The following is a 72089-nucleotide window of genomic DNA, read 5'->3' on the forward strand; positions in this document are numbered from 1 at the left end:
TCATTCTCTCATAGGTGGAATTTGTCCTCTGTATCTTTAGTACCTGGTGATATGTTGAAGTCATCAGTGACATTTTGGAATGGAGATAAGAAATTTCCAACCTCCCTCATTGAGGGCATTTTTTTATTTTACTCCCTCTGATCTCAGCCAGCTTTGCAGGAACAAAGAGTTTACAATGGAAGGGCTGAGTCAAATGCTTTACCATTTGAATTGTCAGTAGGTTGACTTTTTCCTATGATTTACACTCAGCTATCATAGACACAATATCTGTACTCACTCCAGATCTCCCCTCTGGACTTATCCAGAAAAGTTCAATGGCCTTAGAAATAGAGTACTCAGGTTGTTCTTCTTGGAAGACCTCAGATTTTCTAAAAGAAGTGAGAAAGTCATTGAAGCAATTGCCCCGTGGACAATGAAGTTCCTTGTAGTCACACTAAATCCATGATTTAATAAGTCTTTGTTGAACCTAGGATAAATCCCTTGGAAGAAAACGTATTTAAAACTCCCCAAATTTTCAAAGCAGTGTTTCTGAAAGTAAAAAAAAAAAAAAACAAAAAACAAACAAACAAAAAAAACCCCAAAAACCTCTGTGTATATCAATTCCTTGGGATGCTCTGTAAACAAGCTGATTTCTGGAATGCACCCCAGACCTACAATCACTATCTCTAAAGCTGGTTTCCAGGAATTTACATTTTTCCCTAGTAACTTAAATGAGTTTCATACACTTTAAATCTGAACACTTCTGCTTCAGAGAAATACTGGATCCAGTGTTTCATGATGCCATGAAGATAATGCTGTTTAAAAATCCCACTTTCCTCTATAGGTTTTTTTTCTAATCATCTCAGTCATCCAATTTCTCTCCTCTGAGTGCCCTTAATCATTATCATTCAATTTGGTATGTTGTCCTTTATTATCTTTTATTATAATTTAACTTTCAAATTTTGTAACTAGGTTTTCTAACCAGATTATAAGCTTCCCCAGGGCAGGTACCCTCTTAAACTTGTTAATTTTCCACACTAGCTTGCCATACTAGGTGCTTAATAAATTGAATTCAATGAGTGAAAATATGAATAGACTTATATCTCAGTGTACAATAATTGATATGTGATAAGGCTGCTCTGTAGGAATTGCTATAGAGTAATATAATGCTAACAAGAACATGGTTCCTAGGAATGACCTAATCAAATTCCCAGTTTTACAGGTGGGGAAGCTGAGTCTCTAGAAAGATAATGACCTGCCTAAATGTGGTATTGGCAATTTTTTTTTTCTATATAGAAACAGATAGCAAATATTTTAGGTTCTGTGGGCCATAGGTTCCATCCCAAATATTCATCTCTGCATTGTAGTACAAAAGCATCCATAGACAATAAATAATTAAATAATTAAATAAATATATAATCAAATAAATAAATAAATAAATAAATAATTATGACTGTGTTCCAATAAAACTTTATTTACAACAACATATGGTAGGCCAGATTTTGAAGCAGGCTGTTTTATTGACAAACCCCAGCCTAAAATCATACCACTAGTTAACAGCATAGCTGGGATTATAAATCAAGTCACCTGACTCTCAGCAAGTGCTCTTTCCACAAAAGAGTAGAAGATTAGATGATGAAAAAGTACTTTTTCAATTAAAAGGGCTTAGAAGAGAAAGAGATTAAAATATGTTTGGGTTTATAATACTTTTAAGATGATTTCTGATGACACTTAATCATTTAAACAAACAACTAGTAGCTGAAACCTAAAACTGGCCAATTTTTAAACAGATTCATCAGTTGGGAAGGGAGTGGAATAGACTAAATATTTTCTATCATATCTGCATAGGAAAGCATTCTATTTCATTTCATTCCATTCTAACTGAGGAGAAATCCCATAGATAGATAATGGAAAATACTTTTACTATTCATTTCTTGAAATTATCATGGCCTATTAAATACAGTTCCAGAATGTTCAGTCCAATGATCAGAAGTTTCAAGTAACTATCACAGGAACAAGAAGACAGAGATAGGATAGGTTATTTAAGAAGCTAAAATCTCATTTCCTAGCCCAAAGTACTCTTTAATAATGTAAGTGACCCCAGTATTAAAGATTAAATTGCCCAGAGTCCTAAGGTTATTTTATATTCTAGACTTTCTGAGAACTCTGAGGTTAATTCAGAACTCTCAGTTCTATTTTTATTTCCACTACTAACATGTTCCTCATGTTATTACTTTGCCTTCACAAAGTGTATACTTAACAAATATCTGTTGACTGATGGATTAATAGATGGATGAGTGAATGAATGAATGAACTGAATGCTTTTAGAAAGTTCCCTGGTTTGTGGCTACAAGAGGACATCTAATACTTTTTAAGCTACTCTTCATTGAAGCCAACTGTGCCTTCACATAGCAAATATCAGTAAAAGTTTCATGAATGAATTAATGCATTTGATGTAAGCCATTTAAATTACACATTAAGTCCAAAGGATATTGCTTGTCACAAAAGATGGTATCTAAGGACGGAGTTTATTAACTGATATATTAATAAAAATTCTTTGTAATTAGGTTTAATTTCAGAATGTTGGGAGAGTTTGGCAAAATTTTTGAGAGATAAAACTTTCATGTAATAAATAAAAGAATGTAGTCTCAAGTTCCATCTGACCCCTATATGAGAAGCTACCATGGAGGCAGCAACTACAGAAGCAGCAGCCCCCAAAGGTCGGGGTATGACAAAAAAAAAAAGGTCAGCTAGGCCAAAAGCCTCTAAAAGTCAGCCTGGTTTCTCCACCACCTTGGCAATGGCCCTGAGTCAGCCTGTCATCATGCCTCAACTGTACTTTGACAAGGTTCGACCGAATCCTTCTTGTTCTTCCTCTACAAAGGATCTAGAATGACCTTATGATCTTTCTAAAACCAACCTGATCATGTCACTCTTCTATTAAAAGCTCTGCTCCCCATTCCCCCTGCAAAATACAGGCCCTTTATGACCTACCTCAAAATCATCTGTCCAATTTCAAGTCCATCACACCCTCAGATGTCTTATGCTGCTAAGAAAACATACCATTTGCCATTTCCTAAGAGCCCCATACTTCTTTAAACACTCTTCTTTTTGCCTGCAATGCTCTTTTCCTCTTCACTACCTGCCCTAACTCCAGTATCACTCTTCCAAAAAGATTTAGCTGACTTCCTCTTTAGCAGAAAAAATTGATTCAATTCAGGTAACATTCTGTACTACAAAAATCACCGTATTGAATTATAATGACCTGTTTATATGTCTTATCTCCTTCACTAGGCTCAGAATTCCCTGAGGGCAGGAACTCTTGCTCATCACTTGACCTCTACTGTCTCCAGGGCTGGCACCTGGATGATATTCATTGTTCCTGGATTTCAAAAGGCAAGTCTTTATGCATGTCCTCCCAGGACCTCAGGTTTAGGAGCCAATTCTCCCCTTTCTCTGAAAGAAGGAACACACTGAGGTTTGGAGGACAAAACTGAGAAGCTCTGGCCAGGACTCAGAGCTATAATTCCAGCTACCAAACCAGAGCCTGTGGTGTCAATAGCTGGCTTCACTCAGGAGAGAAAGGGCTGCTCAGCAGTAGTTAGCAACACTCAGCTGATTTTGTACTAGAAGCATCCTCCCACCCACTTCTTCACTAGAAACATAAAAATGCTACCAAGGAAGACCTACAACTATTTGGATTTCTGGCTCCCTCTGTGCCTGGTTTCCTGCACCCTTATCACACTTTTCTGTCTTCCTGGTAGATCCTCAGTACCCCTGACCATCCATGCCTCCTCACCCTCCTCCATGTGAAGCCTCCCAAAAATCTCAGTGATCCCTGAATTGCAAGTTTTTTTATCCAGAATCAGACATCTCATTCCCATAGGACACACACCCAACTCCAGGTCCTGACTTTCCCTTTTGGTGGCCCCACCTGAGGAACCTCTCCCTGAAAGTTAGATGTGTTCATATATAGAGATGCTATTCAACTCACAGAGGTCATTTGCCTGACAAGATGCAAAATAAATTTGTACCACAAGCATTTCACTGAATCTCAAGTCCATGATTTCCCTGGATTTCACACATCAGAAATTATTGGGTGAATAATACATATGAATTCACATGTCACAATCTGAGCCCATTTGTCTCCATAAAACTGTTTGCACTTCAACATTCTCTGTGATTGATTTTTCCCCCATTTTCACATATTACTTGGAGAAAAGCTGAGAGTATTAAAACCCTTGGATGAATTTGCTGCCTAAGCAGAATCAAAGACAACTTAGACGTCCTAAAACAACATTCTCCTCACCACTGAACTTCTGGTTAGTCCTGCAGAAGAAACTAAAAAAAAATTTTTTTTCACTAATCACTATTGACAATGAAGTGATTACCTCTCTTTAAAAATGGTAAAGAAATGTTTGGCATGAACTTGCTTCACAGTTACTCTTTAGAGAATTAGATAACTGAAGCATCAGACAACAATTTTCTTTGAAGATGACCTTTCATATTAAATAAGAAGCTGAAGAGCTAGTCTCAAAGGGAAAGAAAATGAATAATCTGTCAGGGCAACTGTTCATTCCTGAGTCTACAGTAACAAAGAGACTAAAATATGACAGCAAACATCGCAGTCACATAACAAATTAAGTATATTTGAATTTTCAGTTTAGCATTTATTAAAAACCTACTGTGAACCAGACATCGAGAAAGTTACACGAATTGCGGGCCCCCATCCTAGTGTTTCTGGTGCAGTTGGTCCAGGTGAGCAAATGACAATATACATTTCTAACAAGTTCCCAGGTGCTGCTGCTGGTCTGCAGACTGCAATTTGAGAACCACCGAATTAGATCATCTCATCTGCAAGACGAGACAGACACATAGACCCAGCAAAGGTTGAAAATGGGGAGGGGATATTCCTAACCATTTATCATGACCAAACGATGCTGTATAGACTCAGAACTGATTAAATGCTGGGTTGAATCCCCCAGCCATGCTGCCTTTCTAACAAAAAGGTGAGCTTTTAGGAGGATATGGCCAGCAGGCAACATAACTGAAATGTGAATAATATTGACACTGGTCTTTTCTTTATGAGCTCCTGTGCTCCCCACAATTCTCCTCTCAGTCTCCACCTTAAACTAGCTACAAGCTTCATAATGGGAATGTCAAAGAAGCTCTCTAACTATTAAAAAGCCAGAAGTGTGCATATAATATAGTCATAAAATAGTTGTGTTTTTCTAAAGAAAATATTTGAATATCATCCCTTTATTAAGTTCTTGCTCTTTTTGAAAATTTCATCATCTCCTTTTAAAACATTACCCCTCTAGGCTGAAACAAGTGCAGAAAAAAAAATGCTATAAACTTTGATTTGGCCTAACAAAGCAGTAACAAATAGCCCTCTCAGCAGGTGGTTAAAGCTGATATTTTGTGCTGAATTTTCTGTAGTAATTCAATTAAAAATCCTATGGCCAACCTCTAGAAAGTATACAGATCACCAAAGTTTTATTATATATTTGGTCTTAAAATATCCTATATCAACTTGATGTCTTTATTTATTAACCTAAACACTTCAAGTAGAGTTTCTCCTAAATATAATTCAGTATAATCATTTACATTTGTGCTGTTTAAAAACTTCAGCTGGCTCACATCATTATGGTACCTAAAATTCCAATTAAAGATGGAGAAACACTAATCAGAAAGAGAATACATTGCAAACCGTGTATAATGAATATGACCACCACAATATCACTGTTTCTTAAACAAGAAACAATTTACACTGGCTCCTCTATGTCCTCCTTTAGTCTGCAGGGCCTCTGGAAAAGGTACGATTGCCACTCAAAGCAAGATACCATTCAGATTCACTGAATCATTTGCTCACCTTTATTTCTGCCAGGGTTTCTGCCGAAGAGTCAATCAATGATCCTGAGATCTTTTCATGCCTTCTCTAATGACAGCCTTGGAGCATTCCAGAAAAGTTTAGCACTTCCTTTTCAACCATAAATTGCATATAACTCTTCCAATTCTCAGTCTATAACTTCTCATAAAACTCTTTGAGATCCTCTGATGAAGATAAATGGCAAGAATTACTGGACTTTAAATTGTTATCCTTCAATATTATATGCACTGGATCATAACTCTATGGTTTTGGTTCCCTCATAAAACTAAACCATGAAGCCATTCTTTTCGTTTCAAGCTTAGCAGCACACAGGCCCATGGATGAAACAACATAAACACTCTTGAGTAAAACCAAATCTGTGAAAACAAACTTGCAACTCAGTGGTGTATAATCTCTCCTCTGAACCTGTGAAGTCTGTAGTTCTCAGGCCACCCAAGTAGAATGGTGAGAATAATGTTCATGTGTTAAATTTCTATGGGCCTAAGAATTGTCTATGATTATAGAACTTAGGCTTAGTCCCAGCTGCACCACTCTGTGGCCCTAGACAAGTCACCAAGTTAGGTGACTGTATTTTGAGGAAAAGGTGAGACTCCAGGTTTGCAGACTTTTTTTTTACCACATTTTTACAGAATTAGTTTACTAAAAACTACTGGTTCATGACACATTCTTCTCATTCATTCATGGCTTTCTTTTTTAATAGTTGCCTTAAATGTTCACTTTTAATATATATACTCTTAGGTACATACCTGAGAAAAAGTAATGTAAAATGTGCATTGGAAATATGCATATAAATGTTCATAGAGATGCTGTTTACAATATCAAAAAAAACAGAAAAAATCCAAATGTCTGCAGTCAAATAAAGAAACTACATCTACCTACAGCAATATGGAGTCATTGTTTCTGAGCTTCTATGTTGTCCTCTGAAATGGAGACAATAATACACTTACTTTTTCTTTTTCTGATGATTAAGCAAACACTGTACATAAAAATCCTTTGAAAATTATAACTAATAAATATTAGTTAATTCCTTACCATATTCTCTATTACTCCTCCATTCATATTAGAATAATCTAGAAACAGTGAGGTACGGGAAAACAATGTAATCTGGAGGATACAAATTTTGACTTGTCCTACAGTGGCTCAAATGTCTAATCTAGCAATTACTTTTTGTGTGGATTTAGTAAATTAACTTCTTTAAGCTTCAGTTTTCTCTCATGTGAAGTGGAAAGAAAATTACTACCTTTTTAAGAGGGCTTCATGTAGTTAACTCAAGTGCTTAGCACACTGCCTGATACACCTTAAGTGTTTACATCATTGATAGCTATTATATTAACAGGAATCCCTTTTATGTTTTTCAAATGGACAGAGTTGCTTTCTGCTATCATTACTCACCCTTCACTTTCTCAACATGTGCACACACACACATGCACTCATATATTTTCTTGCTTTTGCCTATTCTTTAGCTCTTTGTATCTACATTAGGATTTAAAGCAGCAAGTACTTCAGAACAGAAAGAGGCATAATTTTGTTAGATTATAGCACCCTTAAATGAAGTTCTCAGATAAATTTTGTGCAGAATTTTTATTAAAAGCACTGTTAATTTTCATTTTATTATTTAAAAGACCTACAAATAAGGAAAGACAACCATTTTCAAACCATGTAGAGTAATAAAAAAGTATAGAAATAATTTTTTAAAATGTAACATAATCTAATCAGAGTAAAAATGATTAAACTACAGTATTTACAACATAAACATTTTGATGGATATAGTTTACATTTGTTGAATTTGTTAAACCAAGGCTGGGCAGGTCATAATGGAAGAACCTGGGACCTGAAACTAGACCTGCCACCAGGGAAGATGGCCTGCTGCAGGTGACAGGAGGATGTCCAGTCTGGCAGGCAGAACAAAGTAGCTGAAGACTATGGCAGTACATAAGAGTTTATAATGCAACTAGGAAATCGACATCATTAGGGAAACATCAAATAGCAGAAGTTCCCTCTATTTGAAAGCATAGCCTGGTGCCGAGGAATCCAAAGTAAAAAGTGCCTCAAAATTCAGGCAGGCAGCATCAGACAGCCTCAGCTGTTATAGTAGAGCCTTAGTTAGCACTGTGGTACAGAAGCTGGACCCTGGTGGCTGAAAGAGAGCAGGACTGGCAAGTGAGATGTTGGGTTTAATGTGTTCTTAGAAATGCTGGGCAAACCTGGCAAATTTCTAAAACAGGAACTCAATCCTGGGTAATAAGACAAAAATCCAGATACAATAACTGCAGTATGAGGTAGATACCAAATCCAGGGAATAAGAGACATATATGATTCTAGAAATTACAGCATAAACCAAAAGCTGACAAACAAACATGATGCTGAGGAACAAAAGTGTTGGATTAGAGCTCCTTAAATGCCTCCTCTCCCAGGTCAGATCTGACCACTGAGACCTAGGAAGCCTCAGTGAACAAGTTACAGATGTGAGAGGAAAGCAGCAAAAACTAGAATATAGGAAGGACTTGATAATAACAAGATCAGAAAAATCAAGCCTGTAGTTCTGAAATTGTAGTCAACAAGTAGCATCACTCTTATTTAAACCAAATCCCAGTACAACCACAGAGATAATTAGGAAAGTCCACATGAGTTTTGTTTTAATGAACATGTCCTATAGTGAAAAGACAGTCTTTTTTTCCTTCGTTATCCACATAAAATTTTAAAAGCATCTCTTTTTCTATTTTCCCTCCTTTTCATTACTATGTAAATTTAACCTATGAGAACCAACTGCCACTTGAACTTCTTTTCATCTCTGAGATACAAAGGCTTTTATTGTCTTTGTCCTACCTCTAAAGAACAATAAACATATTTTTTAGGATTTGCCATTCTGAGAACAACCGCTACTAACAGGGCCCTAAAGCATAGTACACTGATGATAAACTGCAGTATAAAAGTTGTTTATGTATTTTGCACACCACGATGATCTACTACCTGCCGCACACACAGAATGGCACACACACACACACACACACACACAAATGACTGTCACATCCATGGCCTGATTCATTTAGAAAAAAAATCACAGAGAGCCATCCTTGGAAGTCAAGGATCTCCTCCTCTTTTGCGTGTGAGCATTCATAAGATGGAAGAAGAGAAGCCAAATGTGCCCCATTTCTGATGTGGCAGCCTGTTCCTCACAAATGCAATGACCACTGGCAGCCTGGACCTGCAACCAATCAACAAGTGGCAAGTGTCTCCACAGTCTACATGAACATGTCCTAATGAGTAAGGGACCTTTAGCTAAATAGGTATTCATAAGCAACTGCTTCTGGAATACTCTAAAGCCTGATAATTAACAGCTGTGTGCTGCAATTAACTGTTATTTATGCCTTACATATTCAGGTAAGATATTATTTCTTACATATGACAGACTCATACTTCATGCTGAGTTTCAAAGCAATGGTGAGAAAACAACAGAAATTTTGTTTTTGTTTCTATTTTCTTCTTAATTCAGCTGTTCTGCAATTTGGATCTCAAAACACTGTGCTGCCTTGTGTTCAGCAAGCAAATTCCAGAGCTCATGCAAAGGACCATGGGAGAAAAGCAGGAAAAGGCATCCAAGGTTTTCCCAGGCAGTCGCAAACCCTTAGAGGGTGCCAGAAGAGATGATCTAAATTAAGTCAATGTCACTGAGGTCTCAGCAATCTTAATTCACCTCCATGGCCCCTGTGGACATGTTATTTCATTCAGCAATTATTAATTGAATGCCCACTATGCACATGGTAGTGTTCAAAGTTTTGTAAAATAAAGAGATTAGATAGTGTTTGCCAAGTTTAACTTTTTCAGCTTTATGATTTTACAAGTTAGTAAATCTAAAAAAAAACCATACAGACCAGGACCTCAAGAAGTTTACAGTTTTGAAGGTGAGATCAGATTATACATAGAAAAAAACTATAATAAAAGGTGAGATCAATAGTGCCGAATACAAGAGGCAGTGTTGTGTAAGACCAGAGGAGAGAGTGCTTTGAAAGCTAGGTTGAAGAGCTATGGCAAACTGCAGCATACGTTAGGGTTTATTAAAACACATTGGTAATTCCCACAATCAGAGTTTCTAATTCAGTAGATCTGGGGTAGAGCCTCCAAACTTACATTTCCCACAACTTTCCAGGTAGTACTGACACTGTTGATTCAAGAACTACATCTTGAGACCCATTGCTCCATGGGAAGCCATCAAAGTTTATTGCACAGGAGAAAAATGTGACAGAGTCAGTGTTTCTGGAAAAGGTAATCTAGGGATACCATATAGAATCAACTAGAAGAAGGTGGACAGATTTATAGCAAGCCCCAGGGAGGGAAGTGGTCCAGGCCAGAGGACTTAGATTTCAAGTCCTCTTGACTAACACAGAATTGACTTGACTAGCAAATTGGGTATTTAGTGACTTTAGCTCAGAAGGATGCCTGATGCACAAAACAGAACTTATATATGTGTAATTTAGCAATGCTGTTTTTTAATCTCTCCAAGGATTAAAAAAACACTTAGAAATCACATCTAGCCTTAATATGGAACTGTCCAGATTGTCCAGATCTGAGAGGAACAGAAATTCATATCTATCCCAAGTTTCTGACAGTACTTTCCTACCATTTGAGTCACCAATTTAGGGTAAGGCTCTGACTCCCTAAAGCCTGTTAAAGTTGGTGTGCGTGTGTATTATCCCACACCTCAATTAGAGACTCTTGCTCTTCTGTCACCACCAAGGGACAAAAGTGATTTTTCTTTTGAAACTCCAGCTTTAGGACCTCAGCTGTCCCTAATACACTCTTTCATAGTGAGTCATTTGGATCCTCACACATTCCAGTCAGTAATTTAAGACATAAGAATCTCTGCAGCTTTACTACATGGAGAGGAATTTTGGAACGCTAATTATATGCATGTCAGCAAATTGCAGGTATGTGGTGGTTATTGAGTTGTCTTTCTAGCTTGCCTTCAAAGGATCTGCCTTGCTTTACTGTTTCAGGTCAGCCAAGGCCTCTTAGCATCCACCCCACACCACCTACCTCTTTTCTCAGCTTCCTCAGGCCAAATGTCTCAACAGCTTCATTTACTTGACTCCATCTGCCTTTCCCTGCACCCGAAGCCCAAAGGTCATTCTTAACCTCTATCATAAGGTTACAGACTTTAAGCCCAATAATAGTAGAGTCTACCTGAAGTCACACTGAGCTATTCATTCCAAGATCTGGCCCCTCCTCACTTTGCTCTCTGTGCCAGTAATTCATAGTATAGGCCCAGGGGTGTCCAACCTTTCGGCATCTCCGGACCACACTGGAAGAAGACGACTTGTGCTGAGCCACACAATAAATACACAAACACTAACAAAAACTGGTGAGCAAAAAAAAAAAGGTTTTAAGTAAATTTATGATTTTGTTTTGGGGCGTGGGCTGGACAACCCCGGTGGGCCAAAGTTCCTGTCTCTATTTTATGTAGTTGTGGGGACTATTGACTCTGATTATTTGTCATTTTGTCAGCCCAGGCCCTATCCCAATCCTTTTTCAAATATTTCAGAGTGAATTTACAGCTATCTGTATTCCACCTGATCCCTTTCCAAGAAAGAAAAGCAACAAGCCAAAAAGCTTTAATAATGGTTTTTGCTATTCATTGTCCAAAGTACAAAGCTTCCACAGTTCCATAAAGATACAGAGGAGATTCCCACTGGATTCCCCAGACATCCTTTACCAGCAATTCCCCCATGTGCCCATACTATGGCAATCTACTCAGTCCTCTTTTTCCCAGGTCGCTTAGGGTTTCTCTGTCCTTTATTCAGTCAGCCTTCCTCTGGGAGAAAGGAAGAGAGCTCTATTCTGTATCCTACTCAGCTGGCTTAAGGGCTTCCTCCTACCATGTTTTGCTGGCACTTACCAAGGTGCCAGGGTTTAGGCCAGATACTGAGGTTGGAGAGATGAATTAGAAACAAACAGACAGACAAACACCATTCCCACTGTCCCAGGGCTTTCAGTCTAGTGGTGAGGTAACATTGCCCTGACTTCCTAAATTTAAGTAAAAGGCCAGAAAATTAATGTGGAAGTAAGACTCCTAGTATTATTTGTAATAGAGGGTTTTTTAGGGTTCTCTTTGTTTCTTATAGCCAATATGTATCTCAATGTGTAAGAATTCTCCTTGAAAATTACTTTTAAAAAGGAAAAAGGATTTACACCTGTTTCGGTCTGTTTGATGACCAGACAGGAAAGCATTTCTAAAGATTTTGTCACAGTGTAATGCAATCTCCCGTGATTGTTGCCCCAGGTGCCTTTCCTTCAATGAAATCCATCATTAAAAGAGGCTCCAGCATGCCGGATGAAATGAAATGGGGAGAAAAATAAAACAATGTCCTCTTCCCACCTTCCGGAATTGACACTACTAAAAAATGTATTCATGAAGTTTTGTTTCTAATACAAACATCAATTTTCACCTAACAGCAAAGTTCTATCTTTTACTTTCTTGTTAGTGTTTTGCTAATTATAAAACAATACATGCTAATTTCAGAAAATTTTAAAAATTTAGGAAAGTATAAAGAGAAAAACACCTGTAATTTCACTGACTAGCAATAAGCACTTTTAACATTTTGTTTTTTCTTCCAGTGTTCATTATTTTTCTATTTACTCATATCGACAGACAAAAAATATTATTTTAAAACATCAGCAAGGCTAATTCTACAGTTACAATGAGGTAACCTCTCTCATTAATCTAAGCTCCAATCTTCTGTAAGAGAAAGAGAACAAGAGAGAGACAGCCTTCTCATTTACTCTAAACTTCACCTTGAAATCACACCAAAGGAAAAAGAATAAGAAATTACTGACAATCAAATCTCTGAAATTAATTGAGGAATATGACATTCTTGAAAACCATACTTTTCTCCCCAAAGAGAATTCTAGTTAACTCAAAAAAGGTGAGGGTGGTGTCCTATTCTGTCTTCAGGCCGGTGAACAGGTTTTTAAGATTTTATTGTAGAGGTCAGTCTCCTGGCTCTACACCCTCATCCTGGAGGCATAAAAGGCATTTTTTAAGTAAGGTTCAGAATTTCAGCTTGCGAACTCAAGGCAACTTGGCTTGGCAACAATCTACATTTAAGAAAAAAAATCAGTAAGAGACTTTTACTAAATTTACATGAGCTTGATATGAGCCAATGTGTGATATGTTTCTATAAAAGCAAGGGGAAAAATTTTAAACCTAGTTATTTTATTTGGTGTTTGCAGGTGACACACCATTTCCTTTTTTGTTTATTTTAAATTCTAAAATATATCTTTCATTTTATTTTCCTTTTTTATTGCTGTGCAATTACAGTTGTCCCCATTTTCTCCCCATTACTGTCCCCTGCCCTACCCACCCCCACCTCCCACATTCAACCCTCAGCCCCTCCTTGTCTTTGTCCATGGGTCCTTCTGTTCTTTGCCCTGTTATCCCCCTCTGCCTCCCGTCTGGTAACTGTCAGTTTGTTCTTTATTTCCATGTCCCTGGTTATATTTTATATTTTAAATAACTATTATTTTGATCACAGCTTCATAGCTATGTTGATTTGGTCATAAAAGGTACACATAATTATTCAAACCATTTCTTTTGTATTTTATCTTCTGAACAGCCCTATGAGGTGAGTGAATAGGCAGAGGAATAGTGCTATGCCAGTTTCACAGATCAAAGTCATTCAAAGTCTAGAAGTGCTAAATGTCTTATCCAAGGACACATAGGAAATCAAAGAACTGGAGTTAGGAATTTTGTTTTTAATTTAAGTACACCATTCTTTTTATATAATTTTTAGCATATTTCTAGAACTACAGTTTGTCTGTTCTCTGTCCTGTTCAAAAATTTAGAGTGTTTTATCAAATTCTTTCATAAAAACATTTTAGAGAAAAACTGGTAGTTTCAAGCTGGCTCCAGAGGAGGATAACCAATATTGTGAGAACTGTAGAAATCATCTTCTATGACGAATAGTAGAGGAAGAAACTTGATATATTTATCTTGGAACAGTGACTTTCAACCTTGTTCATCTCATGGCACACATAAACTACTAAAATTCTGTGACACACACACACACACACAAACACATTTCTTGCTGATCTGACAAAAACAATAGGTATAATTTTGATTCATTCACACCAGGTGGCTATTGTTGCATTGGCTGTTATTGTTTTTTTATTTGACAATCTAATGAAAAAGAGGTCAGTGCCCCTAACTAGTCAAGTATTTTATGTTTTTAAAAATTCTTATGGAACACCTGTTAAAAATTGCTGGTTTGGAAAGAGAACAAGAGATAAGAGGGCTCCTTTAACATTTACAAAGGTTGTCAAATGGATGGGTGAGCAGACTTATCCTGTGTTGCTCCAAATTCAAGCAAGAACAGTGGACTGAACTTCAAAAGAAACAGATTCCTACACAGTAAAAGATTTGTATTTTGAACCGAAGGAAGGGTTGAACCAAGGAGAAAACTGCTTTCTCTATAAGGTGGCGAACTCCTCCGCACTGGAAGCATTGAAAGGAGAGCTGCCAGGGATGCCATAATGACTTTTTTGGTTCCCGTGTCTTCAGTCTATTTTTCTTTTGTTTTTCTTGGCTCACTAATGCAACATACGGCATAGCATGTGAGAAAAGAAAACTACTATATGTCAGGTGCTTTATGAACTGTATTTTGCAAATGATAAGAATCTCCTGGGTGGTTGGTACCTGCTTCCCCCTTCAAAGCTGCAGAAGCTTCAGAGAAGGAACCTGGGAAACTGCTGGTTTTGCAAGTGCCCCCACCCCCGGTCATTTTTGTCATCACAGAACCCTTCTCAAACATTATTTTATCCATTTAATTCTCACAACAATCCTGGAGGGCAAATGAGAAACTGAAGTTGTGTTATTTAGAAATGTGCCCAAAGATACACAGCTGTGAAGTGGCAGAGCCGGAATTCGCACTCTCGGAGTTTGATCTGGAGCCTGAGATCTTACTTTGCCACCTTGAGATTCTGAAAGACATGAAACAAGGAAATGAGTAACTTGATGATGGGTTTCAGTAGCTGTGCATTTAGGGCTTTTTAAAAACACATCATGAGTCCTTGGCCTGCATGGTAAAATGTGGAGGCATGTGTTTGGTAGTGTTTGGATTTAGACAGGCGCGGTGTTAAAAAGTTCACATTTTTTACTTCCATGAATTATTTAGAAAAGGCTGTTTCAACATGATTACAAAGAGAAAAGCATTTTTATGCACTTAGTGGAAACAATTTACATGCATACAATTAATGTGCTAATTTCAGTGATCTTCAGCTATTCATTAAGACAGGCCTGGCAGGTCCTGTATTTGGCAACAGTTTGTTAAGTCATTTCCTGCTATTACTTTAAGTACTTAAAAGTAATCAGCCATCTGTAATTTAAGACTTTTCACAAATTAAAAAGCCCTGTCCTAATTATGTCCAGATTAGAAAGGTTATTATGTGGATAAATATGTTTGTATTTGGTACATGTATTCAGAGAAGATGATTTCTCTGTCTGTGTCAACATCAATACGTGGTCGATAGTCTTTAACACAGAGTAGTGGGGAAAGTTAGAGTGCACAATAAGGACTTTTTCACTTAAAAATCTGAGCATCAGAGGGAAAGTATTCTCTCTGAGACAGGCTTTGTGTTCAGCCTTGTAAATTTAACAAAGTCTGGATTTGTTGACTTTCAGGGAGTAACTGGAGGATCATCTGTTTTCTCAAGCCTTTGCTGGAGAGATGAAATGGAATGAGGGTTCAGGGAGAAAAGGAGTTAAAGGTTGTATTTGCAGGAATGTGTCTGCTGACATTGATCAATGGGTAATTTTATGATTGTTGGTTTATTCACATGGAGGGTTCAAAAAACAGATAAAAATAAAGCAATAGTGAAGATGCCAACAAAAAGGTGATTAATGAAGAATATGGTGGAGGTGCAATCTGCCATGCAGTATGAACGCTCCTCTATTCGGCACCCTGTAAACAAACACACATCAGATGGAAAGGGAACATTCCCTTGGAACATCGTTAGAGCCAGGCAGAATCTCATCAGAGCCCATGCTTCAAAGAGCAGCTCCTCATGTCCACAAGCAAGTTTAAATTCTCTATGTAAAGTCTCTCTAAGCAGTTCCACTCTTGCATTATGCATGACTGACATCTTGTAACATGAGCAGTGTTCCAATACTGATTTCCAATTTTATTTCCTGTGTTATGTTTTAATGATGCTATTTAGGTTAGCATTTAACTTTGGCCATGTGATACCTTGTTACATTTCTTTATATGGCATTTAATTACAGTAGCAGTACTATAACCTACTAATGTATAGGCACACAAGAATTTAGTGTGGCCTTTAAAGAATTTGTTGCTTTTAAAGTCAGTTCTTTGTTACACTATTTTCATTGTGCCAATTTAATATGTAATGATGAGTGTTAGGCAAGTTCCTAGCTCCTTACTCCAAGAAACTAATAATAAGTAATAATGATCTGTGCTAGAAGTAAATACCAAAATCTAATACAAACAAACATGGCAGTGGGTTGTATGTCTTTCCTAGGGTGTAGAACACTCAAGTTCTTAAATATATTATAAAATCTCAGGAAGGGTGAGTCCTATGTAAAATTGTGAAAAAGTTGAAAACTTCACCCTTTCCCTTCTTGTATCTCCCTCTTCATCCTCTTTTTACTGAAGCCCAGGCTCTTCTTCCTGTTGACCTTTGCCCTTAAAGGATTTGACAATAGTCATCAGCACCTACATTATATCATGGCAGGAAATATCCTCTCCACATTTCACATGTATCCAACTATTTATTATTTTGGAATATGGGTCCCTTTTTAATTTATTTCATCAGTCAGTAGTTAACCCATGAGTGGTATTTAAGTAGCAAATTTGGGACGAGTTTTCTCTCTATATCTTGTATTTCAACAGTCCAGAGAGGATATATCTACATTACATTACATTAAGGGTAAAATTAAATGATTTCAATTAACCTCTATTTGGTCCATGTGTTAGGCACACCACTGCAAAACACAATGATTATTTTAAAATTTTTACAAGACAGCCCTGACCAGCATGGCTCAGTTGGTTGGGCATTGTTCTGTGAATGAAAGGTCGCCAATTCCATTCCAGATTGAGGCACATGCCTGGGTTGCAAATTTGATACCCAGTCAGAGTGTGTACAAGAGGCAGCTGATCAATATTTCTCTCTCACATCAATGTTTATCTCCCTTTCTCCCTCCCTTCCCTTCTTCTAAAAATAAATAAATAGATAAATAATATTTTAAGGTTTCATAAGACAGTTTAAGTATCTTTACTGATAACTAAATGATTACCAAGTATGCCCTTCCATGAACTAGAATAGATACATTTTTAAAAATTATGTTTATGTGCAATATGTGTTATGCATGTAATACACTGAAAGAAAAGCAACTGTTAGATGCCAGTTGCTTCATAAGCATTATCTCATTGAAGAACCCTGCATATCCTTGTGTCCTGATGAGGTTCTCCTTGTCAATTTAGAAAGACACTTGGATATTGTTAGCCCCAACAAATGAATTCAATTTTTAATTGGTACCCCCAAATGGGGCACCTTTTTCTAATTTACATAAAGGCACTATATTTGCTAGTCTTAGGCAAATCCCATTTCATACTCGGAACAACTCCATAAGAAATGTATGCCTGTAGATGAAGAACACAAGCATTAGAGACATGAAATAACTTGTCTCAAGCCCAATTGCTAAGACACATCAGAACTTGAAATGATACCTTTAAATACTACGCTTCTTCCCAATAAAGGGGAAGTGGGGGAAAAACTCACAGATTTCCTTTATCTGTGTCTGCTAAGCTCAATTGCTTGAAGCACTGTGCTAGTGAGACTACAAAGCCAGCAGGTTCAGTTAAAGGCAGTGAACTATACTTTGTGCTAAGTTATGGCAGCACTCTTTCTATGCATGGTGTGCTTTGGGATGAAAAGCAAAGAGAGAAGGGAGTTGGAGAGTGTAGTTCAGTAATATGTACACTTTCCTGGGCTCTACAATCACTTTGGGGGGAAGGGGCTTTATTATAGAAAATTGCCAGACTCCCGCCTGCAGAGTTTCTAATTCAGTAGGTCTGAGATTGATCTGAGAATTAAAATTTGCCAAAAGTTTGCAGGAGATGATGATGCTATTTATCCTGGGACCATATTGGTAGTGTACAGCATCCATCCATTTAAAAACTAAAACTAAACAAACAAAAACAAGCAAATACTAGTTTGCAAGTGACTCAGGAGTATCATCTGATAACATAAAAACAGTACAGGTCTTGCTTTCATTTCTTTTCCTCTGCTCAAATGAAACTACTTTCAAGATTATAATGGTATCTTTGGCTTTCTAGTTACAGTCACATTGTATTAAAGATTAAAATAACAGTAAGAGATAACAGGGTACCAAACTGACTAGTTTTAGTGTTAGATGTCCCGCTTAATATTATCTTTGGGAGAAATGGTACTGCTGAAAATGTTGGAAAACAAATAAAGATTCGGAAGCCTGCCATACTAATTGCATATTTACCCTTGTCCCTTTACTCATTTTTCATATGCAGACAATCACAGTTAATCAAAGCTTTTCTCTCTGGATCCTTCCTAAAGTGTGAAACAAATATTCCAGTAAATTGTTTAGTAGAGTGTATCCAGTTTCCAATTAAAGAACATGCTTATATGGTGGCCTGAATCCTTCCACAAAACATTTCCTTTGTGCAGAAACACTTTACAGAAAATCTTAAAATAACTATTATGTCAGTATAACTTAGAGCAGAGTGGCTGGTGAATTTCCCTATTGCCCTCTATCCTATGCACACCCTAAGGAATAATCTACACAAAATAACTCGATCTTGTCTGTATATGCAATCAGCCAGTGTGGTGTGAGAGGCATTGTTAATCATCTTAATAATCAATACATACCACACCATAATCAATATGGCTAGCATACCACCTAAGTGATCACATAAACTAATTCTGTCAACACGTACTGAATGATTATCTAGGGTCACCATACATTTATCCACAGGGGATCCAGAACAGCCTTGTCATTATTTTTTTTACTTTTTTCTCCTTTTCATGCTTTTAATCTTCTTTTAAAGAATCTCAATTCCACTACTCTGTTAGTAACATGGAAAAAAGCCACAGTGAGGCTATTTTCTGAATGGTACAACAATAGAGTCACAGCATTTAATTAGAGCTAATTTAAAAGAGTTGTCTTAGCCTTCAGGACGAAACCCCTCAAGGGTAATAGTGATGCAACTGCTTGATGTCTTTCCCTCAGCTGGTTGGCTCTCTTTTAGAGTTCTCAGTTATGTCCTAAAGCAACCATCCTGGCACTGGCATGGGAAAAATTCAGACAGGTGGGTTTGTCTTGATTCCCACGGAAGCAGCATTGCCCTGACAGTTTGATCACGTTCTAGAAATCAAGTTTTTCTGGCTTTGAGTTACTGACAAGTCAGTCTCTGGCTTTAACCACAGCCTTGTTTGGACAGCTATTTTCTCTGATGAGGATGTTAAACTAACAGTGGCCACACTGTAACAATGAGGCTTTTTCTCCCTTCCTTAAAGCTACAGGTAGAAGGTGGTTATCTTGTTTTTGTGTGAACTTTGAGAAATGAGAATTTCTGAAGGATTTTTTTAAGGGACAAACTACCGAGAAATTTTTAAAAAAATAATAATTGTGGTCATTTGAAATGGACCTAAAATTCAATATATCGCATGAGAAAATGTCATTAGAAGGCTAGGGTATCTACCTATAGTGTCATGTGTTATTTTAATGATGGTGATACATACTGACAAACACATCATTGGGCAATTTCACTGTGTGTGAACATCAGAGAGTAAACTTACACAAACCTAGATAGAACAGCCAGCTACATACCCAGACTATACAGCATTCCACCATCATACATAAAGTCCATTATTGACCTAAGCATTGTTATACTGTGCATGATTGTATAAGATGGACCAAAGTTAGAATGGTGATTGACTTGAGTACAGGATTCTTAAAATATCAGATTTGCCTCTCTCTCTCAAATTGTCTTCTCAGGGAACATATTTAGTTCCTCAGTTCTGAAGTGGTAATAATAAGAAGAATAAAGAACTAGTGTAGAGGAATAACTGGTGAGGCAGAACTTTAACTTTTCTAATGAGAGATTTGCCAATCTTAGCTTCTACAAGTGAAGATATCAATTAGCTGTAGGAAGAATTATTTTTAATTAAGTAGTATAAGACAAATAGATGCCCATTTTCATGAGGTAAAGGTATAAACAGCTTCCTTTTAATTTTTCCCTCAAGACCGAAGCTGTTTAACCCTAAATCCAATGAAATAAGAAGCTTTAAGGATGCTGGTATATGAATGGGCAAATTTCCTAGGTAATTTGTGGGAAGAAAGGGATGGAAAACTTCACCCCTGTTCCCTTTGAGATTGCAGGTTAATCAAACATCTCTAGCTGATTAAGGCTTATATGGCTGAGGTTAGCTGGTGGTTTAGGATCTCATGAGCTGCTCGGAGAAACTCACCATGAGAAATAAATTTGGAACTAGAGAGCAAGGCTCCAGACTAGGCCTAGATTGTCTCGGACACAAATGGCTCTTGTGGCAAAGTTGCCTGAACCAGCCACCCTGGCACAGTTGGTTTGCCTTGGGAGGGAAATAAACTGTGTAAGCATGTTTATTTGAGTGTGTGTATATGCAAACCTAAGAGCTGCAGGATATCGGAGGTCCAGTTGTCTGCTGGCACTGTGACCCTGGCTAGAAATGCGTCCTTTCCCTACATGGATCTGTATCCTGAAGAATCTCATCAGGGCAAAGTGGGAAGGCAATATCATTTCAATAGCCAACACTTTCCCATTGTGGCCAAAGGCTACAAACAACTGATCAGCTGATTTCCTCTTGATGAGATTTTATTATAATTCCAGCTAAGTACAGGATCTGAGGTAGTCTCTGGGTTCTTGGACTCTTCCAAGGCAGAGATATTCTTCCAATGCCAAGATGGTTGTCTAGGTCATGTTGAATAGAATATTTAAAGAAATATGACTCTATTTTGTTCTGGGGTTTATAATTGCTGGTGAATCTGTGCAAAACTACATCACCTAACATTTTTCAAAGCTTACTATATGCCAGATACTGTGGCAAGCACTTCACATGTATTAACTCATTCAATCTTCACAATGTTTTATTCTACAAAGGGACTGACTTTGTCAAAAGATCACAAAATGATTAAGTGGTGAGCAAAGATATAAACTCAGTCCCATCTGACTCCAAACCAGTTTAGCAATATAGAAGAATTCAGCTAAAATTGTCAATCTCAAATTTTAAATGCTATTATGAAACTCTCTAAGTAAAGAAGATAATAATTAGCTAAAGCCCTGTTCCCCTAAGGGGTTAGTTACTTAACCCCTTTTAAAAAATAAATCCCCCTGAAGATAGTACTAATTTATTAGAGAAAAATGAAAGCAATTCAATGTGTTGTAAAAGTCATATTTGCAAAGAGTAGCTTCTAACAAATTCTGAGGTGAGCATAGTAAATGTCATCAATACACTTAGCACGATGCCCATCTGCATATTTTACACTGTGCAACCCATTGCACACACCTAATCACAATTGCTCTAAGTGGACACCCTCAGCACTCCCAGTGGACAGAAGTGGAGGGAAGGGGGTTGGTGGCGAGAGCAGCCAGGACCCTGACCGAGTGTGCCTGAGGGGTGGCAGGTGGGCTTAGGAGGACTTCTGGCAAGATAGAGGCATAGATGGACACACTGTACCTCCACACACAACCAAAATTAGAACAACAATTTAGAGGCAGAATAACACCCAGAACTGATAGAGAATTTATCTGAATGGAAGTCGGACAGCCAAGAAGTTGAAGTGGACCCATTCATCCAGACTGGTAGGAGGGGCAGAGACGAGCAGCTGAGCATGGGTTGCAGCTCATGGAGAACAAGGAGAACTGGGTGCCTAAGGTGACTGGGAGCGCGTAAGGCATCTGGGGCGGACAAGATCACAGCGGGTGGACCCTGAGTATGCAAGTGGCAGCTGGCAGACCCAGTGAGATGGCAATTGTGGAGCAGGGCAGAGCACGTAACCCAGGATCCTAGGGAAGGGACTGAGGTCCCACCAGAAAGGAGCTACCACTCTTGTTCCCTCTCAGCCCCACCCCCGCCCCCACGCCCACATACAATGTCACAATCTAGCGACTGGGGTGCCCAGCCCCAGTGAACACCTAAGGCTCCTCCCCTCACCAAAACAGGAGCAACCAGACCAACAAAAAAGAAAAAAAAAAAAAAAAGAGAGAGAAAGAGAGACATGTCTCAAACAGAAGAACAGATCAATGCCCCAGGACTCATCATTTTAAGCAACTGAGAGATAGCCAGTCTATCAGATGCACAGTTCAAAACACTGGTGATCAGGAAGATCACAGCATGGGTTGATTTGGGGCACAAATTAAATGAAAAAATGCAGGTTACCATAAAAGAGATGAAGGAAAATGCATAGAGAACCAATAGTGATGGGAAGGAAACTGGGACTCAAAACAATAAAGTGGACCAGAAGGAAGAAAAAAACAACCAAACAGGAAAGAATGGAGAAATAAGAATTCAAAAAAATGAGGAGAAGCTTAGGAACCTCCAGGAGGTTCCAACATCTGAATTATAGGGGTACCAGAAGGGGAAGAGGAAAAGCAACAGGTTGAACACATATTTGAACAAATAATAAAGGAGAACTCCCCCATTCTGGCAAAGGAAATAGACTTCCAGGAAATCCAGGAAGCTCAGAGAGCCCCAAAGAAGTTGGACCCAAGAAGAAACACACCAAGGCACATCATAATTACATTAGCCGAGGTAAAAATGAAGGAGAGAATCCTAGAAGCAGCAAGAGATAAGGGGACAGTAATCTACAAAGGAGTTCCCATCAGACTGTCAGCTGATTTCTCAAAGGAGACCTTACAGGCAAGAAGGGGCTGGAAAGAAGTATTCCAAGTCATGAAAGACAAGGACCTATATCCCAGATTACTCTATCCAGCAAAGCTTTCATTTAGAATGGAAGGGCAGATAAAGTGTTTCTCAGATAAGGTCAAGTTAAAGGAGCTCATCATCACTAAGCCCTAATTTTATGAAATGTTAAAGGGACTTATCTAAGAAAAGAAGATTGAAAAAAAAGTATAGTAAAAGGACAGCAAACTCACAATTATTAACAACCACACCTAAAGCAAAGCAAAACCCAAAGAAACTAAGTAAACAACTAGAACAGGAACAGAACCACAGAAATGGAGATCACATGGAGGGTTAGAAACAGGGGAGTGGGAGGAGGAGAGAGGGGGGGAAAGGTACTGAGAGTAAGTAGCATAAATTGTAGGTTGAAAATAGATAGGGGGAGGGTAAGAAAAGTATGGGAAATGTAGAAGCTAAAGAACTTATAAGTATGACACATGGACATGACTAAAGGGGGGATGTGGGTGGGAGAGGGTGTACAGGGGGGAGGGGAGTGAAGGGAGGAAATGGGACAACTGTAATAACATAATCAATGAAATATATTTTTTAAAAATCGCTCTAATTAATGGGCTTTACAAGCCTTACAACTTAATGGAATTAAAGCTTAATTGACAAGTGGAAGAAGTTTATTTCTTAAAAAAATAAGGACATTTAGGAAATCTTAGCAATAACCCAAGCCAAAACTACTTTCCTCTCTTGATTTCCCACCTCCGTTATTGGTCCCACTATGGTCACAAGTCATTCAAGCTTAAAACCCTGAGGTCACCTCTCATTCTCCATCTTCCTTCATCTTTAGAGTAAATCACCAAGGCCTGTGACTCTTCCTTTATGTATTTCTCTATTTAATCATCGATTCCCACATCCTCAAGGTTTATCTTTCTCAAGAACTATCAACCATTATAAATTCTACTAAATATCACCCTCACACAATAATCCCAGCCTCTTAATTGGTCTGCCTATTTTTAGTCTCACCTCCCTGATCCATCCCACACAATTTCAAAACTGATTCCCTGAAAAAGTACTGTATATATCAGTTTCGATGACACTCTTTTTGACTATTCAAGAACATAATAAATTCTTAGCCTAGCACTCAAGAGAATTTAAAACAGAGCCTCAACATCCATTCCCACCTTTTCTTCCATAGCCATTCTAAACTCAATCCTTTGCTCCAGCCTAAATGGTCTATATGCAGTCCCCCTCAAGACATTTTGGATTTTCCAGTCTCTGGCTTTTTTACTTCATTTTTCTTTTCTTTTTTAAAGTACATTTTATTGATTATGCTATTAGAGTTGTCCCAATCTTTTCACCCCTTTATCCCCCCTCTGCCCTGCACCACCCCACCCTCCAGCATTCCTCCCACTTAGTTCATGTCCATGGGTTATACATATAAATTCTTTGGCTTCTCCATTTCCCACACCATTCTTAACATCCACCTGTCTATTTTGTACCTACAATTTATGCTTCTTTTACCCTGTACCTTTTTCCCATTTCTTCCCCCACACCCTCCGCACTAATAACCTTCCATGTGATCTCCTCTTCTGTGATTCTGTTCCTGTTCCAGTAGTTTGCTTAGTTCGTTTTTGTTTTAGGTTCAGTTGTTGATAGTTGTGAGTTTGTTGTTATTTTACTGTTCATAGTTTTTGATCTTCTTCTATTTTTTAGATAAGTCCTTTAACATTTCATATAATAATGGCTTGGTGATGATGAACTCCTTTAACTTGACTTTCTCCGGGAAACACTTTATCTGCCCTTCCATTCTAAATGATAGCTTTGATGGATAAAATAATCTTGATAATAATACAAGTAATCTTGGATTTAGATCATTGCCTTTCACAGATTTGAATACTTCTTTCCAGCTCCTTCTTGCCTGCAAGGTTTCTTTTTAAAAATTAGCTGATAGTCTTATGGGAACTCCTTTGTAGGTAACTGTCTCCTTTTCTCTTGCAGCTTTTAAGTTTCTCTCTTTATCTTTAATCTTCTATAACTTAATGATGGTATACTTTAGTGTGTTCCTCCTTGGGTCCAATTTCTTTGGAACTCTGGGCATCCTGGACTTCCTGGAAGCCTATTCCCTTCACCAGATTGGGAAAGTTTTCATTCATTATTTGTTCAAATAAGTTTTCAATTTATTGCTCCTGTTTTTCTCCTTCTGGCAGACCTATAATTTAGATATTAGAGCACTTACAGGTGTCCAATAGATTCCTCAGCCTCTCCTCTTTTTTTTTTGAATTCTTGTCTCTTCATTCTGTTCCAATTGCATATTTCTTTCTTCCTTTTCTTCCAAATCGTTGATTTGAGTCCCAGTTTCCTTCCCTTCTCTGTTGGTTCCCTGTATATTTTGCTTTATTTCACTTTGCGTACCCTTGATTTCTTCTTTCATTTTGCAACCAAGCTCAAACAGTTCTGTGAGCATCCTGATTACCAGGGTTTTGAACTCTGCATCAGATAGGTTGTCTATCTCCTCGTTGCTTACCTCTTTTTCTGGAGTTATGATCAGTTCTTTCATTTGGCCCATACTTCTTTGTGTTAGTGCATCTGTTACATTGTAAGGGGTAGAGCCTTAGGTATTCTTCAAGGCAGAGCAACCCACATTGCCACTTTATGGCAGTGTCTGTGGGAGCAGGGTCAGAGAGGGAACAATGCTGCTCACTCACTCCCCTCTAGCCTCACTTTCCAACAAACTCTCCTGTGAAACCCGTAGTTTCTCCCATAATCACAACCCCTACAGTATTTTACAGCTAGAGGTTTTGAGTCCTTAGTTTCCCATTCAGCCATCCCCACCTTACCCACGTGGTCTGTCACATGGCCACACATTCTCTCTGCTCTGATGCCCATCTCTGCCTCTCCTACTGGTCTGTTGAATGTTTCTTTAATTCCATGTTTGTTGAACTTCCACACTGTTTGATTTTCTGGCACTTCTGGTTGTTTATTGTTTTTAAATTGGCTGTTATCCTTCTTTTAGTTGTGTGAGGAAGCAAAGCATTTCTACTTATGCCTCTATCTTGGTCAGAACTCCAGTATTTTACTTCATTTTTCTAACAAAAATTTACTTCTCTCTTACTATCAACATATATTCACTTTTCCCATCTTTCAAAGTTCAGCTAAGATCCCATTTCCCATATGAAACTCCCCAGCCATCCCAAATAAAAGGAATAGCCCATCCTAAGTATCAGGTATCTATTCACATATTTGGCACAGAATTATTTCATAGAATTACAAGTTATTTTTCCATGTGTAATATTTATTTGAACTAATTTGTAGAAACTTGCAAAGAGGAACTATTTTGTATACATGGTTAATCCCTTATGGCACTTGTTACATATATATTATACTTCTATATTTTATATTGTATATAAATACTCATATTTTTGCATCACAAAATTTCAATTAACTGATTTTGGAAAACCTACAGTTTTGTGAGGATTTTTTTCCATGAGATCCTAAAAGAAATAAAATAGAATAATAGCAATAGCCTGGGACTAGTCAAGTCAAATTTAGCTTCTATTTTGGTTACCACTTAGCATTAAGCTCTTTTTTTAGAGCCCTAATGTGAGTTACCTGTCTAGCAGCTAAATCAGTTCCATTCTTCCTCATGTACAGAGTCAGTAATTGCCATAAACTTTCAGTTTCTGTAGATGTACCAAGTATCACCTGTCTGACTTAGTGACTCAGATGGATTTTACAGCTCATACCAAAGAAAAAAGACTCTTTGATGACCAGTGACATCCCTTAAGCTGACAAATCACTTCCTTGTTACCCCTGGCATCTCTCACACCTAGCCCATTAGAAAGTGGCAGCTATAAGAGATCTGAAAGTTAAAACAAAAAATGAGAACCAATACCAGTCATTTAAACACTGACAGGCCTTAGGCAGACTAGATTTTTATGTTAGCCATTCTGAGACAGATATGTGAATTTGCTGTTAAGATCAAAAAGCTAAGTCCCATAGCTTTCTTGTGTGACAGGTTGTAATGTCTGGGAGAAGTTTTAACTCTGACTCACATGGTGGCTAGTCACATACACTGTGCCTTACTTACATGAGTTAACATCTTGCTTAAATTTGCTTAGATGGGTATTATTGATGTGAATTCTACCATTTCTGATTAAATGAGTATTACGGGGTCCCACAGCTGAGATTCATGTATGCTTGGGGGGCTCTTATGGATTAGAGGCTGGCTGCTAGACTCCATTTGTCCAAGGAACATTATAACCTCTTGGAAGATAATTCTTCCTAAGGAAGTGGGGAACTAAGGTCCAACATCTCAGCTAATAAAACCAGCTTGATTTCTGCCACTCCAGCCCTTGGGAACTCATCTCTGGATTCCAAGGAGATAGAATCCATGAGGAAAAACTAAAGGGCATTGGAATGCAAGTTACTACTACTTTGGAAGAATTTCTAATACAGGATAACCAAAAAATGGGAGAGAGTTGTTCCTCCACACCCCAATTCACTACAGAGTAACAGTGGTGGTGGTGGCAGCAGCAGAACAGGCAGCGGTGTAGGAGCAGTGAGCAGCAGCCAGCAGCAGCGCCTACACTCACAAGATGTTGCAGTGCTGTGCAAACACACCAGTGGTGTCTTCCATGTGGTACATAATCAGTCTTGTCCTTGACATGAGAAACATCCTCACTACCTTCTCATAAATACCTGAGCGGGGGCTATAAAGCTATGTAGAGGGCTCGAATCCAGCAATTACCAGTGACAGCCAGTGAAATATGACAGAACTATCAAAGAGACCCCATTTGTACTCAGGATACCTTCAGTAGGAAAAAAATGTAGCTAATGTTTACTAAGTGTTTTGAGCACACCACTGTTTTTTTTTTTTTTTACTTCCAGTTTGTTTGATCCTATAGTCAGTTCAATGAAGCAGGTATTAATATTTTCTTCATTTTATAAATGAGAGACCTGAGTTCTAAGGGGATTAAGTAATTGGTCCCAAGGCTAGATGCTGATCAGTGATAGCTTGGGGATTCGAACTCAAGCTGTGAGGTTCCAGGGTAACCACTATGGCATATGGGCTTCTTGCTTTAGCTATATAGAAGGAGCTAAGAAGGGCTTGTGAAAGCTAACTGTAAATTCTTTAACAAAAGCCAAAATTAGTGTAGCCATTTAACATTAGCTGAGAATCCATTACCACTGGGTGAGGATCAGAACCCCACTCTCTAAATTGAGACAAAGAATCAGCATGGCCTGGCAAGGAGACATCCCAGAGCAGGCAACCTCACATCCAGCCAGACTGGTTGAGGCAGGTGCAGGATTCTTGACAACTTCTGCAGCTGCTGCCACCCTGGCTTTGAGACCTCATAGCAAATGCTCAGAGGGTAGTTCTTTTGGGCAGTTCCCTTTGATGTGGACAGAGGGGGAGCAACATGGTGTTCCACCCTCTGTGTGATGAAAAGACTCATTATTGGTACACTGCTGAGTCAGGCTTTAGAGACTGGATTCTTCCTACTTTTTCCTGGTAAAGTACTTCCTCACTCTAAGTAGGAAGGTTCCTGTCATATAAAATGAGGGTATTCAGGGCACTGCACAGAGAGGAGACTGAAACACATCCCCAGTCTTTCTGGGAAGGTGGCCAGAGTGGGGAAAGGGGTTAAGCAAACTAGGTGAAGTGTGGCAGAATGTAGAAAAATTCTAATTATAAAATAAATAAGCCATGGGGATGTAATTAATAACATGGTGACTTTAGATAATAATATCATATTGCATATTTTAAAATTGCTAAGAATGTAAATGTTCAAAGTCCTCACAAGAAAAAAACAATGTAACCATATGGTGACAAATGGCAACTAGAATTACTGTGGTGGTCATTTTGCTGTGCGTACAAATAGCAAATCATTTTGTTGTGCACCTGAAGCTAATATAATGATAAATGTCAATTATACCCCAATTTAAAAATCAATTAATTAGTTAATTAAATTTAAAAAGGGAGTTTGACTAGTTCACATCTGAACTTCTCTATTTGACAAAGAAAGACTGAATTAGAACACTGGGAAAGCAGCTTTTACATTTTTACTATAAACATTTACTATGCAAAAAAAAAAGAAAAAGAAAAGGAATATTCCAAAAATATACCAGTGGAAGTAGACCTTAGGGACTGTAGAGTCTGTAAGAAAGGTAGAAGTGATAACAGAAAGAGAGAGAGAAAAATAAGGCATTCCAGGTTTAGTAGCTCCTGGAGGCAGGTGAAAGGTTTTCTCCAGATTTAACAGAAATAGATTAAACCTTTCTTTCGTGTGCTAAAACATCCTGCAGGGTATTTTATGGGTGAAGATAAGTCAGAGCCTTCTCCATTCAAGACCAGTGCACAAAAGGAATGAGGTGGAGAATAGTAGGAAGATTTGAAAGAGACTCTGTCGGCTGACAATTGGGGACACATTTCTTGACCTTGTAAACAATGAGATTTTTGGTTTCATCTCCTTTAGAAGAAAGGGAAAGCTTTGTCCCTCAGAATGTTTTAAACCAACGTAGACAAAGAGTGTACTGTTTTAGAAACCTTCTGTATTGTATTAAAGAGCACACGGTAGAGAATGGCCTGATGGAGATCCCTGGGGTAAAGAGCTGGGTGACCTGTAACTTCTCTATTCTTGTGGATTTCTGCTATCTTAAACCCTTTGCTGCAACAGCCAGATCCCTGAGGAATGGAGAATTGAAATACAACAGGTGGCTTGGCTGGCTTTTTCCAACAGATGTAGAAGCATGCCAAATGTTCTCTCACCAGCATCACTCAGTGCTTGCTCTCTTTCTCTCTGTCTCTGTCTCTGTCTCTCTCTGTCTCTCTCTCTCTCTATCACAGGTACACACACACAGCACACACACACACACACTCATTGCCCACACCTTTTCTCCTATCCCATACTTCTGAAAGTTCACAGCAAGGCAAAGAAGGCAGCTTTACTGCTGTGCAATGTTAAGACTCCCCCTAAAGTAGGGCCCAAGCAAGAGGCTAGTTATGATTTTTATCTCAAGGTTGCCCTAACAATGTACCTAATTAGATCTACTTGTAGTCAGTAAACAAGAAACCAAAGTACCCTGAAATGTAACAACAATATAATAATAAGTTCGCTCAGGAATGATTCAATTCTCTAGTTCTAAATACAAACAAAAACAAAACCACCAAGTGGACTAACTGAGCTGAGACTATGGTACTGTCTGTTATAACTTTAGTGTCAAATGTATTTTTTAACATCAGATTTTAGAAAAATGCCTAAAGATAATTTGGGGTATAGAAAATTGGAAGGCAGGATGCAGGAGGGAGGAGGAGGAGGAATCATGTAACTGCCATCTTATTAAAGGGCACCGTATTTTTACTGAATGTGTAGTATGCACTAGTAAAAAAAAAGGTGTTGTCCCTGGCCTCAGGAAGCTTTTGGTTTACTAGAGAAAATAAACATGTAAACACCCAATTATAATAAAAGGGAGCAATTTATTATTGAGTCAAAACAAGAACCATAACATATCAGAAGGACAGATTGACTATGAGATACGGGTTAGGATCAGCAGAGAAAGTTTAACAGAATGAGGTCAAGGAGAAGGAAGAGGAAAACATATTTCTTCTCACTTAATAATCTTATATTATCCCCAATTTTCAAATGAGAAAATTAAAGCTCAAAGGGCTTAAATAACTCACCCAAGAGAGTTAAGCTGTAAGAGACAGAACTTGTGCCCAGGCCTCTATGCCTGCCACATCCTCCCACCATACCTAGGTAGGGACCCTTGAACTGATTCATCCTGATGTGAAGGGCCTTAAAGACAAAGACTGAGAGGTCAACATGGGTAAAGACACAGAGGGGTAAAAGTGCACTGCAAACTTGGTGAACTTCAAGAAATCTAATGAGGTTGGAACACCAAGCACAAGGGTAGATATAAAAGATGAGACTGAATAATTTTTTATGACAAATGAAGATATGAAGTACAAATCTTAGAAAAATAGAAATCACAGGCCACTCCCCCAGTCACTTGTCTATGTCTTTCCCTTTCTCAAATCAGTCTTGGTTTAAGAAAACTCCACTACATAAGGGGCATACATGGTAGATACTCGACATTCACTGGATGACTAATATTGTGTTTGTTTTACCCAATCAGATAGAAATGAATGGAATATTTTTAAGTATATCTTATTAAATGCCTTGAAGAAAAAGAAAGGAAGAGAGGTAGAAGATCAGAATAGGAAAATGTAGCCTAGAGAAATCAAATCTACAGATTATCTTAAATCCACCATTTACTTAAATAGTACCCAAATCACTAGAAATTATTTCACTGGTACATTAACCTATTGCCAAACTTTATAAAATGTGTTAGGAGGAAGAAAGGCATTTAGTGTACATAATTTGTAAAAAATTTCAAAAAATAAATGTCTCTTTGGCTACTGTCAGAAGCTGAACTTTATATAGAACCTTCAAAATAGCCTAAGTCCTAGACTTCTCAAAAATAGTTTAATCTCATGACTGACTTTATTCTCAGGCTATGATTACACCAAATACGTGATCTACAAGATGTACACTCAGTAAATGTACCCACACTACATGAAAAATATCCTTCTACACACTATAATCAATTAGCTTATCAAATGTCTATTTTTTTCTTTTGAAGACTATACTCTTTATCCAACGAATTAAATCTGAATATGTTTTCCTTAGTTCTTATGTTTTCTGAATTTTACTGCTTCCAGAAAATGAAGATTTATATGCTTTATTATCTTTATAAAATATCAAACAAAAGTACTTGCAATATTTCCCTGCCAAGTCAAGAAATTCAGAAATTACTGCATTTCTCTTGACCCAGTAAATGTAAGACAGAAATCTAAAGGCTCTTAACCTTGTTTATACTGAAAATGTATCAAATTCTATTCTGAAAGTACACTGACCTGTAAAAAGTATTTGTCTCATTCTGGTAAATAGGAGCCCTATGTAAATGGATATCTCAGCTTAAACTGAAGTTTACTTTGTTCTAATCAGAACTGATGTATCAGATCACTTAATGATGACCTTGTTACACAGGAGAACTATCCATTCCCCAGCCTGTCTGCATCACAGCATATGGTACTCCACCAAATTCATAATGAATCAAGAAAATCTATTTTCTTAATTCTACAAAACCATTGATAAACCTCTGTAGATCATAACAAAAAATAATTTGTTGATGTCATTCTCAAAATACATTCCTCATAAATAAAAATAACACACAACTTTCAAAATAGATTTTGTAGAATCTTGTAGTCAAGAAGAAAAGGGAATCCAAAGGCATGTGGATATTCAAACTCCAAGAATAGCAACTCTATCAAGCCTGTGGTCTTGTCCAACACTTAAAAGGATATTGGGAATCCATTTTTGTATGCAGAATTTTTTTTCAGAATAGCTGTCTTTAACTTCCTCTTGCCCTTTTCCCTGTCTACACCAAAGCAAAATATGGAATATGATGCCCCTTGAAAACATCTAAAGTGACACCTCTGTGGCAAGTCCTCCTTTAACCACCAAGCGCCACTTAACCAGCTCTCTTCTGTGCTCCCTGATAGCTCTTTATGTACAACTCTGAAGTCGCAATTACTTACACTACCCTGTAGTCTTTGATTTACTTGTCAGTAAAAACAAGGAACATGACTTAGCTATGTTTTGCCATTGCCTACCTCAGTGTCTGGGGTGGAGTAGCTGCCCAACAAATGTCTTTGAATGAATGAATGACAAAGTAACAATATCTATTCATATAATGAAAAGATAATTTTGTACATATGTCCAAAATTTCATCTACAGAGCTTTATATTTATTCCCTGTCTTGTATTTTAATATACAAAGATATCCTATTTTTTGTCATAACCCAATTTTGGTTATGTGCATTATCTGGCACATTTTGACTTTCAGAATTATGCTTTCCATCAGACAGCATATCTCACCCAGGGTTTAAAAAAATACATACATTTTATTAAGTATTACTTGAAACAATGGCATGGGTTTATGAACACAATGATAAATAATAATCTGAAATTCAGTGACTGTGTTCCACTGTGACTTGGGTATATAATTCTTTCTTCAGGCAAGGCGCTGTCAATAGGCAGCTTCAAAAAATAATGAATGTTTGCAGTAATAATTTCATGGGTTGACTGAAATTTAATAGCCTTTATTTCCAATTTAGGCTTGTGATATGTTCCAATGAAAACAGTCTCAAATGAAATATAGTAACAATACTATTTAACCCTCTCTTACTTTGTTAATCCTTTGTTGCTATTTCACTTGGTTTTGTGTGTATAGGTATAGCAGACTGTGTAAACCACTTCACTTTTTCCTTTGCTGCATCTGTCTCAGGCTTTCTCGGTCTGCTATCTCTGCTATCTCTTTTCCAGGAGATGAATGTCCAATGACTAAGCGACATGGACCTTTGCTTCAGCTTGCTACTACCAATCTCCTTCTTGACCCTTTCACTATTCATTGTTGGGTAAAGGAGGAGACAGAGAAGACAAAATCTAGATTAGTTCATCCTGCTTATTGTCAGTAGATCAAATTGAGAACAAGATTAAGACTCTCAAATTAAGAAAAGTCTTTGGTGCTCATAGCTATGGAAAATTTGGCAGCCAAGGATACAAAATTCGATGGGCTTGAGTTTGCAGGCTCACATATACAGATACAATTAAGCAACTCATCATTATGTACAGAGCACAATCTTAGCATTCTGAGGAAGAAAGGAATTCATAAAAACCAGGGTAGTATTGAAACCTTTTGGTTTCTGAATTCACAATATGAGTGGAACAATATTTAACATAATGGCCCTTATTCAGGTGTGTGCATTAGGTTGAAATGGTTATGCAAACTTACACATAGCTGGTGTCTACACCAGAACAGATGAATCAAATGTTCCAGAGTTGACCTAGACACAAATATTTTAAAAGTAATCAATCAACCTCTCCAAGTGAGTCTAACACACCTTTCTGAAAATAATACACCATTGCTTTATTATTGTCCAGACAGTGCCAAACCCAATTCTTTTGATGGGAAAAACATCAATAAATGGCTTAAGGTAGTTAAAAGACAAAAATTCATCAGTGGGGCACTTCCTTTGGGTCTTCTGTCATGGTGCTCATAGCAACCGTGACTACCTCACTTGTCACAGAACTGATGTAGACTGGCTAAGCCCACAGACTCATCTGCAAAGGAACAGAATATTCAATAAATATAGTAATCACTTTGAGTCACCTTTTATCTAAACTAGACTTAAAAAGTAACATTTTTACACAAAGATTTACCAAGGGCTTATTCTGAAGCCCAATGAATAAACTACAGTGGATAATAAGAGTTCATTCAGTAATCCTTTTGCCTGCTCTAGAACTAAAGAGGTATTTACACAAATCCATAACTAGATAATGTGTGGAAATGAAGCTATAATGCTACTAAACCATATCATTTAAAAATATTGCAAGATACTACTAAAAAAATGTGGATGAACCAGGGTATGTGTCTTTTCTTCTAGAGTTGATGCCAAAGTCATCAAGAGTAAGGAGATGAGGGCAGCAGTAGTAGCAGAAAAAAATCTTCCATGGAAACATAATATCTGGCATGGGATTGATAAAGAAAAAGACTCATCCTTTGGTTCAAGTAAAATGACTCTTCTGCATAGTTAAAATATAAGGGACAAGAACACCAAAGAGTGACCTCTTTACCAGAATAAATGCTTCCCTGGACAGTAATCAAGAATGCTTCTATGTTCTCAACAGTACTCATCATCTTGCTGGTCCTCAGTCAATGTTAATAATTATAATATGTCTGTCCCTACTGTGACCTTTGAGATAACTTGTCTTCCAAGTCATTTCTCCTGAGAAGATCATCCCCTTCCTCCTGCTCCAGGGCCAGCCCACTTCCTTCAGCAGAGATGGCTCGCCTCCAGATCCACACCAATGCTGCTGGCAGCTCTTGTCTGGATCCAATTGGACTCAGCTGGAGGTCCAGATGGCTCATTCCTTTTTCCCCAGCAGGGTTTCAGCACATCCACCCCTTCCTGGTCTCCCTGCCATTAGTGCCACCAGGCCTTGAATGTTTTCCCTAAATCTTCACAGCAGCTTAGTTAAGCATATAGGCTTTATTTGTACAGAATAGAGTCAGCACTTGAAGGAAGACAGCTTCAGAAAGGATACAATACCTTCTTAATACAAGGTAACTGAGCAAGGTCTCATTATATAGTATTCAGAAGGTTGGTTTTTATTCATGGTATTTCCTGCATATGTGAGTGACCTTTACATTCATACAAGTATATGAGAGATATAGATCCTTCTTCTAATTGACAGATATGTCAGACAGACAGATGGACAGAAACTTTGAAAAATAGTATACATAGGCACATATAGACATAATAGAGAACTATATAGAGAGATGGAATAGATAGATATCCATATCTATAGTTATATCTATACATAGAGACATAAAATTTTAAAAACTAAAAATTGGATAGGCACCCTGCTTAAAACATTATAGTAGGTAAATCTATATCCATCAGCCATCTATCTATATAAATACTTTAAAAGAGTTTCTGAAAATTTGTCAGTTTACCTGAGGTTGCCATACTGTACAAGATTTTTACCAAATTTGAGGATATGTTTGGGAAGATCTCACTTAAAATATAGACTCTTGTGTCAAATGAAAAATCCAATCTGGGAGACTTTCTAAGGTAGCCAAAGCTGGGAATACATTTTGACCTCATTTGAAGTATACATGTGGGATTGTCTGACTTAAGACTTGGTTTATATAAAGTACATAAATTTCACTTTGTGAACCCCAAAGAATCTTTCAGTCATCTTGAAGAACAGGTGACTTGAGGAAATGTGTTAGTGTTTGAGAGCTCCTGTCATAAATTACCACAAACTGAATGGCTTAAAACATCAGAAATGTATTCTCTCACAGTTTTGGAGACTAGAATTCTGAAACCAAGGCTTTGGCAGAGCCATGTTCCCTCTTAAGTCTCTAGGGAAGAATTCTTTCTACCTATAACTTTTGTTGGTTGCTGGCAACCCTTTACCCCTGCCTCAGTCTTTAAAAGGTCTTCTTCCTTATGTCTCCTCTGTGTCTTCGAAAATCTCTCTTCTTATAAATACAGCAGTATTGACTGACCCTAATCCAGTGTGACCTTACTTAACTGGATTACATAGGCAAATAACCAATTCCAAATAAGGTCATATTTCCAAATATGGTACTAGAGGTAGGAACTTTTGGAGAAACACAATTCAATAAACAATAAGAACCATTTAACCAACATGGGTAGAGAACCTACCTTATGCCAGGCTAAATACCAATCTGAGGAGATAGGCCCCAGACTATAAAATGTTATGGACACAAAAAACAAGAGGATAAGATGATATAAAAAACAATTATGGTTCAAACTAAGAACTTTTGATAATGAAAGTGGGTGCAATGAATAATTATGCAAAGACATAAACCAGCACTATCCTAAACGAACTGCAATATACATTCACCTAATATATTAGCCCAAAAGGGAAAAAGAACAATGTTAGACTTTTACATTGCAAGTATTATATTCATTTGAGCTGTTTCTCAAATGGGCAACTCCATATAAGATGCTCTGAGGTTAGACACAGCAAGGGCTTATATATTTAATCATGTATAGTGATTTCTTTAGCACAACACTAGTTTATGGAAGAAATTACCTATAGGCATTAGGGTGTTTTATTTATCTAACAATATGCATCTGTTTTGCTGTGAACATTTTCATGAACTTCTAAATAGAATTAGCTACATTTAAGTCTGAGTCTCATCTTCAAATTATGTTGGTTGGCAGATCCCCAAAACTGTCTCTATGTTGTTTTCCCTCACTGTATTTGATCACATTTGGCAGGAATGTGATTACTGGTTATCTTTCCTGACTTTTGTTGCTCATGCCACCAAATGAAACCAATAATCTAAATCCTTAAGAATAGACTGTACAAGAAGTGCTTAGCTACCCAAAGTCACTGAAATTCAAATGCAATAAGAGAGTGAAAAGTTTTGCTTTGGCTTTAATTTTTACAAGACAAAAATGTAAGGTTAAAAAAAAACACCCAATCAGCTGATAGTTTATCTTAAAAAGTAGGTCAGCTCACAGAATGAAAGGGTGACTGTTCAATTAACTAGAAGCTTGAAGCCCCAAAGTAGATAAAACACTGTTTGTCCTTTTAGAGATTAGCCTTTCTGAGATCATTTGTATTTATATAATTTATGTATATTCTAAAAAATAATAATCAGTGACATAGTTTATAGCCCCTAGATTACCAAGTTACAATGTTAGGTACTAGGATAGCTACATAAAAATAAACACTACAAGTTTACAAACATTTTTGCTGAATATTTAGGACATGCTTACACATGTAACTAGAAAAATGCAATAGCAAACTGGTGACCCAACTGAAAATAAAGCAGGATGTCCATCAGTGTGGACTGAAATCATAAATGAATTTTCAGAATGTTGTAAGTGTTGCTCCTTGAAGGTGAGAATGTAGAATAGAATAGACCAATAAGGAACCAGAAAGTTAAGGCACAAATAAAGAGGAGAGGAAGGAACTAACATTTATTAACTACTACGTGCTTATCAGAGTTCTGGGCACCTTACTTACATTATCTAATGTGGCCCTCACAGCAAGTCTGAGAGGTAAGTACAATATAAGTGACAAATCATTAAGGTGACACAGCTACAAGGCAGCAAAGAGAGCATGTGAGTAAATACTGTCTGACTCCAGACCCTACTTTTGTGCCATGCTCACCCCATGGGAAGTAGTCCACATAGTAAGGAGACCTGCCTTGCAGTAGCAGGGGTGAGAGTGGGGTTGCCTTTGGGCAAGAAGGAGCAGGCTGTCTGAAAAGGAACCTCAGCTCCCTCAGTTCCTCTTCAGGAAACAATTACCACAATGAGGTAAAGTTTCCTGATTTGGAAATTGGCACACAATTTTCACTTTCTCTTCTACAATTATTTAAAGGAATTATTCTGAGGCTTTGGTTATTACAAGAAAATATGTGAGGGGAAAGTCACTTTACACAGCTGCCTGTGGGAGTAGGTTTTAGCAGCTTGCGTTTATGTTGAAAGAGGTGACAGTGTAGGTATAAGTGGGAGGAGTCAGTGTAACACCATTTTGTGTATTTCAGAGCCCTTTCTCTTTACTTGTTTGACATGAGTTCCCAGGTTATTGTTTTCCTCTCACACACAAAGAACCATATAGAAGGGGATAGAAAAAATATTTAACTCATTCTAGAAGTTTATCAGCTCGGCTATATTATTAGGGGTCAAAGTTTTAAAATTTTTCAAACACTTAATACATGGATAGTCTATATAGGAATGACTAATTGCCAAAAGGTATCCTAAATAAAGAAATTCCTTTGACTGATATAACTTTTAATGTATACCTTCTCACTAGTGGATTAAAAAAATCTATGGTTGTCTTAGTTCACAATGACAAAAGGAGCTATTTATGGGCATCTCTTTACCTCTCTACATGTGAGACCTTACTTCTACTGTAATTAGTCTTGGTAAAGCATGTAACATCCTAAGGTAAAAAGGTTATATATTGTACATATGTGATGGTGAATGTGTCATTAGAAACATTATTTGAGTTTTCTTAAGCTAAAATATGGATTCTGCTTAAGGTGCTTCATATTCCTTAAGATGAGAATTTTAGCAAGGCAAGTTTCATACTCATTAAACTCAAGATTTTAGCCAGGCAACCCCAAATAGCTAGTAATGTATAAAATGCTTCCCTCCCTTGATTAAAGTGAGCAGATGTGAAATGCATTAACTTATCAACAGGTTAAGAGCAAAACAAATTTGGTTCCTCTATAATTTGCTATCCTAGTAATTCTAGGAAAAGAAAAAAGGGCAGGTGGAAAAAAGTTAAATGCTTTTACAAGGTTGTTGGACAGAGTTAAAGAAGAGCTCCCTCAGTTTAGAAGATTAGCTCATTTGAAGATTTTTACTATGTACCAGATTCTATGGCAGGCTTTCAAGATATAAGCTAAACATGACAGACACAGAGCTTGCAATCTAGTCAGGGAGGCATACAAGTCAGCAAAAACAGCAGTATGGTAAGTGATGAGGAGACAGCTCTCAGATATGGAATATCCAGGAAGATTTCTTAGAGGAAGCAATGTCTAAGCTGAGACCTAATATATGAGGATGAGTTACCTAGATAAAGGTTTGGGGTGGACTGGGAGGGGAGTCAGGGTGAGGAAAGGATTTATTGTGAATGTTGCAGGCAAAGGTAATGATGTGTCCAAGGGCCTATGAAATATTCATACTATATTCAAGCAACAAAAAACAGTTCAGTATTTCTGAAGCACAGAGAGCTCTTTAGAGCAGAGGACCTGCTTTATACAAATACATTGCATGAAAATGAGGTTAAATCTATTTGGGCAGATGAAATTAAACTGAATCAATCAAGGACTAACTACACAGAAAAAAAATGTTCAAAGAAGATCAAATCAGTGAGGGGAAAGGAGACCTCGCTTTGTTGCCTCCTCTCTTTAGCACACCTTGAGCACTGTCAAACTTTTGTAAAAGTGGGGAGCAGGATACATATAATGACTCAGGCGACTTAGAAAAGGTTTAACACCTGTCTGAGTGTAAGTATGCTCTCTGGTCCTCTTGCAAGAGGAAGGAGTAAATCAAAACTGCACAAGAAAATAGTAGTGAGTGTCAGTATCTGCCTTAAGACAGGAGCATGTGGTAAAGACACCACATGGCAAAAGCATCAGGTAACCTAGGAGAGGGCAGGAGTAGGTCAAGAATTTAGTGAATCAATATGTATGGCCCTTTGATCTGAGTGGGAGTTCAGTAAGTGGACCAGAAAATTGCAACAGGAGGTATATATAATAAAAAGGATTATTTTACTATTCTCTAGAGAAATTCTAAGACCTTGTCACAAAACTATTGGGGAGAAAGTGGGTCCTGAGCTACGCTTTTAAATGCCAAATTCTTTATTATCCCATACAAATTGTAGTAAAAAATTTCAACAGCTTCCATCACCAGGAAGATGCAAATTAAGACTGAGGGAGCCACATTAGTTTTAATGCACTATTCACCTCAGCGTCAATCCTCATGATGCTCATATAACACCCTTAAATGGGTTATTTTCCATCAGAAGATTATTAGACACTTGAGTTATTCAAGGTGTTCAAGGCTTTATCCTCTTTCTTGGTGTGGACTTACGGCTCTTTGTATAGTACTAAGGATCACATCACCCTAAGGCATCTATGGGAAGGTCCTTCAGCAAGAGGATGGCTAGGCTCGCCACGCAGTTTTTTTCCAGTGTACTATTTAGATATTCACATGCACATACCTGTGTGTGTCTTAGAAGAAGAAAAAAGAACAAAGATAGGGAAGGAACAAATGTGAAGGGAATGCAAAAAGCCAGATGTAAGTGTAAATGAAGAGAAAGGATGTGCAAGAAAAAAATGCAATACAGGGTAACAAAAGTATAATAAGGGTGGAAAGTAAGGAAATAATTGGTTAGGTTAAGTATACAAAACTACCACACATATTTTTTATTTATACAAACAATATTGTATCTCGTTCCAGGAATAGTATATTTATAAGTTGTTTTTAAAAACTGACGTAGAATATTATGTCAAACTGAAAACATGGTTCCCTCTAAGAGAAGAGTGGGGAGAAGAATGGGACTGTAAGTGAAGAAAAGAAAGTCAATTTTATCTGTGCTTTAAGTCTGAAGCAAAATGTGAAAATGCCTTCATTTTTAAATTTCAAGTGAGTATATCAATGTTTGCTTTATTACTCTCTACAGTTTTATGGTGTGTGTGTGTATTTAACTTGTCAAAATAGAAAAAAGAGAGAGAGATGGAAAGGATTTTGATGATAAAGTGCAAAGCATGCATCAAGGTACGTGGTCTGCAGGCTCATTAGCAGCCAAGGGAGGCAGGCAAGGGTTTACTGTCACAGCATTCTGAGACTGATTGGAGGGCACTTTCTCATCCAGAATGAGAATTACCTTTGTTGTTCCTTCTGGTTTCAGTGTACTTTTGCTAACAACATCTCCAAGAACCACTCTAGCTGCTCAGCAATCTCCCTCCATGGCTCAGCTTTATTTACTTTCTGAGGAACGCTGATTAACTGATGTGTTTTCTGTCAACTGAAATTCATAGACACATTACCATGTTTGACAGCCGCTGTGAGCTACAGTGCAGAATATCCTGAGGAGAAAACTGCAGCAGGCACTATGGAAGGGCTTTATTCCTCTCTAGCCAACATGGTATTTCCCAGCTCTTTAACACCATTGGGGTGAAATGTTTAAAATCCCTCACTAAAACTCTTCTTTGTCAGGTACCTGTGTTTCTAAAAAGTAAATTTTTTTCTAAGCCAATATATCATAATATAGCAGGTAATTGTAACATATATTCTTACTAATAGGTTGTATTTATCAAGCTTTTCACATCTCATGAAGGAGAGCAGGAGTTAACGTTTCCAGCCAATAGGTCCCCTGGGCTCTGAATAATTACAGAGTTAAAGAAAGAGAAACTGAGGTGCTTTGAAATACTGACGAATAGAAGCAAGTACAAAGAAAAAAAGGTTGATTTGTACATTCTATTGTGCTTGAGCTATGGTAGCTTGAAGGAATAGACAAGTGAATGAATTTCCTGAGGTCACATTGGAGGCTAATAGCAGGTGGAATCAATGGACCACCTGATATCTGAAGGGGAAGAAGCAATGACACAGAGAGAGATCTTTAGATATCCTTCAGGCACAAAGAACTTCAAACACAAAATTCAGTTGTACTGAGAAAGTTTCACTGGAGATCAGATGTAAAGTGGGATTTTGTGATTTAAGAAGGATGTACTATTTATTGTCTACTTGTCTTGTAGGAGTTGGGCCAGTACTCACCATCAGCCCACCAGCCCCATTTTATCAGAAATAAAAACTAGGTGAAAAGTGGCTTAGGGACACAAAGCTGTGCATATTACAAACTATCACTTCCAGGCCTGTTGCTTAGCTACCAAACCAATCTGTTTTCTTACCCTGTACTGTGTGCGGCATCGTTCGCAGTTGCTTAAATATATTTGGGCAGATTTTGAAGTAGAGATCAAGAAATTATTATGTGAATCCAATTAAAAGGAAGGAAAAATCTTGTGTGCTTAAAATAAAAATCTATGGCCTGGGCTAAAGTTGAAAAGTACTAAAAGGATAAATTGTGGCTTTGGAGTATTTCTGGTCCATAGTAAAAATTTCACTAGTAGAACTGGAAGCAAGGGGATAATTGATCAGTCATCCAAAAGCAACAATCAGAGAGTATTCTTTGGTGGTTTCATACTAAAGAAGAAACTGGTTTGTTTCCTCTCTGATAGAAATTGACAATTTGAAGGTCAATCTTCTAACTTTGTTATAAATATATGTTACTTACATGACCATGTGCATTCATCCATGTAAAATGTACACATACACGGAAAAGTATCATTCCCAAATATATTTACATGGGTATAAATTTATTGAGAAGATTCTGGTACCTTGTTTGAGATGTTAAGAGCCAAGTATTAGATAACCATGATATGGTTTCTTTTATTATTACATGAGTCCAAAAAGAAAAACAAAAGCACAATGAAATTGAAACAAGAACTGGAGTTCTGGCTTTTCTTGTGTGATTTTTTTCCTAAAGAGGATGAAATGCAGATTCAAATATGAAGTGAAAGTTTAAATATGTTTCATATAAATGTGAGAAGTAAACAGGTTGAGTGGCTGATTAGTCTCATATGTGTTGATAGAGAAGTGTGGTATCATTTGAAGAGTTAAAATTGAAGGTGAGCAATGTCAATGACTGAGAAACAAATTGTCTAGGAGGGGTGTCCAACCTGCAGCCTGCAGGCTGCATGCAGCCCAGGATGGCTGTGAATGTGGCCTAACACAAAATCGTAAATTTACTTAAAACATTATGAGATTTTTGTGTGATTACATGTTGCAATGTATTTAACATGTGGCCCAAGACAACTCATCTTCTTCCAGTGTGGCCCAGAGATGCCAAAAGGTTGGACACCCCTGGAGGTGTTAGTTTCAATATAGGAATTGATAAACAGCACAAAGAGGCTAGAGAGAAGGTTGGAAACATTCTGATCAAATTAGATTTGAGAAGTATGTGCTGAGAGAAAGGTGGGTTAAATGCATGATTAAGAGGAGAGAGAGCTCATATCAACATACTATTAACAATGAAATAAATATTATTTTAGGTTAACTTGCAATAGTGATATTGATGCACTTTACAAGGACAGAAGCATGCAGCACAGTAGATGAGGAAGGAGCATGCTATTTGGTAATTAACAGAGAATTAAATGTTAATATCGTGACACCTTAGTTATCCAAAGTGGTGTCTCAGAAAGATAAAGGGCAGGTCTTCCAAGTAAGTGAGTATCTAGAATAATGAAAGATTAACTCCTTAAATCCCATTATAAAACAATGATTTTGCTGAAAACCTCACTGGGATATATAACACTCCTCCTTACCCTTTTCTTGGTAACAGAGTCCTTATCATGAGCATCGTGCTGATATTCTGGATGTGTCAAAGCCATCGAGAACTTCTGATTTCAGCCTGGACTCACCAACTTTCTCCTGCCTACCTCTAGTCTATCCTAGGTGCCAGTTTTTAGCATCTCTTCCCTATGTGGCAAGTCCAGTGATGTGGAGGGCAGCCTCTACATCAAATGACCTTAGATTGTGCTGCTCTAGTTACTGATTCAGTCTCTTCCTTTGTTCCTGAGCTGCCTTCCTAGACATCCTTTGCTCACTTTCTAGTTGTAATCTGACATGAAGATTGACAAAAGGAAAATTAGGTTTAGTCCTTTTATAACATATTGACCCAAAAAGGGAAAATGTGGTTCTACTTTGCTAAGTAGCAAAATATATGAAATTCATTCATAATCTGTATTCTTATTAGAGATATTTTCTGCTAAATTCTGAAGAATGAAAACTGTATACTACTTGATAGCTAGGGATGGGATGCCTTGGTATTATCACCTTGCCTTCACTCATCTCTGATTTTCTCCTTACATTTACTCTGTTCAGTCTGTCCCCATTTAGACTTGACCATTTTTCACTTTATCACATTGTTGTTTCTGGGCTGGAGCAAAAGTTCCAAAAGAGCCCTGCTCTGTTATAGGATCTGGGATAGAACGTACACAAAAACACATCACCATCTAAAACAACAAAATGTTCCACAACTCCTACTTCTTACCCTTGTTTCCTTCTCTCAGAAAAGAGCTAAGAGAGGTTAGATGAAATGAGATAAAGCATTTTTCTCTCTTGAGAATCTATTTGTGCAATTACTTAGGATCTTCCTCTGTATCTAATATTTCCTTTGGTTTAAATGCCTTAGGTACAAGATCCAGCCGCACTGAATGTGAATGTATTCTCAAGCTTAACACAAATGACCGGGATGCCTTAGGGGTGGCTTTGTATTCCCCTGTGAGATTACTAGGTGTAGATAAATGATCTTTTTTATTTCAGGAGAGTTCTAGGTTTATCATTTGGCTTTGTTTTGCTTTTGTCTCCTTATTTAATAGGAATGTATCCTGCACTCAGAAGGCAGAAAGGTTTCTTCATTATTTATGAGTCTCTCCATGTAATAAACAAACAAACAAACAAACAGAGACAAAGAGAATGAAAAGTCTTAATGCCTTAATAACTAGACATGGGAATTTGAAAATCCCTCCAACAAAAAAGACAGTATAGAACTCCAGAAGAGGTAGCATGAGTGAGCAAAGAGAAGGTGAGATAACAAAACAGCAAGAATGAGACATTGACCTAGACTCCTACACTCAGGCAAGAGAGAGACTACTTACTCCTGAAGAAGCAGCTGTGGTCAAAGGATGAACTGTCTTTATATATATTTGTTCCCCAAATGACTGATGACAAGATTCCTCCAGCTTCAAGTCCTCCACCTTTATGGGATCACTATTACTGTAGTTCATATTTTAAATAGTTCAAGCCTCAATCCCTCATAATCCTGTGAGGACTTTACACCAAAGTCAGATGCTCTCATGGTTACCTCTTATCATGCTTCATAACAAAACCAACAATGTAAAATCAGATATTACACATCCATGTCTATAAAGTCCTTCAGTCAACCTGTATACTTCCCTCTCTGCCACCATGGAAATTTCTCACTGGAAAACCTTTCCTCTCAAAGCCCAGCTACCTAACACATTGCTACATCACCCACCATAATCACTCTTAGATTTCACCTTTCTTATTGTTTCTAACCTCTATCTCCCAGGCTACCTGAGTAAACTCTAGATTATTTTTTTTTTGCAAACTAATTGAGCCCTCAGCTTTGCCCTTTCTTTCACAGTTTTGACTTCATATTAGAATCACCTGAAGAGCATATAGACTATCAACATCTCGGCCCCACCTTATACCAATTGAGCTACAGTGTTGATAAGTGAGGCCAGAATATCATTATATTGCAAAAGCTCCTCGGGTGATTCTAATTTAAAGCTAAAGCTGAAAACTTTTCTACCCTAGTGCTTCTTGAGCTTTAAGGTGCATAGGGTGGGGGTGTCTTGTAAAAATGCAGATTTTGATGCAGTAGACCTTAAGTAGGGTCCAAGATTCTGTATTTCCAATAAGCACCCAGTATCACACTTAAAGCAGCAAGATTCTAGACCAGTGTTTTTCAAACTTTCTGCATACTGATATCACCCAAAGAGCTTTAAAAACTGATGCCTGTATCCTTGCTCCAGACATCAAGATTTTTAAAGTTTCCCAGGTGCTTCCAAATCTGTTTTACACCATGAATGCAGAAAGAATCTGTCATATCCTTCATCTCTTTCATTTCCAAATCAAAAGACATCCTTCCAATATGAATCTGGCTGTTTCCCTTGTACGTAAAAGCTTCTGTAGTTGGCTCTTATTTTAAATAGCATTTTTCTATGCTAGTTAAAGGATGCTGTATGTTGTACGTTGTAAGACAACTACTTAGTAAATCAGTATTAATTACTGTCAACTAATACTTTTATTTCCAAAAACTCAATGCAATAATAATTTTATTATCTTTAGCAGATATTCCCAAACACAGTCCTCAATAGCTGGTACCCTGACATGGGCTCTTTATAAAATTGCTACTTAAACAAGGATGCCAAGGTCTGAACCTAGGGGTAGCGGATGTGTTATTCATGGCATGGGAGTCCCAGATAGATGTCAAGATAATCACTAGTGAGTCTGTATGAACAGTGGGTTGTTGACTACAGCACTGACTTTATAGGCAGACACTGCTGTGTTTTAAATTCTCTATTCAAAATATTACTTTTCTGACCTTGAACAGGTTTACTAATTTATGAGCTCATTTTTTCCTATCTATTAGAATTAGAATAATTAAGCCTGAATTATACACAGACACAAACACTATATATAGTGTATATTTATAATATATGTGCAAAATATATATAATATATAATATAGAAAGAGAATTTAAGGATAAATATATATATATATTAAATCACTGCCTATCCATAACCCCATTCTCAATAAAAATCAGTATCCTGTTTTGCATACTATATTTCAGCCAGTTTGCAATTATAGTTAGCAAGTAAGATTTTTCAAAATGTCAATAGTTTCATAGCTTGATTTTATATATTTCTCTTTCTAATTTAAAGGAACACTATAAAGCAGAGGAGTATACTAGATGTTGTAGAGAGCTCTGAGGGGAGGAGATATGTTTCCTGTATTTGAAAAGCATATCACCTACTGTCAGACAGAACAAACAAAAACATATGAGCATATAAAATCACACACTAAAACACACAGCCAGTTTCAGCTGTGCAAAAAATCAGACATGAGGACTGCACTGCTGCTGAAAGAGCAGGCCCTAGGGCTATCTATCTGTGAAAGCTGCACAAAAATGATGAGTTTGTACAGAATTTTTAGACACAAAGGAAGGGCCTTGGTGTGACAGAAAAGGGAGAGGGCAGGTGGAACAAAGATGACTACTATTTAAGCAGTGCCACTCACAGCGTTCAGTGACAATACACTCCCATTAAAACAAACAACAGCAACAACTTTACAGTTCAGGATTTAAGGGCCTACATTTTTTAATGACTGAATATAAAATAAATTGGAATTTTAAAACCTAAAATTTAAAGGTACTACAAGGTTCCTCTTTCTCTTCTCTGATAGTTCTGAGGTGTTATACATACAAAAGAGACATAGTGCAAGGGTTTTAAGGGGTATTCTATTACCTTGAAGATCAGTCTGATCTGCAGTTGCCTTGCTGTTGTGTGTTCTTTCTGCAGAAACTAGAGACCTTTGAATAGTTTTCACTTCAGAGAACTTTTAAGTCTTTTCTCAAAGTGAAATGTGTGTTTGTCATGTGTATTTGGCAGGAAGGACAGGAAAGCAGATAAATCTTTTATTGTACTTGATACTCTGACAATTTGAGTTTCATTCACCTATAATGAGATGACTAAATTTCACAATAAATAATAGGTACACTATCCTCTGACCAACAGGCTTTATACTTGTGTAACCAGATGGTGTAAGTGTACATGCCAAAAAGTCAGTAGTCTCACTACATATTAACAATGCTGAATTGATCAAATCCCCTTTAAGAGTATAGGTCAATGGATGCTGTGATATGAGACAGCTGGAATGGCCAGCAGGGTTTCCAGCACAGTTCAGCACTATTCTGAGTACAGCTGTATTTTTATTATTTTTTTTCTTTTTTTTAATAAAATCATCTATCAACAGCAAGTGAGAACAAGAAAAAACTGCAAAACCCAACCCCTTTACTACATTGTTATTACTCTAAAAAGGTCAAGAATCACTCCTCCAGCTTCTTACATGTAGAGCCTTAAGCAGATGTATCATCTTTGCTAGAAAAAGCACAGGGCATTTTACTTTGGGAGCATCTCAATATCCAAGTACTATAGAAAAACTGGATGGATAGGCTAACATGCCTAAGTCCTTATGACTTCAATGCCGGCTTCAATTTTATGCTTAAGGTGTGGTGGTTTAGTATTTAAGTTCCAGGTAACTGCACACTGAGTGTATACAAGAAAATGCTGTAAAATCTGCAATGCTTGAACCCATCATTTAGCTAAGGTTGCAGGGCAACAAACTAATCTCCAATCAAAGGAAATGAACTCCAAGGATAAATGAAAAGCAAGAACATACTCACCTGGGGTAAAGCTGCTAGACTCACGCAATAAGAATTCAAGTACAAAGCCCTGGCTGGCGTAGCTCAGTGAATTGAGCACGGGCTGCGAACCAAAGTGTCACAGGTTCGATTCCCAGCCAGGGTACATGCCTGGGTTGCAGGCCATAACCCCCAGCAACCGCACATTGATGTTTCTCTCTCTATCTCCCTCTCTTCCATCTCTAAAAATAAATAAAATCTTTAAAAAAAATCAAGTACAATGTTTAAAGAATTGCTACAGGCCAAGTATGAGCTAGCCATAAAATATAGAGTCCCTGGGGGCTACAGACATAAGGGGAACTTGTAACCACTCGTAGGTCCACTCTACACAGATCTTGCTAAGTGTTCACAAAAACACTGGTGAGAGTGCTAAGAAAGCCTACTTGAGAGGCGGCCTTGGGAAGGAAAGTCTCCTGGAAAAGCACAAAACACTCTTGAATCCTTCTCTCCTAACATCAAAGGCCTTAAAAACAGTATGCTGTGTTGCATCTGCGGCAGCCTCATACATCTCATTTACCACATCTTTTGATTGTATCATTTTCTCTTGCACTTGATTTAATATTGTGTTGTTTTATACAGTAACATGCTAGAGAGGTTTATAGCCTAGGGACATTCAGCTGTACCATATAGCCTAGGTGTGTAGTAGGCTATACCATCTAGAATTGTTTAAGTGCATTCTATGATGTTTGCACAACACTGAAATCACCTGACAACACATTTCTCAGAATGTGTCCTTGTAGTTAAGCAGGGCGTGACTGTATAAAGAAGAACAAAGGTAAAAATTACAAAGACAAACTTCTCATCAGAAACTACATAAGGAAAAAACTGAGTATCATCTTTAAAAGGTGCTGAAAGAAAAACTATTAACCCACTGTTACACCTGGTGACATTTCTGTCAAAATGAAAGAAAAGAAAACTTTCCTCAGATAAATTCAGAGATAATTCATGGCTAGCAGACCTACACTATACCTAATGTTAAGAAAGTTCTTCAGGCAGAAGGCTTATGACATTAGTCAGAAACTTGGGTCTACAGAAATAAATGAAGATTACCAGAAATTAAATAATAAATGAAATATAAAGTATATTTTTCTTGTTTTTAATTTCTCGAAACCATAAGTGACTGCCTTTACAACAATAGTTGCAATTTATTGTGTGTATGTAGTATATGCAAAAATATAATGTATAACAACACTAGTACAATGAAAGGGAAAAGCGGGAAGTACATTGTTGTAAGGTCTCAATACTATATGCAAAGTGCTGCAATGTAGACCTTAACTACTTAAAGATGGACACTGTAAATAGTAGAACAGCCATTAAAAATTTTAAGAAAAGGCACAAATAATAAGTATGCCAATAATGGTTAAAAAATAGAATCATAAATTATGCTTAGCCCAAAATTGGACAAAAGAAAAGGAAAAATAAATAAAATTAAATAGAAAACAACTGACAAAATGATAGATTTTTTAGACAGTTCAACCATCTAAACAATTACATTGAATGTAAATGGTCCAAACACATGAGTTTAAAAGAAAAATTGTCATATTAAATAAAAGAGCACAACACAAATATATACTGTCTATAAGACACCCACTTTAAATATAAAGCCAGAGATAGGTTGAAAGTGAAAGGATAGAAAAAAATATATATCCTACAACTGGAGTATCTATATTACTATTAGACAAAGCAGATATAAGAACAAAGAATATTGTCAGAAATGAAGAGAAGCATTAAATAATAAGGGGGTCAATTATCCAAGAAAATATGATAATCCAAAATATATATATACTTAACAATACAGCTTATAGGTGATTAGCTGATTTTTTATTTGTTTTGTTTTGTTTTGTGATCTCACCTATAAGTGGAACCTAATCAATGAAACAAATAAGCAAACAAAATATAACCAAAGACACTGAAATAAAGAACAAACAGACAAAAACCAGAGAGAAGTGAGAGGGGGATAATAGGGGAAGGAAAGGGAACGGTCATCAAGGAACAATGTGCAAAGGACCCATGGACAAAGCCAAAGGGAGGTAGGATTGAGGGTGGGAGGTAAAGACAGGGAGTGGGGGCAAATGCTGGGGGGAAAATGGAGACAACTATACTTGAAAAACAAAAACAGAGCTTAAAAATACATAAAGCAAAAACTAATATAAATGAAAGGAGAAATAAATGAATTCATAGTTATGGTTGGAGATTTCAACACTACTCTCTCAGTAATGAAAAGAATAAGGCAAAAAATCAGTAAGGATATGGAAGACTTATCAACCAATTTAACCTCATTATATTTATCTTTTTATTCAATCTTTACTGCTTTTCCTTCTCTTCTTTTCCATTACCATTCAGTCCCCTTATATTCCCCTCCCCCCAGTAATCACCAACAGCAGAATACAAATAATTTTTGAGAGTACATGGAACATTCACCATGATAGGCCATTTGTGGTGTTATACAACAAACCTTAACAAGTAGGATAAGAAAAGAATTTACACAAATTGTATTATCAAAGCTCACATATTCTCAAACAAGTACAATTAAAAATAAAGATAATACTTTCTACCTACTCATTGGAAATGCTTTTTAAAGCTAAAATATAATTTTCTAAAAGACTGCTAGAATAGACATGCATAAACACGTAATAGGAATGTGCATTGGTACAATCATTCAAGAGAATATAAGACAATTTATTACAAACCTTAAATCTTTCTTTATAATTTCACTGTGTAAAACTTAACATTAAATTCATCATAAAAATATCACACAGAATATGTATAAAATTTTAATTGCAGTGTAATTTACAATAGTAAAAACTGAAAGTAACCTAAATATGTATCAATATATTAACTCATATAACAAATAAGTATCCATTCAATGACTGCTATGTACCAAGAACTGTTCTAGACACTAGACAATAAGTCAATCAAGTTTCCTATTTATGCAGACATTTCATTCAAGTAAAAGAGAGAAAACATAGCAAAGTAAACTGCATTGAAATTTGTAATATACACTGTAAGACATATATAGATTATATATTATTCTCTCCAGAAGGTATCCAGCCATGTCACATGAAAAATAAAGATATTTATCAAAGAAGGTATATGATACAAGAAACATTGTACATAGGACAATGATGTCCCAGTCCCCTTCAAAGAAAGTAGGTACCTTGGGACCTCACACAGGTCTCTCAATGTCTCTTCCACTCTTCAAAACACTCTGCAAAATCCGTTATTGGAATTGCCATCACCTGCCCCATCATATTTTCCTGAATTTCATTGATGATCTAAAATCTCTTCCTTTTCAAAGGTGATTTTAGTTTTGGGAAAAGCCAGAAGTCACAGGGTGCCAAATCTGGTTCATGGGCAGTGGTTTGAATCAAGTCATCACCAATGGCAGCACAATGTTCCTTCCTTCGGCTCTGGTAGCAGAAGTCCTGGAATGAATTTTTCCATGACACATTTCATGCCAAGATTCTGCATGAAAATCTTGGACACAATAGTTTTGGGAACCACCAGATCAGCTTCTAGTTCTCACACTGTCATTAGCTGGTATTTGTTGATTGCAGCCCATACACGTTCAACATTCTCAGGTGTTCTGATTGTTCCAGGCTTTCTCAACCACCTTTGAAGTGTTTGTGTCACACTTTTATTTGCACTGCATTTCATTGCATCATCCTCAGAAAGCCCTCTGAATTACTGAGTAGTTTCTGCAGAGGAATGTTCAAGCTTAACATAAAATTTGATGCAGACTCATTGCTCTACTCAGTCATTTTCAATGCCATGGCCACACAGTACACATGGTTACTCAGTGACATCTACTGCCTCCAATGACTAGTACAGTGAAGTCTCCTTGGCAGCCAGGTTACATCAATGTCACACAAACTGTTCTTGTTATATTAACAATGGCTGGGCTAGATAGATAGATAGACAGACACAGATATAGTTATATATATATATATATGCATATATAACTATATATATATGCATATATATATACACAGATACAGAGATAGAGATAGGGATGAGATATATAGATAGATGATAGATAGATAGATACCAAGTTTGTCACAGAAAAAAGTGAAGTATAAGAAAAATAATGTAAGAATATACCCTAAATGTTAGTAATTATTTTTAAATTTTATATTTATTTGAACCCTTTGTTTTTCAACTTTTCTGAACTGTACATACATTGATTTTATAATCAGCAATATATGTTCTTGAAAATAATGTTAGGCCATGAAAAAAGCAAATAAGCTAATAATGGAGGGGTACATTTTGGGGTAGTGGTTCTTTGTAGTTTTTTGTTTATATTTGAGGATAAAAAATTTTATAAAACATATAGGTCTAAGATAAAGAGTAAATGCAGAAGAAGATGGTAAAGAAATATAAGCTGGTTGTTGTTTATATGAGATACAAAAAAAGATGAAAGTTATGGGTTATAGGGTGCTGGGCCCAGGAAGTAAACAAGCCTTAAAGTAGAAAAGGATCACTGTTTCTTTGAAAAGAAAAATAGAAGATGAACAAAATTGCCAACACAAACTAGATAATATATAAGACCACAAAAAGAGTTTAGAAGAAAACAAAGTGGGGAAATTTCATAGTAAATACATGTATAATTCCTTAATTGAGAGGTAATTAAGTGTGTATAATCACATTTAAAAATCAGAGGTGAATATATGAGTTTGGCAGAGCAAAATAAGATTTGCACGGCCAAATAAGATAAATGTGAAAAGGCATCAACTTAGATAAATAAAGGATTATTGAGACACCAACCACATTTAGAGAAACACAATTATAAGACTTTCTCTGGGCTACCTTTTCAGTATGGAAACAGGAACAGAATTGAGATTTAAAAATAAACTGGTTCTTTCCATTAATCTTGCAAACACTTTAAATCCCATAGGTGAGTTATACCATAGGAAAGAAAGTACTGTTTTTTAATGAGTATTTTATAATTTTAGAAAGCATAAAAATGAACTGTTTTCCAGTGGGATTTTTCTTTTATTGTTGTGTAATTCATTTTATCTTTTTTTAAAAAATGCAACATTTGCCTACTTTTGTGTATGAGGTTCATCAGTGTTCATATGAGTTGCATCACATATATGAGATATATTTGAATTTAGGTGGGCTGATTATCTCTAGGTGGTATCAGTAGAGCATGTTTGGCGTTCCATTATCACAATTTCATTTTTTAAATCCAAAAATTTCCCTTATCTGCAGCTGGGGAAACAAGACAGAAAAAAATAAATTTCTGCCCTGGCTGCTGTGGCTCAGTGAATTGAGCACCAGCCTGTGAACCAAAAGGTCACTGGTTTGATTCTTGGGCAGGGCACAGGCCTGGGTTGCAGGCCAGGTTCCTAGTTGAGGGTGTGTGAGAGGCACCAAATGGATGTTCTTCTCCCTCTCTTTCTAAAAGAAAAAAAAAACCCAAAGAATTAATGAATCCATGAGTTAGTTCTTTGATAAAATAAACAAAATTGACAAATCTTTAACCAGACCCATCAAGAAAAAAAGAGAAAATACCCAAATAAATAAAAGCAAAAATGAAAGATGTTAAGTAACAACTGATACCACAGAAATACAAAGGATTGTAAGAAATTACTGTGAACAAATATATGCCAAGAAACTGGACATGTAGACAAAATGGACAAGTTTCTGGGAACATACAATCTCCCAAAACTGAATCAGAAAGAAGCAGAAAGCCTGAACTGACTGATAATAACCAGAAAAATTGAAGCAGTAACCAAAAAACTGTCGGCACATCAAAGCCCTGGACTGGATGGCATCACAGGTGAATTTTACCAAACATTCAAAGAACTAACTCATATCCTGCTCAAACTATTCCAAAAAATTCAAGAGGAAAGAATCTCAAACTCTTTTTATGAGATCAGTATTATTTTAATTCTGGAACCAGGTAAAGCCACAACAAAGAAAGAAAATTACAGGCCAATAATTCTAATAAATATAGATGCTGAAACACCCTCAACAAAATATTAGCAATCCAGATCTGGCAATACATTAAAGAAATCACACACCATTATTAAGTGGAATTTATCCTAGGGATGCAAGGATGGTATAACATTTGCAAATCAGTAAATGTAATCCATCACATAAGCAAAATGAAAAATAAAAATCACATGATTATATCAATAGATGCTAAAAAAGCATTTGACAAAATCCAGCACCCATTTATGATAAAAAAAACACTCAGTAAAGTGGGAATAGAGGGAGCATTCCTCAACATAATAAAGGCCATATATGAAAAACCTACTGCTAATGTCATACTCAATAGGCAGAAAATAAAAACATTTCCTTTAAGATCAGGAACAAGACAAGGGTGTCCACTTTCACCACTCTTATTCAACATGACATTGGAATTTCTAGCCATAGCAATTAGACAAGAAAAAGAAATACAATGCATCCAAATTGAAAAGGAGAAAGTAAAACTGTCATTGTTCACAGATAACATGATAGTGTACATAGGAAACCCTATAGTCTCCACCAAAAACCTATTCAACCAAATAAATGAGTTTGGCAAAGGAGCAGCATACAAAGTCAATATTCAGAAATCAATGGCATTCCTGCACACAAACAATAAAGTATCAAAAAAAAAAACTAAGAAAAAATCCTATTTACTATAGCAACAACAACAAAAAGTACCTAGGAATAAACCTAACCAAAGATATAAAACACTTGTACTCGGAAAATTATAGAACACTGAAGAAAGAAATTGTAGGAGATACAAATAAATGGAAGTATATATTGTGTTCATGGATTGGAAGAATGAACATCATTAAAATGTGCATACTGCCCAAAGCAATCTGTAGATTCAATGCAACTCCTATTAAAAAACTAAAGGCATATTTCTCAGATCTAGAACAAATATTCTAAAAATTATGGCAGTCAGAAATACCCCAAATAGCCTCAGTCATACTGAGAAAGAAGAATGAAGTTGGTGGGACCACAGTACCTGATATTAAACTATATTACAAGGCGACTATAATCAAGACAGTCTGATAATGGCATAAGACCAGGCACATAGATCACTGGAACAGAATAGAAAGCCCAGAAATAAACCCATATCCATATGGCTAATTAATATTTGACAAAGAGGGCACAAACATACAATGAAGTAAAAACAATCTCTTTAACAAATGGTGTTGGAGAACTGGACAGGCACATGCAAAAAATCAAACAAAAAAACTAGACCACCAACTTACACCATACACCAAAATAAATTCAAAATGGATAAAGGAATTATATTTAAGTTGTGATACTATAAAAAATCCTACTGGAAAACATAGGTGGTAAAATTTTAGGTGTCCTACATAACAATATTTTTGCTGATATATCTCCTAGGGCAAGGGAAATAAAGGAAAATAAACAAATGTGACAACAACAAATTTAAAAGTTTCTGCATGGATAAAGAAACTACCATCAAAATGAAAAGGGAACTTTGAATAGTTCTTTCCATTCCCTTCTTGCCTGCAAGGTTTCTTTTGAGAAATCAGCTGATAATCTTATGGGAACTCCTTTGCAGGTAACTCTCTCCTTTTCTCTTGCTGTTTTTAAAATTCTCTCCTTATCTTTAATCTTGGGTAATGTAATTATGATGTGCCTTGGTGTATAATTCCTTGGGTCCAACTTCTTTGGGAATCTCTGAGCTTCCTAGACCTCCTAGAAGCCTATTTCCTTGGCCAGATTTTCCAGCAAAGTTACCATTTAGAATTGGAGGGCAGATAAAGTTCTTCCCAGATAAGGTCAAGTTAAAGAAGTTTATCATCACCAAGTCCTTATTATATGAAATGTTAAAGGGACTTATCTAAGAAAAAGAAGATGATCAAAAATATAAACAGTAAAATGACAACAAACTCACAACTATCAACAATTGAATCTAAAAAAATACAAAAACAAATTAAGCAAGCAACTAGAACAGGAACATAATCACAGAAACGGAGATCACATGGAGGGTTATCAGCAGGGAGGAGGAGGGGGGAATGGGGGTAAGTTACAGGGAATAAGAAGCACAAATGGTAGGTACAAAATAGACAGGGGGAGGTTGAGAATAGTATGGGAAATGGAGAAGCCAAAGAACTTATATGTATGACCCATGGCCATGAACTAAGGTGAGGGAATGATGGTGGCAGGGGGGTGCAGGGTGGAGGGGAATAAAGGGAAGAAAAAATATGAGACAACTATAATAGCATAATCAATAAAATACATTTTAAAAATGAAAAGGGAACTGAGTGTATGGGAGAACATATTTGCCAATGATGCATTAGACAAGGGTTTAATCTCCAACATATAAAAAATCATATGACTCAACATTAGGAAGACAAACAACCTAACTGAAAACCGGGCTAACAAACTGAATAAACACTTCTCTGAACAGGACATATGGATAGTTCATAGGCATATGAAAAAATGCTCAAAGTCACTAGCCATCAGAGAGATGAAAATTAAAACCACAATGAGATATCACCTCATACCTATCAGAATGGCCATCACTAATAAATCAACAAATAACAGGTGCTGGCTAGGATATGGAGAAGGAAGACCCTAGTGCACTGTTGGTGGGAATGCAGACTGGTGCAACCACTATGAAAAACAGTATGGAATTTCCTAAAAAAAATTCATAATGGAACTGCCTTATGACCCAGTGATTCCATTGCTGGGAAATTACCCTAAGTATCCCAAGTCACCAATTCAAAAGAATGTATGCACCCCTATGTTCATAAAAGCACTATATACAATATCCAAGTGTTGAAAACAGTTCAAGTGCCCATCAGTAGATGAGTGGATTAAAAAACTGTGGTATGTTTACATAATAGAATACTATGCAGCAGAAAGAAAAAAGGAAGTTGTACCTTTTGCGATAGCATGGGTGGAAATGAAGACTCTTATGCTAAATGAAATAAGGCAGTTGGCAAAAGACAATTACCATATGACCTCACTTATAAATGGAATCTAATGAACAAAATAAACTAAAGAGAAAAATAGAACCAGAGACATGGAACAGATTGACAGCTATAAGAGGGGAGGAGTGAGGAATGGTGGAAAGAAGGGAAAGGATTAGTCTAAGATATGTATGAATCCTTCATGGACATGGACAATGGAGAGGAGATTGATGTGGATGAGAAGGGTGGGCTGTGTGGAGGGGAATAAAAGGGGAAAATATGAAATTGGGACAACTGTAGTAGATAAACAATAAAAATATATTTCTTCCACATTATTTCAAAAGGCCTATGATTAACATAAGAGTGGCTATATCGAGTCGCAAAGTGCTACTTTGATTCTTCCAGCTTCTACAAACATCATATTCAATCACAATCATGATTGCAACCTGCCACAAAGTTGGCCACAGAAACAATAAGAGGAGTGAGAAAACTGAGGGTTTCACAGCCAGAGACCTGATAGTGTTTATGTTGAATTAGATTCAGCCCACTAAATAACAAGTTAAGAACAGCAGGATACCTGGCTAATGGAACCAAAACATCCCTTTTGCTACTACTGAAAACTTGAGTAGAGGTATGTGTGGGGCAAGAGTGGACTTCCTAACTGTGAACCTCAGGACTCATCAGATGAACCTCATGTAACCACTGGGCAGCACTGGATAAATAGCCAGACCTCTCCATACAGGAGCCTGTCCAGTAAGTGGTAGACTCTACCTGGCACAGAGCAGAGGAGAAGACCTCTGTTTGTACAGCTAGAGATGAACACTCCCAAGTTGAGTGGCAGAAGCAGAGCCAGGCATTCACAGTGCTTCTCTTCCCTCAAATCCACCTATAAGATAAATCCCTGCCTTCTCCCTGAGAGAATAAAGGGTAACAAAGTGTTAAGAGAAAGGCCTTCCTGAGGAAAACCAGAGGAGCAGAAAGTAAGAATTTATCTCAACAGGAATCCTCGGATCCCCAACTAATGTAAAATAATGTTGAATATCAATTGTAAATGAAAAATAAAATTTAAAAATAGAATATTTGGAAGGAGATATGTTTCTCTGGGCTGATCTTTGAGGCCATATATGCAAGTACTAGGGAAGCCTATTGTTTCCACACCAAGGAGCATTCCAGGGTGAAAGGAGAAAGAGTGCTCTCATTTTCTCACACCTCCTTTAAAGTACCAGAGACCTTTGGACACTTTAGCCATCAGGATAAAATGGATTGAGCTTTCCCACTACAAATAATGTAAATCCCAATATTCAAAAAGTACTTGTTAAATTTTATTTTTATTAAAGTACTATATGAATAATTTAAAGGCTTATATTAATGGAAATAAGATTTCCCTGCCTCCAGCCTATCATACTTTTCAAAAACAATCACTTTCAATGTTGTGGTTCTTTTTTCTGGCATTTAAATTCATATTGAAAAATAACCCTAATTTGTTCTGTTCTGATTTATCAACTTTAAACATTAGTTCTTAACTTCCTCATATTTGAAGACATTAGCGGTCTTACCCATAAAATTTAAAATGTCATAATTAAGTCAGTATTTAGTATCTACATTAATGCTTTTTATACACACTACATACTATATTTTCTTTCTTAATCAAATTTTATTTCTTCCAGAGGTAACAGTTTACTCACTTTTTTTTACAATTTTAGTTTTCTTTTTTTAAATTATGCTGTATTGATTATGCTATTACAATTGTCCTGATTTTTCTCACTTTGTCCCCATCCACCCAGCACCCCCAACTCCCTCCAGCAATCTCCCCACCATTGTTCATGTCCATGAATCATGTGTGTAAGTTCTTTAGCCATTTCCTATACTGTACTTTACATCTCCATGGCTTTTCTGTAACTATGTATTTGTACTTATTAATCCCCTTACCTCTTCACCCATTTTTACCAAACCCCCTCCCAACTACCAGTTGCGGTGGGGGTGGGGCTCTGCCCACAGAGCACCCCCATCTGCATCCGCCATGGATGAGAATAAGTCTACCAAGACAGGATCTGCTTGGAGAGGAAAGGTAGCCAATCTCTAAAAGGGGAAGGGCCTTTAGCCTGTTCCTCAATGGGCTTTTATTGGGTTCAATTTGCCCAGGAATATAGGTAAAGCTCATCAATCATTGTCAAGCAGTAAAGATCAAACAATAGATAACATTCAGAGAACTATGAGGACTTATTCTGAGTCTGGGTCAGTTAGCTAAAGGGCCATAAAACTTTGGGAAACAAACTCATTTTATGCTTGGACCCTTATCAGAAAATTGAGGGCATTATTAGCAAAGCAGGTTTCACAGGATTTTATGCATTCTTTCTTAGGCCTGATTGCACTGGGGAACTACCTGTCCCTGCCCAGGGCTGCACTGTCCTCTGACATTGTTTCAGGCTTAAGTCTGGCAGGGAAGTAAGGCAGCCAAAAGATTAGGAGACCTCTCACAAGCAGAATGAGGGCTCAGGCTATGTCAAAGCTGAGGGGTGAGGATCCATCACCTCTTTTCTATAGCTCCCCCAAGTCCTTCCCTGATGGCCCCATCATGACCCTGCCTGTCATAGGTTGTCCCTCCCTTGAGGAATGTTATCAGTCATTGGCTAACCAGTCCACCCGGGGCCAAGCAGAGTGAAGTAAAGGGGGCAGAGGCTGCACCCCTGCCAGGAGGATAAGCTTTGTCTCCTTAGTGGCTTATGGTCCCAAGGTCTTTTTACTCAGCCTTAGCCATGGAGGGTTACAGCTTCTGAAACCAGGAAGGGTGGTTCCCAACAGGCAATGATCAAAACAGTCTCCATATCAATGGTTCTGACTCTGTTCTTCGTGTTTTCTTAGTTTATCTTTAATATTTAACTGTTGATAGCTATATATTTTTTGCCATTTTATTGTTCATAATTTTGTTCTTCTTTTTCATAAATAAGTCCCTTTAAAAAATTCACATAATAATGATTTGGTGATGATGAACTCCTTTAGTTATTGCTTGTCTGGGAAGCTCTTTATCTGTCCTTTGATTCTAAATGATAGCTTTGCTGGGTAGAGCAATCTTGTCTGTAGGTCCCTGCTTTTCATGACTTTGAGTATTTCTTACCAATCCCTTTTAGCCTGCAAAGTTTCTTTTGAGAAATCAGCTGAGTCTTATGGGAACTCCCCTGTAGGTAACTAACTTCTTTACTCTTGCTTCTTTTAAGATTCTTTATTTTTAACCTTTAGCATTTTAATTATGATGTGACTTGGAGTGGGCCTCTTTGCATCCATCTTGTTTGACACTCTTTGTGCTTCCTGGACTTGCATGTCTATTTCCTTTACCAAATTAAGGAAGTTTTCTTACATTATATTTCCAAATAGATTTCTAATTTCTTGCTCTTTTTCTTCTGCTTCTGGCACCCATATGATTTGAATGTTGAAACTCTTGAAATTGTACCAGAGGCTGCTTATACTATCCTAATTTGGTCGGGGGGGCATTCTTTTTCTTCTTGTTGTTCTGATTAGTTGTTTTTTGTTTTCTTATATTACTAATCATTGATTTGATTCTCTACTTCATCCATTCTACTGTTGTTTCTCTGTAAATTGTTCTTTATTTCAATGAGTATATCCTTTGTTTCTGATTGGATCTTTTTTAATGAAGTTGAAGTTCTCACTAAGTTCCTTAAGCATCTTTATAACAAGTGTTTTGAACTCTGCTTATGATCGATAGCTTATCTCCACTTTGTTTAGCTGTTTTTATGGCGTTTTGATCTGTTCTTTCATTTCAAAAGATGTTTCAAAAGAAACATTTGGGCCATGTTTCTTTGTCTCCTCATTTTGGCAGCCTTTCTGTATTTGTTTCTATGTGTTAGGTAGGGCTGCTTTGACTCCATGTCTTGGTAGTGAGGCCTAAAGTAGTAGGTGTCTTGTAGGGTCCAGTGACACAGCCTCCACTATTACTCAAGCTGGCTACACAAGGTGCACCCTTTGTGAGGACTGAGTATACCCTCCTCTTGTAATTGAGCTTTGGTTGCTGTTGTCAGGTAAATGGCGGGATTTACCCAGGCCAGTCAGCTGCAAGGACTGACTATGACCACTAACCACTAACCTCTGCCCTCCATAGAGGATCAGCTGTGCAGGGACAGGGTAGTAGTGCTCCGACATGGTCTGTAGCTGTCCACTGGGTGCACTGGCTCTGGGGTTTCCTGGATGGTGGAGGCCAAGGTCAGCCCCAACCTGTGTTTTGCTTGGGGCACCCTGCATGAGCTGTAAAAACAATCTGATATGGCTGCTACTTGTGCTGGGCTTGGAGATTCCCAGGCAAAGCCAAGCTCTGAATCTAGGCTGGTTGCTGCTAGTGCCAGGCTTGGGGCTCACTGAAGCCTGTTGTTGCTTGTTTGATAGGATTTAGGAAGTTGAGATGTATGAACCAAAACCAGCCATTCCTATAGAAAAGCAGCTTGGGTGGGCCCATAAATTGGGTAAGGCGGAATTCTTGGGTAACTCCAAGTTGGGTCAAACAGTGTTAGCCAGTTTGATGGAGTCTCAAAATATGGCACCAGCCTGCCAGCTCTGTAGAGGGAGGGTTTAGAAAAGGGACAATGGCATCTGCTCACTTTGATGCCAGATACTTCAATTTCTTCCTGTATACCACTGGTACCTTTCAAGGTGCTGAAATTCAGAGGGAGTGAGTCTGAATAGGTGAGGTCATGTGTAGTTTCTTTAGGAGGAACTGGTTGGGGCTCCAGAACTTTCTTCCACTGACTCAATTCCCACTGGTTTTTGGAGCCAAAAGTTGTGAGGACTTCTTTTCCTGACTCTGGAACCCTCATCCAGGTGCCCTGGTATTGGGCTGTGGCTCCTTGTTCCTGAGATATCCTTCCCAAATTTTTATCCACCACACATGCGTGAGGGATCAGCTTGTTCCGCACTTGTGCCCCTCCTACCAGGCAGGATGTAAGTGGTTTCTTTAATTCCATAGCTGTCAGACTTCCATTCAACTTGATTTCTGATGGTTCTGAGTGGTGGTTGTTCTATATTTTAGTTGTACTTTTGATGTGGTTATGAGAAGAGATGAGCTATGTCTGACTATGCCACCATCTTAACCAGAAGTTCCCTAGTTTTATTATTCATTGTTAATTTTTCTTCTAGCTTCCAGCAGGCTCTTGTTTCATTCACATTTTCATAGTCAGACCAATTACTAAACCATCAGTTCTGTAGTTTTCCTGAAGTCACTCCAGTCACCCTTAACTTGCTGCTATCTAGGTTTATTGCACAGTGGTCATCCTGGCACTTGCCTTTGCTCTCTTCTTGGGAACTGCTTTCACTTCTGTTGAACTGCCTTATTTCCAGATTTCATGTCCTCTTTTTTGTGAATTAACCCCAGATTTTAGAGTAACTACCTAAAATTTAGAAAATGGGAGGTAAAAGTATTTAGGTCTTACATGTCTGAAAATGACTTTATGCTGTTCTCACAATTTCTTTATAATTTGTAGATAGATATGGCATTGAAAATCCTTTTCATCAGAGAATTTTAGTTTTTTTTTTTTTCTCATTATCCTGGTGCCCTCAATTTCATGAGGAAATACCTTGCTCTGGGTCTTTTTTCTTTTTTGAAAACTTAATTGTCCTGGTCCCTCAGAAGGCATTTTCAATCTGGAGATTCATATTCTTCATTAATAGAATTTTTTTATTATTCCATTCATAATTTTTCTTTCTATTTTCTCTATATTCTCTTTGTGGATCATCTGTTATTTAAATATTAAAATTACTAGCTGATCCTTGATTTTTCTAATGTTTTCTCTCCTCTTACCCTTTGATTCCATTTTCTTATATATTTCTTTAACATTATCATCCAACTAATACATTTAATTTTCTCTTATTTCATGTTACCATATTTGTATTTTCTAATCTTTCAATTTCAAATCATTTATATTTTTAGCATCTAGTTCTTATTATATGATAACAGCATCATTTCCTCTCTAAGTGTGTGAATCATATTTTTTTTTCCTTTTTGAGAATGAAAGGAAGTTTCATTTAGGTAGAAACAAAAGGCTACCACACAGGTTCCTGGAGAAAGGATCAGTGGCGAGTGCAGCAGGAGCCTCCACCACCTGCTGCTCTCCTGATTGCAAGTTTCACAGGGAGCCTCTTGTCAAAGAAGGGAAAGTACATGTCCAAGTGGTTGTGGGGAATGCACAAGTTAGGCCCATGAATTTTTTAAGTGTCCTCTGATTTCTAGATTGCTTATATTTTTGTCAAGTTCCTTTTCTTTGTTGTTTTGCTCCTTTTCATGTTAGAAGAATTTCCCAACTGGTAGGTGATGCTTGATGGCTTATTCATATTTAAAAGTGAGGTACTCTAAGGCTTATTGGAAACTCCACAAATGCAGGAGGTTTGTTAAAAGTGGGCTCACTTCTCTATGGAGATTGGGTGGACTAGCCTCTTTGCTAGGCCCTAAAAAAATGCCAGTATCTGTGGTTATTTTCTCTGTAACTCTTCAGTTTCTTTAGAGAAGGATCCTCCAATTCTTGCTTTAGGAGGAACTGACTATTGATTTTCTGAGATTAGAGCAAGGGGTGAACAGAAGAGGGTCTTCCCATCATTCATTATATACACTTTCACTTAATCTATTCTGCTTTGAATTAGGCAATTTACTCACATTTATCTTTGTGCCTGAAAACTAGAAGTCTATTGTCCTTATAATTAAATTTCTTCTGAAACAAATCTGTTAATTTCTTCTTAATCTGTTAATTAACAGATTAACAAATCTGTTAATTTCTGCCCCCAGAAAAGGGGGCAGGCACTGCATGAGATAGGATGGGGACTTAGATGTCTTTCTAATCCTAATTCATATTGTAAACCAATTCATGTTTTTAGCCCCCATTTTAGTCATCATTTTAGTCCATTCAAGATGCTATAACAAAATAACATAGACTGGGTGATTTATAAGCAGTAGCAATTTACCCTTACTGGTCTGGAGGCGGAAAGTCCAGGATCAGAGTGCCAGCACCATCAGTTTCTGGTGAGATCTCTCTTCCAGGTTTCTCATTGTGGAATTCTTGCTGCATCCCCACATGGTGGAAACAGGAAAGGGAATTATGGAGGGCCTTTTTATAAGGGCATTAATCCTCTTCATGCATTCTTCATTCTCATGTTCTAATCACCTTTTCAAAGGCCCCATCCACTAATACCATCACCTTGGGGCTTAGAATTTCAACAGAGAATTTGCGGGGGACACAATATTTAGACCACAGCACTACTCATTTTAATTAACTAGTACCTCTAATATCTGAGCCTTTCCATGGTTTGACAATGAGTAAATCTACACTTTGTTTTCACCCTCTCTTGTTTTTAGGATTTATCTCCCCTGCCCTGTTAACTGTTTCTTCTATTCACTTGCCATATTTCTCCCAATTTTTATCTTTCTCATCCACTGTTGTCTTCCCTCTCATTCTCATTGTCTTATATTGTATAAACCAGTACCTTTTTTTATTTCTACTATAATTTTGCTAGAAATTAGGGAGAAAGCAGAGATGAACACATTTGTTCAACCAGTCATGTTTACCTAGCAGATTTCAGTGACTTTTAAAGGCCCATACTTTTCTAGGCATGGCATTCCACACAAGGAAGGATTTGGTTTCTGCCTTGATTATTTTTAAGAATTAAATTGCACCTTGAGATAATAGTTAGGAATAGCCACAAGGAAATATAAATAACTGCTATAGACAGAAGTCATATGATTGTTTTGATGAAGGATTGAGTGATATGTGACTTTGAATGAAAGAATCAACAGATTCTGGGTCTTTAGGAAGAAGGGGGGCTGTGTCCCAGGCCCGGGAACCAAAGAGCTTTGTGTCTGAAAGATCGTGATGGAATAAGAGCTCCAAATTTCAGTACATGTTTGATACTGATGGTTGGAGTCTTTTTGATCTATTGATATATTCTTAAAGCTTCTTCTTCATTAGCATACATAACTCCTAAAATTCTTCACTGTAGAATTTACTATTGATTTGCTATATTATTGTAGTTTAAATTTTTATGCAGACAGTATCTGAAATGATCATTTTAACAAGTCCTTGCCTAATATTCATCTCCAATGTTTTGTTAAAACTTATTCATCCTTATAGTCTTTTATATTTTTCCTTAATTTTCTGACAAAAAGTAAAGTAAAATAATAGGTATATTTCTAATGTCCTTCTCCCCATTTCCCTGAAGTCCCAGTAAAAATCACATAGACACATTGAGTTCTTATCTGGCACATATTTATAGATATGTTTCTCTTGACCAAGAAGGGTATGCATTTCACTGTGTTAGAGGAGGTAAAAGTCCAGAAGTTATTATTTGATTTTACAAAATAAATCATAACAAAACCGTATCATAGCTTCAAGTTTTAAAGTTTTAGGGCTTTACAGAAAGTTTCAAAATTTCAGTCATAGCTTTCCAATATTTTACAATGCTTCCAAGTTAAACAATGCTTCCAAGTTAAACAGCAGTAGTGTGTGAGATTTATCTGCAGAAAACATGACTAATGACCTTTAAGGCAACTTGCCTCATGTGTCAACGAGAAAAAAAGACATTCACTATAACTATTGAGATTAGTTGCTTTTCTTATTTTTGCCCATTTATGTAACTCACTATCTGGTGTAATAGATGTAACAGAAGGACAGTTTTTTTCTAAAAGATGTCATTTTTGAAAGTATTAAGGAAACTTGAGTTTTTGGCATTTTGATGTAAAATATGTCAGTATTTCTCAAAGTAATTGCATTGAATTTTTCTACAAATGTGTGTGTGGTTATGTTAATCTTGGCTGAACAAACTGTTACTGTGAGATTGCTTTTTAAAAAGCTGGTAAGATTTGTGGAAAATATATTTCAACCACTAACAACTTGCCCTTATATTACACATCTCTTCAAGCCGCTCCAAGGAGTTTTAAAGACATTTGTTTTTATTATGTGTCTTATCTTGAAAACATCAGACATTGCCTTTATTACAAAGAAGTTTTATTCTTCCTATAAGAAGTGATTATCAATAAAATTTTACAGATAAGACAGTTGGATTATTGGTGCAGGTTTTATTCACTAGTAAGAGAGCTTCATTCAAAAACAGGTAGCAATAATCCTTACATTAGGTTCTGTGCTTATGATCCATGGTTATTACCAAAAGTAGAATAGAATCTAGGTTAACAATAGTTTATATGATGAAAACAGAAAGAATTCTGGTACTCCATGGTGTTCAGTGAGATATTTTCAGCCTTTAGTCACACAGGCCTTAGGTTAAATATATTTTTTAATAACACTCTGAGAAACAGTTACTTCACTGATATTCTTATATACTTTTAATAACATTTATATTACCTTATAGAGCTACAGTTCTTTTTTTTTTTTTTTTTTGAGTCCTGGTTTCCTTCCCATCATTGATGATTCCCTGTATATTTTTCTTTATTTCTTTTTTTAAATTTTATTTTAATTGTTGTTGCAGTACAATTTTCTATCTTCTACTCCCATCCCAACCCACCCACCCAGCCCTCTCCTCCTCCCTCCCATTTCCACCGACCCCTAGTTTTTACCTATGTGTCCTTTATACTTGTTCCTGTAAACCCTTTTCCCTGAAATTCCCCTGAAATTCCCCTGAAATTCCCTCTCCTCTCCCCTCTGAACTCTGTCAGTCTGTTCTTTATTTCAGTGTCTTTGGTTATATTTTGCTTGTTTCTTTGTTTTCCTGTTTAGGTTCCTGTTAAAGGTGAGATCATATGGTATTTGTCTTTCACTGCCTGGCTTATTTCAATTAGCATAGTGCTTTCCAGCTCCATCCATGCCTGTTGCAAAGGGTAGGAGCTCCTTCTTTCTTTCTGCTGCATAGAATTCCATTGTGTAAATGTACCATAGTTTTTTGATCCATTCATTTACTGATGGGCATCTAGGTTGCTTCCAACACTTGGGTATTGTAAATTGTGCTGCTATGAACGTTGGGATGCATAGGTTCTTTTGGATTGGTGTTTTAGGAAATAAAAGGCATCCAAATCGGAAGAAACAAAACTGTTGTTGCTTGCAGATGACATGATAGCGCACCTAGAAAATCCTATAGACTCTGCTAAAAAACTGCTTGACCTAATAAACGAATCTGGCAAAACTGCGGGATACAAAGTCAATATTCAGAAATCAAAGGCATTTTTATACTAATAATGAAACAGCAGAAACAGAAATCAGGAAAAAATCCCATTTGACATAGCAAAAAGAAAAACAAAATACCTAGGAATAAATCTAACCAAGGAAATAAAAGACCTGTATAAAGAAAACTACACAACACAGAAGAAAAAAATTAAGGAAGACACAAACAAATGGAAACATATACCATGTTCACGGATTGGAAGAATTAACATCATCAAGATGTCCATACTACTCTTAGGTTAAATATTGATCTACTACCTCTAAGCTGTTTAACTTGAGGCAAGTTGCTTTACTTTTTAATTTGTCAATATAACTAAAAGCATCAGATCATGCCAGATAACAAATGGAGACTATTTTTAACTTATGTAACAGAGATAGAAGTTAACAGGTCTAGACTTGCTAGTCTTTGGTCAAAAGGGCCAGAACTGACCTGTCTTGAAGGAGATGCATTTAGATAAAGAAAAATTTTCACAAACCTCTTCAGGAGAAATCTGTTCAAGTCTCTTCTATTCTATATTTTAGACAGTACTCCACAATTTTGCTTAATAATCTAAGTTTATCTTTGTTGTCTTTTATTTTGTGCACAAAATGTTGCCTTCACTATTGATAAAAATATAAAACTAATTATAGCAAAGCTTCATATTTTATATCATTGTGGATAACAAGTTTTCTGCATTTCTGAGGATATACATCATGTTTAAAATGTTAATTATTTTGGACAGAAACATTTTTAAGACATATTCTATACATTCCTGCTTTAAATAATGTATATGAAATATAAAATATTTCTCATTATCCATGTTCTTTATTGTTAACAACTATTGGATCATCTCTATTCATTCTTCAAACAAACAATTATTGAGTACCTCAATGAAAGGAAATCTTCTTTTCTTGATCAACTTACACTATAGTATGAGAGCTAGGCAAAAGAATTAAAAGTTATAGAGCAACTTTACACTTTACACTATACACTATACACTAAAGCACTTTACACTATAGATAACCACAAAGTATCATAGCGGTACTAAAGCAGGAATGTGTGCTTTGGGGCAAGGAATAGGAAAAGTTTTATTCCAAAGAATAAAGAGAAGTTACGTAACTAGAGAAAAGGGAAGGGCACAGAGGATTCTAGAAACTCAAAGGAGTTCTGTTTGGCACTATAGCAAGGTATAGGTGGCAAAATTGCAAGACTGTTAATGATGGGCAGGTAGGCATAGACCAAATAATGAAGAATTTTGAATGCCAGGATTAAGAGTTTGACATTTATCACGTAGGCTATTAGGAGTCATTGGATACTTATGGAGAGACTTGGGTGACCAGGCTCATATTTTGGGAGGATTATTCCAGTATTCCAGCAGAAATGTGAATAATATATAGCAAGAAAATGAGACTAGTGATAAAAAAAACACAAATTAAGGATTCCCAGTGATGCAGGGAAGTATGGGGTGTATTTGTGTATGAAAAGAAAGGAATGAATCTAAGAGTTAAGAATAAAATCTTAAGAGTTAATAATAGAACTAACCTGGTCCAGCAATTACAAAGTAAGAAGTATTTGGCATATTCTCCACTGCAAATACTTATTACACTAGAAAATATGTGAATCAATAGCATTTTTTTTTTCTGACATTGGATGAGATACAGAAGAGCTGTGATCCTGGAGGGAAAGGATATGAATGGTATAAGCTCACAGTTAACCCAGGTTTCAGCTGAGGGCCCTTTCCAAAATGTAACACAGATTAATAGGGCCCACACACAGATAAGCAATCTTGCTGGTGAGAAGAGAGATTAAGGTTTGAAGATCCTGAGGTGGCTGGAATTAATCAGTTAAAACACCAGACAGCAAGGACCTAGATAGAGATATAACAGAAAAAAATTTGCATAGAGTTTTTTTTCAATCTTTGGCTGTATTTTAAGCTATATAAACACAAGGAAAAAAGTAAATTATACCTAGCAAAGAGCAAGTGTTGGAAAGATGTAAACTGAGTGTAGATGTCAAAATTGTCAAATACTAAGAGATACTGCAATCAAAAACAACAGAAGTAGTGAGATCTTCCTGAAAACTCTAGATATTTTGAGGTTCTCATAAAGGTCATGCTTAGAACTACAACTTTTCCAATCCTAAAGAAAGGATTACACTAGATCCTAATAAAGCCTAAAACAAAAACCAAATATTTAGCAAGCAAAGTAGCCAGTAAATTAACTCACACCTAAAAAGGTCAACAGTCTTTGAAGAAACAGCATAATCTAGATTCTCTGCAATGTATTTTCCCAACATCAAGCATGTAATTGAAAATTATAATACATATGAGACAGCATAAGAATATGACACCCACTCCCCTAAAAGAAGTAGTAGAAACAGAGTAAGATTACAAAAATGTTAGAATGACCTAACAAAGATTTTAAAAGAGGTATAAGGATATGTTCAATGATTTAAAGGAAAAGATGGACATAATGAGTAGAGAGATGGAAGATCTGAACAAATAAAGCAACTCTAAAGAATACTGAAATTAATATCAGACCTCAAAATAACCACAGACTATTGACAATTTTTCATCTTTACAATGGGGTGAGAGCTATATGCATAATAAAATACATGAGCAATTTAACACTTTGTTATAAAATAGGTTTTGTGTTAGATGGTTTTGCCCAACTGTAGGCTCAGATAATTGTTCTGAGAATGTTTAGGTAAGGTAGGCAAAGCTAAATGTTAGGTGCATTAAATGCATTTTAAGTGCCTATGTTATTAGCAGACAATGTAGACATTGGGTCAAGAAGTATTACCATAGAAATAGAGGGATATTTTATAATTAAAAATAAATTACTAAAATGACATAATGTTAATGTGTGTACACCTAATAAGAGGTTCAAAATACATGAAGCAAAAACTGAAAGAATGAAATAGAAATAGACAAATTAGTGTGAGAATTTAAAACTTCTCAAGTCATTGATAAAACAACTACATTAAAACAACTAGATTTAAAAAAATTAACTACATGGAAGACTTGAACAATAGTAAGTTCCAACTTAAACTTATTGATTTTATAGACCACTACATCCAACAATGGAAGGAATCACATTTTTTCCAAGTACACATGGAATATTCACCAAGACAGAGCATATCATATGTTTGACCCTGTAGCCTGCCACAGTCTCAAGGATGCTGGTGGGAGACATAACACTTCAAGATCAGAGATAAAGGAGTTTATTATTCATGACAATAGCTACAGCCAGAGTATCAGCATTAGTGCCAGTTCACAGAGCACAAGTTCTCACAGGATTACACAAAGGGGGTCAGATGATAACTGCCCACACAGTGAAGTGCATTAGAGGATAGGAACTCTGGATTTAAGAAACCCAAATATTTTTATAATAGACACTAAGGCTGCCTGACCTTCACCTAGGAGAGAGACATTATCTTTATTATATTTACTATATATATAGTGAACAATAAACAAGCCTGCTTTGTATTCTAGAGGGAGAGATTATCTCTGTTTTCAAAGACTATTTACTCTGTAAGTATCCTTGAAAGGATATTCTAGGACAAAGGCCATCAGTTACTCTGCTCACAAGATATGTTCAAACTCAAGAGACCCATAGATATGTGTTTTCTAACAGTGGTATTGGCATAAAGATAGGCAAATAGATGAATGTAATAGAATAGAGCATCCACAAGGAGATGCATATATTTGGTTGATTGGTTTTTCCACAAAAGTGCCAAAGCAATTCAATGGCAGCAGAAAAGTCTTTTCAACAGATGGTGCCAAAACAACTAGGTATCTATATGAAAGAACAACAAATTTTCCTTTACTTCACATAATACACAATGATTAAGTAAAGATGGATTTCTGACCTCTATGTAAAAGTTAAACTTCAAATGAAAATATGAGAAATTTTTCATGACTATGGAGTGGCAAATATTTCTTAGGACAGAGAAAGCACTAACCATACAAGAAAATGTAATAATTTGACTTTATAATGATCAAAAGACACTTTAAGAAAATTAACAGGCAAAACATAGCTTAAGACACAAAATTTACAATAAATGTATCTGATAAGGACTTGTATGAACAGAAAAGTTAGATTAAGCATAGATCAGGAATTTTGGGAGTGGGTGCATCAGAGGGACAAAGGGGAAGAGAGAAGAAAGCACTGTATGTATAAAGGCTTGATTCACCAGATGTGGGCTGGATAGGAAAACAATGTAGACTCAATATATTGGAAGATAAGCCGTTATTGGACTAGAGATTATAATGCTTCCTGAAAACAAATATAGATGTAAGAAAAGAATGAGAATGGAAGAAAAGGAGACAATAATCAAAAAGAACACCACTTGGCATTTAAGATTTCAGACGTAGAGCAGACCTGGGAAACATCAACATGAAACAGATCTGACTGATACCAAGGCACAACAAGTCAGTCTCTGACAATGGGCTGCGAAAAGCAGTGAAATGATTATGGCATAGAAATACCAAATGGATGCTGTCAGGCACTGAGGAAAGGAAACCTATGAGTCAGGTGGCAAAGCTTCCCATGACTATGAACTAACTAATCAACAAGTCAGCAGTTAAGAATGAGCAGAGGAAAGTGAGGGTAACTAGTTTATAATGTCATAATGAACACTTATTCTATACCATGCATGATTAGGCATTTTCATATTTAATTTTCATAATACTCCTAGATATTATTGCCTAATTCTTATTTCACACATGATTAAATTGAAGTTCATAGTATTTCATCCCAGGTTATAGAGTTTTTAAGTGGACAGGCTGGATTCAAAATCATTTTCTTGAATCAAAAGTTAGTATCCTTTCTACCATCTCAAACTAACAGCCCAGTGCCCTGGGCTATAAGTGAAAAGGAAGGTGAAAGAGGAGTGGTACCTGTCAGCAAGAGGTTAGAGGGTCAAAAATGTGTAGACAGTTTACTCCTAGCCTCCAGGAGAGTAGAGTAGGACAGTAGGTACTTACCACTGGCCTGGCTGAGAGAGCTTGGAAAAGATCTTTTACCCTCAAAGAAGAGCAAGGTATCAGCTATTGTAATATTACCAG

Source organism: Phyllostomus discolor, chromosome 2 (genome assembly GCF_004126475.2).
Source record: "Phyllostomus discolor isolate MPI-MPIP mPhyDis1 chromosome 2, mPhyDis1.pri.v3, whole genome shotgun sequence".
Classification (NCBI taxonomy): domain Eukaryota; kingdom Metazoa; phylum Chordata; class Mammalia; order Chiroptera; family Phyllostomidae; genus Phyllostomus; species Phyllostomus discolor.